The 72,089-nt window shown below is 41.1% G+C and overlaps 1 long non-coding RNA gene across 1 annotated transcript; it reads right to left on the bottom strand.

The window, feature by feature from the left end:
- Window positions 1-12,737: 12,737 nt before the first annotated feature.
- On the bottom strand, window positions 12,738-49,276 carry LOC144596259 (uncharacterized). Its single transcript, XR_013547580.1, has 3 exons — window positions 49,144-49,276; window positions 21,692-21,833; window positions 12,738-12,844 (listed from the first exon to the last, which is right to left on the bottom strand). It is a non-coding gene; the product is annotated as an uncharacterized LOC144596259 (long non-coding RNA).
- Between the last annotated feature and the right edge of the window lie 22,813 nt (window positions 49,277-72,089).

Consider the following 72,089-nt stretch of genomic DNA (forward strand, 5'->3'; position numbering starts at 1 on the left):
GGGATGCAGATTAGGTGCGCGTAAGTGGGAATTGTTCAGTTAGGCAACTTGGTCGGTATGGATCAGATGTCCTGAAAGGCCTGTTTTTGTGCTGTATAGCTCTATAATGCTATGCTGATCAATAGCATCCTGTAGCTTCTAATCACCTTCTTCACTATCAACCATTGTAATTTCTTACATAGCAGAACAATAATCACACACCTTCAGAAATAAAAATGAATGACTTGCACCTACTTAGTGACTTTCACAACTCAGGATGTACCAAACCACTAAAATCAATGAAGTGCTTCACGTGTGAAGTAACATTGGAGATCAGGGTTCCGCCAAAAATTGTGTGATGATTGATGAGTGTGCTCCAATGACAATGAGGGAAAATTGCTGATGAGAACTCTATTCCTCTTCTTTGAAATAATCCCATATGTTACATTGAGAACCAGTGGGACCTCAATTTAAAATCAAACTAGAAAAGAAACTGGAAGAGTCTGAAGAAGGGTCCCGACCTGAATCGTCACCCATCATTTTCCTCCAGAGATTCTGTTCGTTACTCCAGCACTTTGTGTCTATTTTTAAAAAAGCAACACCTCAGCCAGAAAAGCACTTAATCAACTGAGCACCAACAATGTTGGCCCAGATAAAGTACAGGACTTTCCAGAGCACAATATCAACCCTGACCCTGACACATAAGGTCAAAGCACTTCAGGATGTAATCATTCCTTTGCTATACTTTTTTTTATTAGAACAGATGTAAATAAAACATGCAACTGCAAGAAATGCTTTGTAATGGAATAAAAACAAAGAATTTACAGTGCTTACTGATTTGTGCTGGTGTTTCTAGAGTCATGGTGTCACACAGCTCAGACACGAGATTGCTGAATACCATCAAACATCCATTTCTACTAATCTTGCACAAATCCCATTTTATGCTTCCCACATTTCTATCAATCCCCCTGAGATTCTACCACTCACCTACATACAAGGTGTAAATTACAGTGGCCATTTAACCTACCAACCTTTGCACACTGTGAGGAATCTGGAGTACCAAAAGCAAACCCACACAGTCACAGGGTGAACATGCTATCCATACAGACAGCACCAAAGGTCAGGATTGAACCCAGGCTGCTGGAGCTGTGAAGCAACTGCACTATTAACTGCTCCATGTGAGTCTCCCCACAGACTTCTATTTCAGTCTACCAGATATCCTCTATCCCTTTTTAGTTATGAGTAATCTTTAGGTTTCCAATAAGTGCTGAACTGGGGTGGTAAGTTACTCATTCTTACCAAAGTTTCTGCTGAACTCTCCATTGAATTTATGTGGGAATAGATATTGGCCGGAATTTTCTTGTCCACACACGTGGACGCAAATTCTCCACGTCTAACTTATTGAACCCCCCCAATCTTCTCTCAATTTGAAAGCCTTCTCTCCGGTCACCTGCAACAACTTTCTGTTCAAGAGAAAGCGTCACTCAGATTTTACAAATGTTTATAACCTCTGGGTTTTGATATAATCTTCATGAATCCTCTCTCCTATCTTCACTAAAGCCTTTATATTATAGAGCTCACAACTATAAACAGGATAGTTCTATTTAGCAAGAGGAACACTCCCAGGGTGTGAATTTAATTGCAGATCTCAGAGTTTTGGGTGAACATGCGCTGATGCTCGTGCTTATAACTCAGCAAACCTCAACTAACAGAGCTGCCACTTCTTATTACTAACACATACCAGCACCGTGAACTTAAAGTAATAATTTATTGAAAACTGAAGCCATTTGTTATTAGATCACAACACAGGAAAGTTTGCAACCTGCTGTACATAGTGAAAAATGACCCCATGTAATTGGAACATTTTAATAGGGTTTTAACAATCTTTTGCTTGGTGATGCCATTTCATTTCAAAGACTTTCCATAGTTTGGCTGGCTGTCAAACCATATGCTCCCCACAAAATCCACTCACTGCAATCTGCATCAAACCCTAAATTTATTCACAAAAAATATTGATCTTAAAAAATATTTAGTGGTTTTAATTAGAAGGAGCAGGTGAACAGATGGAATGATAATTATTAGGTAATTATTACATGTGAATGGTTAAATATAAAGTAACTCATTGAGTTTCTGAAAACAATGTGAAATATGGCCATTCACAGTTTCTGATTCTGGCTTAAAATGGTTAAATCATTTAAATGATTAAATGGTCTGAAGAAGAGTCTCGACCCGAAACGTCACCCATTCCTTCTCTCCCGAGATGCTGCCTGACCTGCTGAGTTACTCCAGCATTTTGTGAATAAATCGATTTGTACCAGCATCTGCAGTTATTTTCTTATAAATCAAAACACTTTTGGGTTCGAGAAGTGGGAACGCTCTACGGTTTGCACTATCATGAACTAGTTACCTGGTATTATTGATTATTATATTCTTATTATATTTATTGATTTATTGATCATGAGAGTCATAGAGTCATACAGCATGGAGGCAGGCCCTTCAGCCCAAGTTGCGATGCCCCATCTAAGATACCTACTCTGGCACCTCGTTCCATATAGCCATTACCCTCTGAGTGAAAAAGTTGCCCCTCAGATTCCTATTCAATATTGCTGTTCTCACCTTAAACCTATTGTCCTCTGATTCTTAATACCCCTACCTTGGGTATTGCATTTACCATATCAAACAGGCCCTTCGGCCAACCGAATCCATGCTGACCAGCGATCCTTACACACTGACACTATCCTTCACACACTAGGGACAATTTACAGTTATACCAAGCCAATTAATTTACAGACCTGTACATCTTTGGATTGTGGGAGGAAACCAGAGATCCCGGAGAAAACCCATGCAGGTCATAGGGAGAACAGATAAACTCCATACAAACAAGTACTCATAGTCAGGATTGAACTCGGGTCTCTGGAGCTGTAAGGCAGCAACTCTATCACTGCGCTATCATACCACCCTTTATATGATCATCCCTCGGCCTGCTGTCCTCCAAGGAATAATGTCTAGCCTGCCCACCATCTCCCTATTGCTCAGGCCCTCCAGTTCTGGAACATCGTCGTAATGTTTCACTGCACTCATTCGAGTTTAAAACATCTTTCATTGTATATTTATTTGTGTGTTTTATGTTAATGGGTCTGTAAAACTGCCGCAAGTAAGAATTTAATTGTTCTGTTGCTAGTAGAAATGACAATTTAACATTCTTGACTTTGTCTCTTGACTCTTAACTGGCAAACAGGGATATATAAATAAACTAAGAAAATTTGTCTGACATGGAGCAAAGTGGGGGAGCAGGCTCCTCACAAAACCTCCCTGCATACCACTGCAGGACACACAATTCATTCCCAAGTATTGCACATGGATTGTAGATTTCCTAAGGGATATCAAGCAAATTCCATAATTCCTGCATAGTGGCGCAGTGGTAGAGTTACTTCCTTACAGCACCAGAGATCCAGGTTCGATCCTGACTACAGTTGCTGTCTGTGTGGAGTTTGTACATCCTTCCTGTGACCACATGGGTTTTCTCCGGGTGCTCCAGTTTCCTTCCACATTCCAAAGGCCTGCAGGTTTGTAGGTTAATTGGCTTCAGTAAATTGTCCCGAGCGTGTAGGATAGAACTAGTGTATGGGTGATCACTGGTCAATGCGGACTCAGTGGACTGAGGGGCCTGTTTCCACACTGTATCTCAAAACTAACTAACCTAAACAAAACTAATACTGGTTCACCCACTCTATGGAACCCTGAAGCGATTAATTACAGATTTGTTCCCTGTTGTCAACTATGGTTTAAAACACATACTTGCCTCCCAGCTGGAAAGGTACTCCAGAACCATGACCATGCAATCTGGATCAATTCTGCTTTAATTCTGAGGGCATGCAACGTTGTTGGAGAAGGCATTTTCAGTTAAGATATTAAACTGAGGCTGTCAGTGGTCTCGACTAGATTTGGAAGATCCCGGGGCACTACTTAAAGTAGTCTTTGTACTCCCAGCTGTCGTGATCAATAACTATCCCGCAACCCACATTTGTAGATCTGCTTTTTGTCATGATACTCTATGCGGTCCCATTCAAAATGCTTTTTCCAATTGGCCGTTGGTTTTCTCATGTCACAAGAGTGTCTGAGTGAAACTTGTTGGACCGGCCATGTTGTGTACATGCCTGACACCACATGAGATTTTACCTGGTGGAAGAAGACAAGATTCAAGAATGTGCTTAAATACTGACGCCAATAATCTCTAACCCAGGACCACTCAGAGAGCATGTGGGAGACCTTTGAGTTCATTCATTGGGAGTACCGAGAAGCTCTGTGGGGGCAATGAAAGGAGCATATCATTGCATGACTTCCCCATGGCAGTTCCGACGCTGGCCTCATTGGCACCTCTGAGCCCACAAAAGTGGGGAGGAAACAAGCCATCCTCAATCATTAGGGAATGGCTAAAATAGTGACCTCCATTCAAAAAACCCTTCAGTAGCTGTAATAGTTTTGGTATGTTCAATGGTGATGGAGAGTGCTACAGAAATCAGTTCAATTCTTCCTTATCTTTCCATGTGCCACTATTGACCTTGCTCTCAATGTGCTTTTGGCAATCCATGCTGAACATGAATTTGGAAACAGATGGGTTGGAGCTCTGCGCCAAGCACGTTTCAGCCTCAAACATCTTCATTATTTACAACCTTTCTTCTCTGTGTACAGATGTCAAAACAGTTAACTGTGTGAACCCACTTCTGTACATTACCTATCCATTGCCATGGCTCATGGTTTTGCATATTGTTTTAAATAGATTTGATCATGGAGCATTGTTATGCCATTGTAATAGCAAAGGTAGCCCCCTTCATCCTTCACAGAGAATACTGACATACTTCAAGGTAAAAAATAAGATACATGGGAAAGATAAAAGAAAGTCAGCAAAGATTGGACTGCAGTTTCAATGGTGCTGACATAGACACAATGAACTCTTTGTGCCACATGTGTAGGAAAGAACTACGGATGCTGGTTTAAATCAAAGGTAGACACAAAATGCTGGAGTAACTCAGCGGGACAGGCAGCATCTCTGGAGAGAAGGAATGGGTCTTGACCCAAAACATCACCCATTCCTTCTCTCCAGAGATGTTGCCTGTCCTGCTGAGTTACTCCAGCATTTTGTGTCTACCTTCGATTTAAACCAACATCTGCAGTTGTTTCCTACACATTTTGTCCGCACCTCTGCGAAATCTCCTCAAGGTACGTCTACTTTGAAGAAGTTCTCTTCCTCTCTCTGATGAGAGTTCAGCCACATCCTCTCTCACTGCTCTCCCTCTATGAATTCTCCTTTCCTCTTGAAGAAGAGTCTTGACCTGAAACGTCACCCATTCCTTCTCTCCAGAGATGCTGCCTGCCCCGTTGAGTTACTCCAGCATTTTGTGTCTATCTTTGTGTCACATCATTTACTGATTCTAAAATACAGATGGCACGGATAAAAGGAGAGATAAATCGATACAACATCTGAGACTGCATAAACAACAGGAGCAATTTGTATTTATATAGCACATTACCACAATAAAATATCCCAAGGCAATTATGAAACCAAATTTAGCACTGCAACAATACAGAATAATACAGAAGGTGCAGGTATAGTTCATTCCAAAGAGGAAGAAAGATTCTAAGAGGGGTAAGAGGTGGCCGTGGCTGACAAGGGATGTCAAGGACAGTATAAAAATAGAAAAGAAGTATAATATGGCAAAGATAAGTGGGAAGCCAGAGGATTGGGAAACTTTTAAAGAGCAACAGAAGATAACTGAAAAGGCAATACGGGGAGAAAAGATGAGGTACGAAGGTAAGCTAGCCAAGAATATAAAGGAGGATAGTAAAAGCTTCTTTAGGTATGTGAAGAGGAAAAAAATAGTTAAGACAAATGTGGGTCCTTTGAAGACAGAAACAGATGAATTTATTATGGGGAACAAGGAAATGGCAGATGAGTTGAACAGGTACTTTGGATCTGTCTTCACTAAGGAAGACACAAACAATCTCCCAGATATAATAATGGCCAGAGGACCTAGGGTGACAGAGGTACTGAAGGAAATTCACATTAGGCAGCTAATGGTGTTGGGTAGACTGATGGGACTGAAGGCTGATAAATCCCCAGGGCCTGGTGGTCTACATCCCAGGGTACTTAAGGAAGTGGCTCTAGAAATCGTGGATGCATTGGTGATCATTTTCCAATGTTCTCTGGATTCAGGATCAGTTCGTGTGGATTGGAGGGTAGATAATGTTATCCCACTTTTTAAGAAAGGAGGGAGAGAGCAAACAGGGAATTATAGACCAGTTAACCTGACATCAGTGGATGGGAAGATGCTGGAGTCAATTGTAAAAGATGAAATAGCGGCACATTTGGATAGCAGTAACAGGATTGGTCCGAGTCAGCATGGATTTACGAAGGGGAAATCATGTTTGACTAATCTTCTGAAATTATTTGAGGATGTAACTAGGAAAATGGGCAAGGGAGAGCCAGTGGATGAAGTGTACCTGGACTTTCAGAAAGCCTTTGATAAGGTCCCATATAGGAGATTAATGGGCAAAATTAGAGCACATGGTATTGAGGGTAGGGTACTGACATGGATAGAAAATTGGTTGGCAGACAGGAAACAAAGAGTAAGGATTAATGGGACCCTTTCAGAATGGCAGATCACTACCATTACCTGACTAGTGGGGTACCGCAAGGCTCGGTGCTGGGACCGCAGCTATTTACAATATACATTAATGACTTAGATGAAGGGATTAAAAGTAATTAGCAAATTTGCAGATGACACAAAGCTGGGTGGCAGTGTGAACTGTGAGGAGGATGTTATAAGGATGCAGGGTGACTTGGACAGGTTGGGTGAGTGGGCAGATGCATGGCAGATACAGTTTAATGTGGATAAATGTGAGGCTATCCACTTTGGTAGCAAGAACAGGAAGGCAGATTATTATCTGAATGGTGTCAAGTTAGGAAAAGGGGAAGTACAATGAGATTTGGTTGTCCTTGTTCATCAGTTACTGGAAGTAAGCATGCAGGTACAGCAGACAGTGAAGATAGCTAATGGCATGTTGGCCTTCATAAAAAGAGGAGTTGAATATAGGAGCAAAGAGGTCCTTCTGCAGTTGTACAGGGCCCTAGTGAGACCACACCTGGAGTATTGTGTGCAGTTTTGGTCTCCAAATTTGAGGAAGGACATTCTTGCTCTTGAGGGAGTGCAGCATAGGTTCACAAGGTTAATTCCCAGGATGGCGGGACTGTCATATGTTGAAATAATGGAGCGACTGAGCTTGTATACTCTGGAATTTAGAAGGATGAGAGGGGATTTTATTGAAACATATAAGATTATTAAGGGATTAGGCACGCTAGAGGCAGGAAATATGTTCCCGATGTTGGGGGAGTCCAGAACCAAGGGGCACAGTTTAAGAATAAGGGGTAGGCCATTTAGAACGGAGATGAGGAACAACATTTTCACCCAGAGAGTTATGAATCTGTGGAATTCTCTTCCTCAGAAGGCTGTGGAGGCCAACTCTCTGGATGCTTTCAAGTGAGAGTTAGATATGGCCTACTCCTGCACCAATTGTCTATTGTCTATTGACAATAAAATAAGTCAGTACACCTGATGATCAAAAGTCTGGTCATTGTGTCGTAGCATCTTAAAAATGAGAGGAGATGTAGAGTGATTAAATACAGGAATTCCAGACTTTAGGGTATTTGCTGACATGGATGGAACACAGGAGTGTTCATGAGAACAGATTGGAGGTGTGAAGAATCTCTGAAGATCGTGTATTGGAAGCGGTGACAAGGGTGTTGCAAGAATGGGGTTAGGAGGGAGAGATAGATCAGCCATGATTGAATGGCAGAGTAGACGATGGGCCGAATGGCCTAATTCTATTCTTATTCCTTAGGACCTTATGACCATATGATAGCGAACTGAGAAAGATTTAAAAACTAGACATTGATTAACTGGAAAACCACAGTAGTGTTGAGGCAGAGCATGAAATTAGAGAGGGAAGATATGCTGTAAGAGATAGTCATAAGGTCAGATCATAAGTAATATGAGCAGACAGTCCATTCAGCCCATCAATTCTACTCTGCCATTCAATCATGGCTGATCTATCTCTCCCTCCTAACCCCATTCTCCTGCCTTTTCCCCATAACCCCTGGCACCTGCACTAATCAAGAATCTATCCATCTCTGCCTTAAAAATAACCATTGGCTTGGTCTCCACAGCCTTCTGTGGCAAAGAACCACAGATTCACCATCCTCTGACTAAATAAATTCCTCTTCATCTCCTTCCTAAAGGAACATCCTTTAATTCTGAGGCCCTAGTTCTCGACTCTCCCGCTCAAGGAAACATCCTCTCCACATCCATTCTATCCAAGTCTGGTAAGTGGATGTGTGGTTCGATGGTCAGAAGCATATAACACCAACATTGTAAATCAATTCGTTAAATGTCAGAGTTACCAGGAAGAGGAATAGAGTTAGTGACTAACAATTGGATTTTGGTGCAGGGATTGAAGCCAACAAGTTTGGTCTTTTCCAAGGTCTATATATGAAGGAAATTCCTTCCTATCCAAATGCTAGACTCTGACACATAACAATTAGAGGAGGAGTCAAGAAAGACAAAGTTAGTGTCATCAAAACACAGAGAGAAACTGGTACATATTTTCTGTTGATATTACAATATGTAATATCCTTGGACAGCACCAGTGGGAGTGATGCTGGACTCATTCCAGTTTATTCCTGGTGTGAATTAAGAGATGCAGTGCCACCCAGCAAGACAATATTGCATTGCTGCTCAAGGAGGAATGTTCAGAAGACTGAAGGAGGACAGGTTCCATTTTTTTTACAATCATTAGTCACACATGAGCAGTGCTTTATTGTGCTGATATGCAGCATACCATCACCTCTACAAAGTTTAAAAAAATAGATTTTCAAATTTTTAGAATATTTTGTATTACAAATTATATTACTAAAGTTTGAAAAATCATAGTTAACAATTATATGAGGCACTTAAACAGCTAAGCATCTTGTAGGGTGATAATCCGCCATCAACACCAAAAGCAAGAAACAATATGTTATCCAGCACCTTTTTGGTACGAAAAAAACCCACTGATCATGAGCATAATGTTGTGTTTATGGCAAGAGTGGAAACACAATTGGAAAGATTCAAACATGGCCGCCAAAAACACAGGCCATAGATTTGGAATGTGACAGTGCATTTGAAGACTAAGTGAGAAGGAAAGTTGGAAATGAGGTAGCAGATTGTAGAGATAATGAAGTGAGGTTGTTTTTTCCCCCTGCAAAGTGGAGTGGTGTAACAACAACAAATAAGAAGGAAAACTGATTGTTTCCAAGACGCAGAGCCAATGTTATCAGCTAACATGAGGCCAGGCAGAGAGGATGTGCAATCAGTAGATGGGTGTAAAGAAGATGACAGTAGCAAGAAGGTTGAACAATGATGGAAAAGGCAGTCAGGTACAAAAACAAAATAATATCATTCAAATGGCAGTATTAGATGGAAACCACACATCAAAATTTTGATAGTTGCTGACATTGAGATGACTTGCTGTGATTGGAGTAAGTGAATCAGAAATGCTGTGATTACATGGGAGAAATCTTAATTACTTAATTGTAGACTACCTGCTGCCCTCCTTGACAACAGATGCCTCTTTCTCAAGGCTGAGTGTTTGTTTATTGCTCACTGCATTATTTAGATTTACCAAAAGAGGGAATCACATGGAAAGAGGAATGATGTTATGCACAATATTGAGAGTGCTTGGAATTAGGTTAACCTTTGAACATAGATTGGTTTAGAAATGGGAGGTAAATGTAGAAATAAATCTATTCTGATTGACGGGAAGAGAAAGTAATATTCCTCAGGGAGCTGTGCTTCAATCTTAGCTTTTTATCAAAGACAGAAAATAAAAAGAGAAATCTTTGAGAAATCAAAGAGATCCAAGTTTACCATTGCCAAGGCTATGTAAATGGCAGCAGTGATAAATGAACGAGCAAAACTGTGGCACATGGAGTTCAATGTGGGAACATGAAAGACATCCATACTGTTTTCAAGAAAGGTTAATTTAACTATTTTCTAAATGACACAAAGATTGAAAACAATGGACAAGAAAAAGGGTTAGATATCCAAGATTGTAAATCACAAATAACTGGTGCACAAGGACAAAAAGATAAACTGAATGCATGCCTTCATCTCAAAGAAGGAAGGAAATTGTGTTTCAGCCAAACAGAGACTTGTTCTGCTCAACATTTCAGGAAGAATATATTAACTTTAGAATGGGTGCAGTGCAAAATGAGCAGAATGATACTGTGCTTAAAGGTTCAGGTGAGTGTCAGGTTTTCTAAACATTGGTTGCCTACACCTGATATAGAAGTAAGGAATTGTCTAATGAGCTTTGATGAAAAAGATAAGATGTAGAGAAACCATTTCCTCTGAAATGAAATCACAATCTTATAGGTAGAGCTGCAGCATTCAGCAAGCACCTCTTCACACAAGGGATGCTGAAAATGTGGAACTGTCTTGCTCAAAAACTTGAGGATGTTGGATCAATGTAAATTTCCGTGACTGAAATCAATTGATTTTTACTATGTAAGTGTTTTTAAGTGGAACAACACGTAAGATACAATCTACCACAGTCCAATTGAACAGTGAAGTAGACCCAAAGGGCTGCGTGTGTTCCCTTTGTTTTGACTTAAAGGCAAACACATATCTGATACAGCAATTGAAGTAAAGTCACTCCGATACAGCAGGGGATGCTCTTGACTGCTGAAAGTGGAAAGTGTCGTTTAACCAAGTACCATGACATATATATGTATTAGACTACATTTAGCACAGCGCCTTCTTCAATGACAGATGAGTTTCCCAAGTGTGTCACAGTTTGTCATTTGTTGGATCAGAATATAAAAGTTTTCTATTATAATTCTATTTTGCAAAATAAATTTGGAATCAGCCAGCGTGAAGCCAATTTCTTTTTCAGAAGGCTTCATACTTCCATATTATTCAACTGACAGTTTGCTTAAAATTATAGTGTAGGGACCACAGCCCCCAGAAATCATGCTTTCAAATTGCCACTGACTTCTCAGCCTTCACAGCAAGTACGCACTTATGTATACTTCACAACACCAACACACAAGTCACTTGCTGTCAGTAATTCTTCAAGCTGCCTGTGGTCTAGGCTTTGGAATTTCCTCTTGCTTTCTCACATCCTTTATTTAGGTTCATTTTTCTAGTTTGGTTTATTATTGTCATATGTACCGAGGTACAGTGAAAGCTTTTGTTCGTGTGCCATCCAGTCAAAGTGGGGCGGCACTGTGGCGCAATGGTGGAGTTGCTGTCTTACAGCGCTTGTAGCCCCGGAAACCCGGGTTCAATCCTGACTACGGGTGCTGTCTGTATGGAGTTTGCACGTTCTCTCCGTGACCGCATGAGTTTTCCCTGAGATCTTCGCTTTCCACCCACATTCCAAAGACGTACAATTTTGAGGGTAAATTGGCTTGGCTTGGTATAAGGGTATATTGTCCCTAGAGTGTGTAGGATAGTGTTAATGTGTGAGGATTGCTCATTGGTGTGGACTCAGTGGGCCGAAGGGCCTGTTTCCACACTGTATCTCTAAAATAAACTAAACTAAAAATCTATACATGAATACAATCTCTGACCAAGGGTTTAGTGATCTTATAATGTAACTCCATGCTGTGAAATGCTATGGAACATTTCTCTACATTAAAGATGCTATATAAATACACAGGTAGACACAAAATGCTGGAGTAACTCAGCGGGACAGGCAGCATCTCTGGAGAGAAGGAATGGGTGATGTTTCGGGTTGAGACCCTTACATTTTCATGATACTGCATAGTACATGTTATCATATCATCATATCATATATATACAGCCGGAAACAGGCCTTTTCGGCCCTCCAAGTCCGTGCCGCCCAGCGATCCCCGCACATTAACACTATCCTACACCCACTAGGGACAATTTTTACATTTACCCAGCCAATTAACCTACATACCTGTACGTCTTTGGAGTGTGGGAGGAAACCGAAGATCTCGGAGAAAACCCACGCAGGTCACGGGGAGAACGTACAAACTCCTTACAGTGCAGCACCCGTAGTCAGGATCGAACCTGAGTCTCCGGCGCTGCATTCGCTGTAAAGCAGCAACTCTACCGCTGCGCTAACGTGCCGCCCCATACCGTTGCAGTAATGGTATGATGATAGCAAAGAGCACACACAGTGGATGGGATGTCAATCTAGAAGGCTGGTTATTTTAGATGATGATGAGCTTCACAGCAAGTGAAGAGAATCGTGTTCCTGATTTCAGTCATTTTAGATGGTGTGCGGGTTTTGGGGAATTGAGAGAGGAGTCATTAATGCAGGATGCTCACTTTCTAACCTGCTAATGTTGTGAATGGTCCTGTTGAGTGTTTTGTTAATGGTGACCCCCCCCTCCCCCGAATGGTGATGGTGGGGTCTCAGCCATGGTAATTCCAATGAATGTCAATTATAGGTGGTTATGCTCTCTACTGTTGAAGATGTTCTCTACCCAGCACTTCACCAGCGTAAATCTTACTTGCCATTCCTGACTATTGCTTACGTTATGCTGCATGCATCACGGGTTGCTTCATTTACTGAGGAGGTGCAAATGGAATTCTTTGTTGTGCAATGAACACTCAAGTATCCAGTATAAGAAAATAACTGCAATCGAAGGTACAAATCGAAGGTATTTATTCACAAAATGCTGGAGTAACTCAGCAGGTCAGGCAGCATCTTGGGAGAGAAGGAATGGGTGACGTTTCGGGTCGAGACCCTTCTTCAGACTCAAGTATCCAGAGTCCCCACATCTAGCCGAAATTAACTGTCAAAGTGAAAGATGTCAAAATTACAAACAAAAAGATTATGGTGACAGGTGTTTTATGCTGGGTTGTTTTTTACTGACCATGAAACAAGGAGTTCAAAATGACAATATACAGGCTAGCCTGACCAACAGTGAAGAGACTGTAACTGATTCTGGTAGTTGTTGATTCACCTCGCCTGCAGCTTATGGCCTTGCATGAGGGCGGATTGGAACAGTAGTGTGACCTTTGAGAGTAGAATAGTGGTTTGTGCTAATGAACACTTCTGCTACTAAGGAAACAGGACATCACTTGCTTCACCACGATCAGTGCTGCAGGAGCTCCATAAATAGTGAGAACTGAAATGGTATGAGTACATCGCTCTTGACAGGTCAGCTCTGAATGTGCATCATAAGCAGTTTCAAAAAAAGCAGAGCAAGTATTCCTATTAAATCTACATAAAGATGAAAGCGTGGTATTTAACAAAGGCATTCATTTTGCTTTATTGCCTACAACAATTTCAATTGTAAGTTTACTTCTTTTATTTGTATATCAGAAGCCTTATAAGAATCTAATGTTATGTTTCCACAACATGTGCAGTTTTGTGGTGTGAGTAATAAATTGCATTCATTTTGGCCTTTCAAAGTATTAAAATATCTTACCATTCTTTTTAGCTTCTTTCATATTAAAAAAAACCTTTGACACTGAGCAACATGAAGTAAAGATCAAAATCTTAACGAAAGAGGTCGATGTAGGGATGTTTCGTACACGAGAGGAGGTGTGCGTATGGGTATGGGTTTAAGGTGGGAAATTCAGGGCTTAAAATTGTTTCTGGTTATTAGTCATAGCATAGAATACAAAAATAGGGAGGTTGTGTTTGGTGAGAGTGGCAAAGTTTAAAAGAGAGACATAGGGCTAGTTTTTTTACATATAAAGTAGTGGGTGTCTGGAATATACTGCCAGAGGTGGTGTTGGAAACAGATATGATAGTGGCATTTAAGAGGCTTTTAGATAGGTACGTGAATATGCAGGAAATGAGGGAGACGGACGGCATGCAGGCAGAAGGAATGAATTGAATTTGGCATTAGAATGGGACAGACATTGGGGCTGAAAGGGTCTGTTCCCCTACTGTACTTTTGTTCCATGTACAATATTTTAGAACAATACACAGTGCTAGTTAGACCACAGCTTGAGTTCTGGCACATTCCATCACAGTGAGGGGGTGTTTGGAGTCACTGTGATGGACATTTGTGTTGGGGTTATGTGTCTTGTGTTCTTTTTTTTTTTTCTATGACTGCTATGTAGTTTCGTTCGGTACTTCGGTACCGAACGACAAATAAAGCTCTGTTATACCTGTTATACCTGTTATACAGTAGATGGTGTGGAACAATTTATGAGGTTATTAATGAGGTTAGAACATTTTATAGGCCCCTTCGATCCAACTCATCCATGCTGCCCAAGCTGCCCATAAAGCAGGGGGCTTCAATGTCGGGAGCCACGACCGCCCCGACGTGCAGCAACAGCGGCAGCAGCAGCGTGTTCGCCCGCCCCGGATCGGACTTATCATCGGCGGAGCCGGCCGTTTTCGGAGGCTGCGGGAGCGGCTGCGACGCGACGCGCCTTAGGCTCGGCCCGCTGTGGACCGTCCGGCGCGGCCTGCAACCACAACAGCCTGACTGCGGGCGAGGACAGCAGGAGAAGGGAAAGACATTGTGGCCTTCCATCACAGTGAGGAGAGAGAGGACTGGAGGAGACTCACTGTGATGGATGTTTCTTTGATGGATGTTTCTTTTTTTGTGTGTTTTTGGGGTTGTGTAATTTTAATGCCTATTTAATGCTTTTATTGTTGGACTGTGTTTTGGGGGTTTTGGGGTTGGGTAATTTTAATGCCTATTTAATGCTTTTATTGTTGGACTGTGTTTTGGGGGTTTTGGGGTTGTGTAATTTTAATGCCTATTTAATGCTTTTATTGTTGGACTGTGGGTGACCGAATTTCGTCCAATATTGGATGACAAATAAAGCTATCTTGATCTTGATCTTGATCTTGATCCATATACCTGGCCAATATATTTTATGGATAAACTGGGGTTGTTTTGTTTGGAAAAGAGGAGGCTGAGAAGCATACGTCGTGAGGGAGGGAGAGAGAAAACAGGGAATTATAGACCAGTTAGCCTGACATTAGTGGTGGGGAAGATGCTGGAGTCAATTATAAAAGATGAAACAGCGGCACATTTGGATAGCAGGAACAGGATTGGTGCGAGGCAACATGGATTTACAAAGGGGAAATCTTTTGACTAATCTTTTGAGGTTGTAACTAGGAAAATGGTCAAGGGAGAGCCAGTGGATGTAGTGTACCTGGACTTTCAGAAAGCCTTTAATAAGGTCCCACATAGGAGATTAGTGGGCAAAATTAGAGCACGTGGTATTGGGGGTAGGGTACTGACATGGATAGAAAATTGGTTGGCAGACAGGAAACAAAGAGTAGGGATTAATGGGTCCTTTTCAGAATGACAGGCAGTGACTAGTGGGGTACCGCAAGGCTCAGTGCTGGGACGGCAGCTATTTACAAAATAGTGCAGTTTAATGTGGATAAATGTGAGGTTATCCACTTTGGTGGCAAGAACAAAAAAGGCAGATTATTATCTGAATGGTGCCAAATTAGGAAAAGGGGAAACACAACGAGATCTGGGTGTCCTTGTACATCAGTCACTGAAAGTAAGCATGCAGGTACAGCAGGCAGTGAAGAAAGCTAATGGCATGTTGGTCTTCATAACAAGAAAAGAGTTGTGTATCGGAGCAAACAGTTGTACTGGGCCCTGGCGAGACCACACCGGGAGTATTGTGTGCAGTTTTGGTCTCCAAACTTGAGGAAGGACATTCTTGCTATTGAGGGAATGCAGCGTAGGTTCACGAGGTTAATTCCCGGGATGGCGGGACTGTCATATGTTGAAAGAATGGAGCGACTGGGCTTGTATACACTGGAATTTAGAAGGATGAGAGGGAATCTTATTGAAACATATAAGATTATTAAGGGATTGGACACGCTAGAGGCAGGAAACATGTTCCCAATGTTGGGGGAGTCCACAACCAAGCGCCACAGTTTAAGAATAAGGGGTAGGCCTTTTAGAACGGAGATGAGGAAAAACATTTTCACCCAGAGAGTTATGAATCTGTGGAATTCTCTGCCTCAGAAGGCAGTGGAGGCTGATCCTCTGGATGCTTTCAAGAGAGAGTTAGATAGAAATCTTAAAGATAGCGGAGTCAAGGGATATGGGGAGAAGGCAGGCTCGGGGTACTCATTGTGGATGGTCAGCCATGATCACAGTGAATGGCGGTGCTGACTCGAAGGGCCGAATGGCCTACTCCTGCACCTATTGTCTATAGTCTATTGGCCCGAGACAAAATAAATAGGAAGGATATTTCCGTTGGAAAATGGGTCAAAACTAGGAATCACGAATTTAAAATAATTGGTAGTGGAATTTGATGAAATTGTTTATCTTCATCAGATAGTTAAACCCTTTGGGTTTTAGGTCCATCGTTTCAATTTTCTTGAATTTTCCCCAATCTCACTAACATCTTTAAGCAGTGATGGCCAAAGCAGTGAACAGTACCCTGAAAGTGAACTGAGGTACAATGCACGTTTATGGTCTCAAAATTGTCTGTTGTCTTAAAGAATGATTTGACTCAACTACTTTGCTGTGCCAGTATTATGTGGGGGCTTTGGGCATAATACTCAAGGTCAAAGGTATCATGCTTGAGTTAACAGCTCTCGTGTGACGAACATGTCTAAAGATCTTTCCTCAGCTTCGTTCATATTTGAATAACTAATGCAGGAAAAGCAAGGGAAAACAGAAGTGTGGGTATAAATGGAGGAGATGCTGGCTGAGGATGGGGAGGGCAGCTGCTGGAGTGGAGGAAAGTTGGGAAGGTGGATCAGAAGTAGGGGATGGGACATTGAAGGATGTCAGACCATTGAGGTTTTGGTATGCAATCAAAAGGGGGAATTGCTGTTGGTAATATGTTTGGATAAAGTGGGAGGAGGGGGGATGGCAGTAGGTTAGAAAGGTGATTAGTGAACTTAATATTAGCAGATAGGGCTGCGATGGAAATACACTCAATGACTATGAATTGACTAAAGATTGATTGCTTTTGAATAATGGAAAGGTGGCTCCACCTGCTTCTGATCTGTTTGAGTGATCTTGCATTCACGGACTTTGGATGTACAAATTAATCTTGCACTCGGAGCATTGAAATGTGCGTTGCACATTCTGAAACCAGAACAAACTTAAGACACTGTGCGGCTGTGCACAAAAGTTCTAGTCATCACTTGGTGATCAACCTTTCAAACAACTCCCTTTACATACTACAGGAAATATTGCCCGATGCAAAATCGAATTCTGTCCTGTTCTCTTTTTAGTCTATCATCAGCCCCTCTGCTTGGCTTGATCAGGCCAGCATTTTCTGAGATATTGTACATCTGTGTTCTGTTGTAATTCTACCTTACCTGGATTTTTATTATCCAATAATTTCCACCGTATTTTCACTACAGAAATCTCACAACTCACAATCATCTAGGTTAAAATTAATTCACTAATCACTAGCCTCGGTTGCAAACTCACTAGTCCATTATAGACAATAGACAATAGACAATAGGTGCAAGAGTAGGCCATTCGGCCCTTCGAGCCAGCACCACCATTTAATGTGATCATGGCTGATCGTTCTCAATCAGTACCCCATTCCTGCCTTCTCCCCATACCCCCTGACTCCCCTATCCTTAAGAGCTCTATCAAGCTCTCTCTTGAATGCATTCAGAATTGGCCTCCACTGCCTTCTGAGGCAGAGAATTCCACAGATTTACAATTCTCTGACTGAAAAAGTTTTTCCTCAACTCCGATCTAAATGGCCTACCCCTTACTCTTAAACTGTGGCCCCTGGTTCTGGACTCCCATTTATATTTATTATAAAAATACAGAAACATAGAAAACGTACAGTTAGCCATTTGACTAATTTAGGGAGAACATTTTCCTCATCTCAGTCTTAAATGGCTTACCTATTATCCTCAGATTGTGACGGCAGTCCTGAATTCCCTGCCCATTGCAACATTCTTCCAGCATCTCATCTGTATGGAATTGCATTTTTGATTCCAAGCCTTAATCAGTCACATACACAGTGGCTCCAGCACTGATCCTTGGGGATCCATCTTTCTACCTCCTGATACTCTGAATGAATACATATGCTTTACCCCTTCTCTCTGCCTTCTATCTTGAAGCCAGCGAGCTATGCATTCTTCTCCTTGGCCTCTGACTGCTCATGGATTATTCATTAGTCAATTTTGTTAGGCTATAGTGGAACCAGTTTAGAATCCTAGATAAAATTACATCCATTGTATTACTATTCTCTCTTCAATTGCTGAAAAGAACTCACAGACGTCAGCTATACAAGAATTTTCCTTTTGAAATCCATGTTATTTATTATTATATATTTAATTTGAAGTCATTTGGTGCAGATTCCATTATTGTTCATACCATTAACATTAAGCAAACTTTTCTCTAGATCCCTGCATATAATCTTATAACTAGTCCTAACTTCACCCATCCACTGTCACAATATCTATTTCCAATGAATTATGAAATATAGAGCTTTTGGTATCTGCTCCCTTGGTTCTTTTAAAAGCTGCAGCCACAAACCAACCACAGTATAATTTTAATCCCTGGGGTCTGTTAGTTATTTAATACTGCTTTTTTATTTTATATCTGGTTATAGCATTTCTGATCCCAAGATTATAAAGCAGAAATAAAGCCACTGTAGATGTTGCAAGAATGCTTCCTGGGATGATATTGAAAGTGTGTGGTCATATTTTATTAAAAAGAGAAGGTAGTTTGAAAAGACACAGAGAACTGCAGAAACTAATTTACAAAATAACACACAAAGCGCTGAAGTAACTGCAGATCAGTCAGCATCTCTGGAGGACGTGGACAGGAGACGTTCCGGGTCAGGCCGCTTCTTCAGACAGTATTTTTTTAGGATTGGGAAAGATCTGTTATTCCAATCTCCAGTCACCCTTCCTTATTTGGTTCTGCTCGTCATCTTCTTTTCTTGTCAGATTTCAGAATATGATCTGCTCCCAGCCTATTCCCTCCCTCAACTAACTTTGCAGATTTAGTTTAGTTTAGTTTAGTTTAGAAATACAGTCCTTCAGCCCACCGAGTCCGCTCCAACCAGCAAACCCTGCACACTTACACTATTCTACACAGTACGGACAGTGTTTTGTAATTTTACCAAGCTAATTAACCTGCGCGTCCTTGGAGTATGGGAGGAAACCGGAGCACCCAGAGAAAACCCAAGCAGGTCACGGGAAGAACGTACAAACTATGGGTTTTTTTCATTTAAATTTTAAAAAAAATCTTATTTGCTCAACTTTTCCATGTTATCCAGCTCATCCTCACCATTTACAACTCAAACTGGAGAATGGCCTGTGTTTCTGTCATGCTTTTCTTGACCTCAAGATGGTTATCTGCTATCAAACCTTCCTTACCTACATCCACCTATTGCTTGCTAGCTCCTCCCCTACCCCTCGGCCCACCCCTTATAATGGCTACTCGCCCTCTACTGGCAACCCTCCTATTTTGCAGCATGCACCGTCACCGTTTTTCACCCATCTAATCCCTACATTCCACATCTGAATGAGAAGTGCTCTCCCAACATTGTTCGCATGCCCAACCTCAGATTCTTGAAATAAACATTCTATTCTTAGCTCTGCAATGAGAAGAGATAACCAGGCAGACAAAGGGAAATATTCAAGAATGTGTTCAAAGGACCTTGGAAAAAATATAACATCCCCACTGACTCCCGAGAATCCCTAGCCCTGGGCTCTTTAAATTGGGGAAGTAGCATTTGAGATATTGACAACTGTGTCCAAGTATCACAAACACACAGAATTCCTGCATAAACAGTGGAAGGAATGTACCACATTCAAAGCATCCATCTAAAGGGCCTGTCCCAGTTACGCAATTTATAAGGCAACTGCTGGCGCCTGTCAAAGTCGTAACAGATCGTCGAAATTTTCTTTTACCCTACGACAATGATCACGACAATGCCGAGTCAGGTCGATACAAGTTACTTTTTTTGTGAAACTAGCACCTGGCTAAGAGATTACACCGTCTTGGGCAACATTGTAAAATTCCCACGCTTACCTGACCGTCAAACTGTTGCTTCCAATCTACCTGTCAAATGTCCTGTCGGTAAATGAATTGGTTAAACAAAACTATCTTCTGGTATCTTCAAATGCCTTTTCTTAATTTAATATTACGTGCTTCTAAATGCATCTGCGGCAACCTAGCAAACCTGGGGACAGCATGCGACAGCGCCCGCAATAAGCTACGATACCTGGCGACAAGCCAGCTGTCGCCGAGAAATTTCTATCTGGAATTTTTTTTCCGCAACGCGCTGAGATCCACTACAATTCATTGGAGACTCCTCATGACCATACCCGCGATATCCCGGCGAACGCTCGGCGACAGCCTAGTCGCCGGCAGTCGCCTTAAAATCGCCTAAGTGGGACAGGTCCTTAACTGCTCCAGTAGCCACTTCCTATGTCTACTCTGTGATCATTATCTGAACAAGAAATCTCATGGCACCCTGGTATATCTGACAATTAATTAACATGGCTAATCTGAACCTGAATTCCGCCCCATCTGTGACAGATTCTGCAGATCCCACATTGGCCATACCAGTCACCTCAGAACCACCAGAACCAGAGTTATGCAAGTATACCTCAATCTCTCAGGTTGAAGAAGGGTCTCGATCTGAAACATCACCCATTCCTTGTCTCCAGAGATGCTGCCTGTCCCGCTGAGTTACTCCAGCATTTTGTGTCTATCTTCAATCCCTCAGGGTTGCCTTAGAAGAATGTCCATCCGCTACTTTCTTTCCGTCAGCTACTTCTTGTTCTTAGTTTTGCTTTTACTGTGCAGTCAGTTCACTGCCTCAGTTGTCTGTTTGTCAGAAATGCAATTGAATATTTATTTGTTAATCTAGGAACAACTATTAGGCTGTGTGTATTAAACCCAGCTGCATTAACCCCATCTTCCAAGACTTAGCCTGTAGTCTTCAATGTGGAGGCAATTCAAGAACTTGCCTAGACATTTCTTAAATGTTCTCAGCAACTCTGTTTTACCAGTTGATTATTCGAGCGATATTTAAACATTTCTAGGCCTAAGGCTGTGGGACAGATTAGTTGTGTATCAGCTAATGGACCTATAGAGGCAACATTCTTTAATACTCATGATTTTACCTTTATAGTACAATGGAAATGGTGCAGAATATTTGTGTGAGTTTTGATCAGCTTAAGGTATGAAATCATTGTGCAATGATACAGGGACAGTAATGGTGGGCATAGGTTGTGCCTCCTTCATTGGGCCCCAGTCATGAAGGAGCCAAAAGTAAACTCAATGGAGAACAGCCAGCCACTTGGAACCAAAGGGCAGGAAACCTACACAAAATGTGATTGCAGCAGGGAGGAGGCGATGCTACAGATCGCAGGGAAATCATGCAGCTTTGTATCATTCACTCATTCAAGATATCCTGCAGCTACAATGGCAGGAAAATAGGTCAAGTTGCACAAGTTGGCAAAAGTTGACAGAATGTTGTAAACATCGAGAGCCACAGTTGAGTATCTCTTGCAGGAAGAGTAAATTCATAGGAGTGCCTTTATTAATGACAGTGATTGCCTCGCATGCCCAATTTGCCCTGAACCTGTCTGGGTGTAAAACAAATCAAATCTCACAGAGCAGCATACCCCAGGTTTTAGAGATGTAAAACTACATAAAGGCTATAAATAAAATAATATAAATGTAAGCTAAGAAACAAACTTCTGCAAGTACTCATTCCTGATGCAGGGTCTCGACCCGATAGGTTGACAGTCCCTTTGCCTCCACAGATGCTGTTTGACCCGTTGGCTTCCTCCAGCTTTTGCTTTATGCTCTAGGTTCCAGCATCTGCGGTCTCGTGTGTCTACAATATAAATGCAAACACTACAAATAAGAAACCATAGAAGGTTTAATGATTAAAGCACACTGTAAAGTCTGTATCTTCTATAGCTTTAACTCATAGCTGTAATTATAAATTGAAATGACATGCAATACTCTGTACTTTTGGCTCATTCTAATGATCTGTCACAGGAATGTGTTCCCATTTGTCTAAGCAATTAAATCTGTCTGTAGTTCTCCTGTAATTGCCTTAAACTTGCCCTCCTTGCAAACACTCCAAATAATAATAAAACATCCCACCCCTGGCGATTGATTGATATGAATCTTTCCCTCTGGACAAGCTATGTCCAGTTTAGCTCTTATTTAAGTGGACTTAATTTGCCCTTGTCATCTATCATCACAAAAAGTTTATTTTTGATGGGAATTAATTCTGAACTTATCACCATATTTAAAAGTTCTTGCTCTGGTGAACATTACGACTGCTGGCCAGAGATTTCTGTGGGCAGTTATTGCAGAACCACTGTTGAGAATGTAATTAAATCATATCCTTGGGTTAGTTTTGTTTATGTTACTGTATGAATGACCTATTTTTCAGGTTATTCAGCCTACAGTCTACTTTAAAAGTTTCTTTAAAATGTTCCATGGCTCCCCAAGGCATGCTCGGAGGGGAGATTTGGTCACCTTTATGTGTGAAGGCTTGACCTCTTTGATATTGGTTTATCCTGAGTTAAATGCATCTTTACTGCAATTTGGCTACAGAAGTCCACTACTCAAAGGATCAGACTCTGCTGAAAACTCTTTTCCTGATCTTGCCGAACCAATCCCTCACACGTTAACTTTTGTTGTTTCCTCCTCTGCTATCATTGCATCTGTCACTGTCAGATATAATAAACAGATGAGAAAAATCATTTGATCAGAACCAGTGCACAAGACACTATTCCTATCCAAATAATTATCTCACCTGTAGTTGCAGAGTTTCATAATAGCCATAATCTCCCTAATGATAAAATCCTGATGCCTCCCCACGGTGCCTTTGTTTTAGTTCGTGCGATACATGAGAACGATGTTGTTCAGTGGTCTTGTTAGTTCTGAATCAACAAACTCATTATCATGTTAGTTACTCCAAATTAGCTAATGCATTCTTCCTGGTTGAGATTGGATAATTGGTCAGACACATCAAAGCTTCTTTCTTTTCCATGGTGTAAAGGATGTAAAATGGTTAATGCTTTTGATAATATCTGAGCAGATTCAGAACAGAATGTTGGATGTATAACTGGGCACATATTATTTCCAGGGATAAAGGATTTCACATGTTCTTATACAATACATCTTATTCCTTCACAAGCCAAAGTAATAATTTCATGTTTATCTGGTGTACATTACAAGGTACAGTTGCTCTTCTTCCAGACAATCCACATCTAGACAATCCAGCTGTTTAAATCATTAGATCATGATGACAGCTATCCACTGTCACACAATGTAAAGGAAAGGGGGAATGGAGAAGCAAGGAACTGCAGATGCAGGTTTACAAAGAAAGGACACAAAATGCTGGAGTAATTCAGGCAGCATATCTGGAGAACAGGAATAAGTGACGTTTTAGGTCGGGACCCTTCTTCAGACTGAAAAGAGGAATGGTTGGTTAAGATTTCCAGATGCTCATTGGAATATGGTTCAGCATTTGAAGTTTGAGAACTACGTTAAAGAGATTATGACTTGCAGTCACGGATGCATAGTTTGAGGATAGGAAGTCCAGTGATGTATATTTGAAATAGAAGAGGAATGGAGAAGGCATTAAATTTAGCAGCTGCAGAATATGAAGGCATTAAGTGAAGTGACCTGAGAGTGAGAATATGTTAGTAAAAATGAAGGGATTAAAACAGGAGGTCCAGTTTGGACTGAGGTGAACAGTTATTCTGCTATATCAGATAGATAGGTAGATAGATAATGAAAGCTGGCTTCCTGGTCACATATTTATGCATCTGCTTGTACACTCCATCAATCTTGATTCATGATCTTTCCTGCTAATCACATCAGATAAGCAAATGGTCTCTGAATCCATGGTCTTGTCTCGTCTTTGTGCTGCTTTCAAAAGTAAGAAAAATATACTTCAAAGAAAAACATTGTCCCCAAGGAGAATTCCTAATTCAGCCAAAACTTAAAATAAATACACAAACCTTCATGCTCCCCATTTTAAGGCTATAAAACATGAAATCTTCACTTCTTTTATTTAGCTTGCTACCTGCTATTGTCACGCCTCTCTGAACAAAATCACAGCTTTCACATCTTATACATCAAAATGCTTAGACTGGCCACCAAGCAAGGCCTCGGCAGAGTTCGGAGAAGTCCAAAGATTTGTGGAGAGATAAGGACCAAATGTGGGCAGATGGGATCAGCACAGACCTTGGTCAACATGGGCAAGTTGGGCAGAAGGGCCTGTTTCCATGCTGTATGACTCTATGACCATAAGAGAGTTCTTAAAAGGGGTGGCAAGGCAAGGCAGCTCAGGACGGAAGACTCAAGAAAATGAGCAAAATTGATGCGCTGAAGTTGCAATGGTTTAACTACCCTTGCCTTAAACTACAATGGGTGAGAAGCATATTTACCACAGTATTTAATTGTGAACTGCCTTGGAATATCCTACATTTGAAATCCTCCAAGTAGAATTATGATGGTGAAGGGGATATCAGGATGGATGAAAAGTGAATTTGGAACTGATAAAGGAGATCCATCTCTCAGCATGGTCAAAGGTGGAGTCAACATTTGAATAACAAAGATTTGCTCATTACCGACAAGTTCAACTGAGTGGCGATCAATATTGAACAATGATTTTTTCAGTGATTCTGAGAAGAGTAAATAAAAAAGGAAATGCTAATCCTAGTCTTGTGTTTTGGCTTCTCCGACATACAGGAGACCCTTCCTCAGACTGAGAATCAGGGGAGAGGAAAACTAGAGATATGGAAGGGTACAAAGTGAATTTAAGTTGTGAAAAGGTCAGAATAAAGCAGGTGATGATCAACACATTGTGAGCATTGGATGCAGTGAACTAAATTGGAAGTACTGAATCCTGCTTCATCCAAATAAATTATTTGGGTCTCTGATAATGGGAATGGAAGAGATAATAGGGCAGGTGTTGCATCTTTCATAGTTGCAGAGGAAATGCCTTGAGAGAGAGAGTGAAGATGGATCAGAGTGAAGCAGTGTGAAGGGAGGGTACAGTCCCTTCCAATTGCTGAAAGGAGAGCAAATTAAAGATGTACAATTGAATTGAATTGAATTGAATCTACTACAATATCACATTGGAGGTGTTGAAGACGATAGTGGAGGACCCTTTCAATGTGGCTGGCAAGAAATAAGGTAAACTGTGATGTTTGATGGACTGTGTGGGGTGGGAGGACCCATTGCTCCTCCCGTGCAGCAGGTGGCACTGCACAGGACAAAGGGAGATGTTTTGTACATAGTTATCCTGGCTGCACACTGTGTGGAGTGTGCAGTCAGATTGTGGGGTTGGAGTCATTTTAGTTGTCTTGCTGCCAGCATTGAGTTACTGTAATAAAGACTTCTGTTGTACCTTGAAGACTGACAAAGTTTCATCCAGGCATAGAACAAGAACACAAAATAAACACAAAATGCATTCCTTCTCTCCAATACAATACAATACAATACAATATATCTTTATTATCATTGTACAGGGGTACAATGAGATTGGGAAATCAGAGATGCTGCCTGACCCACTGAATTACTCCAGCATTTTTTGTCTACCTTCGATTTATACCAGCATCTGCAGTTTCTTTCCTACACAAAATGCTGGAGTAATTCAGCAAGACAGGTAGCATCTCTGAAGAGAAGGAATGGGTGACATTTCGGGGAGAAAATAATTAGAGATATGGAAGGGTACAAAGTGAATTTAAGGTGTGAATATGACAGAATAAAGCAGACAATGCTCAACAAAATGAGGAATGGCTGAGGGGAAGGTGATAACGAGGCATACAAACAGTAAAATTAATCGAGAGGACAGTGAAACTAGTTGGAGAACTAGGGTGGGGGACGGATGGAGAGGAAAAGCAAGGCTTACTTGAAGTTAGATAAATCAATATTCATGCCACTGGGTTGTAAGCTGCCCATGCGAAATATGAGGTGCTGTTCCTCCAATTTGGAGGCATACAGGTAGGGTGAGTGTTTTTTGTGAAAGGGCTTTCTGTGGGAAATGATGAGCAAAACTGAGTTACTTTTAATAGAACTTACAGCAGTAAAATTGGCTATTCAGTTAATGCTGCAGTTTGTTCTCCGGATGAGCCACCTCCCACCCTATCTCATTCCCTTCCTTCAACATGATTGCAATCAGTTTTTCTTACAGATATCATCTCAGTTTCCCCCCCGGCTTATTTTGATGAGCAATGTCGGAACTGGATGGTCAGAAGTAATTTGACAGCAGAAAAGAGATTACTCCTCCGACTTTCATCTGGTCTTCCCTTAGTAGCATTTCACTGTGGACCTCTGCATGTTGGCAGGTGAATGTTCTGCCAATTACCCTTAGTAGAACCCTATGTTTCTGCACCAGATTATTATTTCCGTCAAACTAAAGTAATTAGCATTATTCTCATACACCAGCCTGTTATCATGTTGAAATTGTTACGTGGCAATTAATGTTCTACTGAAATAAAATATGTACTCCTATGGTGGTTATTAGTCTAAAGTGCTTCAAAGTCAATGAATTGTTGTCTGCATTGAATGGATGCAACCACAGAGCAAGATCCATTAGTTGAAAGTAAATTTAGGATCAATCATTCTTTTTCTTAATATAATGGTTTACTGATAAATGTTGGCCTGTTTCAGGTAAGCTACCACATGCTTCTTGAAATAATGTCTTGGGATCATACCAGCTCCCCAGCAGGGACTCAGAGATCTCACAACCCTCAAGATTTAATACTGAGTTTAATAATTTCACATAAAATCTCCTTTTTGTTTCTACACCTTTATTTTAATTAGTCATGTTTGTTTGTCTTTGTACCATGAATGAAAACAGGCGCTGCTGGAAATGCACAACAGATCAAGCTGCTTCTGTAGAAAATGAAACAGTCACTGGCTGTCCTGCTGAGTGTTCCTAATACTTTCTATTTTTATTTCAGATTCCCTGCATCTGCAGCTTATTGATTTTCAATTTCTATCTCTATTGTTTTGTTCAAAATTCAGCTTGTAAAGTGACTTTCGCTACGATAGCTTTGGTCTGCACCCAGTCACAGATATTCTCTCTCTGATGCCTCCACCCCTCCCCATCTTTACAATTTGGAATATCCTTCTGATGATTTATCCATCATTTGAAGCATTGACATTTTTCTGCTATCTCTGATGATGCTTGACCTGCTGAGCACTTCAGCATTCTCTATTTTTGTTTTGGATCCACAGTATTTACAGATTTTTACTCCAAAAGCCGCAGTTTAATGTTTCATTGAGATGCCTGCAAGCAATGCAACACTGTTTCCCTGCACATGCATTTCATCAGTGTACATCATACATTCACCTCAAGGGACTTAAATCTACAATCATTTAACTTAAAGGCAAGGGTGCTGGCACCAAGCTTAATTAACATCATTTTGGAGATATATGTAATTATATCTCATTGAGAAATATTACAGAGTCTGCTTCAGAATGCTTCATGCAAAGAAAGATCTAAGTGTTAATGACTGAACTTTGATCAGGGAATATTTTGATATGTTTGATAATTAACTAACAGGAATATTCAATAAGCATTAACTAGCCTGATGGCAATAGGAATGCAAAAGCAATCTCAATACCCTTTTTTGTCAAAAAATTCAGCTGGAGATAGATTATGTACTGTATGCTTTCTTTTTGACATTCCTAATCACCACCTCACCAACTTCATGACTTACATGCCATGTGAATAAATACCGGAGGGTGTTCAGTACAGGAACTGTGCTGTGAATGAACACTGTTGCTTGCTGACTTCACAATAAAGGACAACAATGGTTTTCAAGCATAGGCTAAAGGCCTGTCCCAGTTTGGCGTTTTTTAAGGCGACTGCCGGCGACTGTCATAGTTGTAGCAGGTCGCCGAAAAACTGGTGACTGGACCCCCCCCTACGACAATGTCTACAACAAGCTACAACAACCTACCACCTAGTCGACGTCAAGCTACGACAAGCTACCGAAAACCAGCGACCCAATCGTCGCAAGTAGAACGTCCACCTACGACCTCACATACGACAACCTACATCGACACCTACGACAACCTACCACCACAGAGGCGACAACCTACGACAACCGAAGTCAACCTACGTCATCCCGCGACAAGCTATGACAAGCTATGACTCTGAAGACTGAAGACAACTGAAGACAATTCATGTTTCACCCACTTTCCCTATAAAACGGGGTGTATGGTAGGGTTTCCAATCATTCTGCATCAAGCCTATTTGAAAGTGATGCCATGAGAAACTACTCTGAAATACAATAACTTCATACGTCAATTTTCCGTCAAAATGTCAAGAATTTCCTTTATTGATATTCAAACAACATTTTTTAAAAGGTTGATAAGAACATACAAAAATATTGTAATAAACTTCAATAAACTTCAATAAATTTCAATAAACTTCAAACTTTAAAATTCAAACTTTAAACAGAATACAAGTGCAAAAACATACAAAACCTAACACCATTTATGGACACATTACACTGTTGGATGATCAGATCAAGTCCACACTTGGAATTCGCCGAAGACAGCATCAGCGACAACCTATGTCACCTGCCGACAACCTGGCGACAACCTACGTCCCTGGCGACAACCTGGTGACAACCTACGACAGCGCTCACATCTTGAGACGTCAAGCTACGCTCATTGGCGTCAAACCAACAGTCGCCAAAAAATTTTAAGTCTTCGCAAAATCCAGCTACTACTCTTTGGAGCCCACTCACGACCATGCACGCGACACCTTGGCGACCGTGTGGCGACAGCCTAGTCACCTGTAGTCGCCTAAAAAATCGCCGAACTGGGACAGGGGCTGAAGGAAGTAATAACATGAACTGCAGATGCTTGTTTATACTGAAGAAAGACACAGAATTTTGGAGTTAATCAGTGGGTCAGACAGCATCACTGGAGAACATGTATAGGTGACATTTCGGGTCGGGACCCTTTTAGATCCCAACCCGAATGTCACCCATCCATGTTCTCCAGTGATGCTGCCTGAAGAAGGGTCCCGACCCGAAATGTCACCTATCCATGTTCTCCAGAGATGCTGCCTGACCCACTGAGTTTCTCCAGCATTGTGAGTCTTTCTATCATCTAAGGTCCCAAATAATTAATGGCAGCCCATTAATGAACACAATTGTAATGATTTTCTTCTGTAGAAATATGGCAGCTAATTGCAGTCATAAAGCAAAAAGACCTAAGACGAGCACATTTGAACATGTTACTGAAAAATAGTGACCAAATAGGAAAGGAGAAATAATAAATTAATTACTGCCGGACCATAGTTGTAAAGTGAAATACATTATTGGTAACTGTGGGTTGCCATGGCAACCATTGTTGAGTAGAGTGGATTTTATAGGCAGCCAGAAGTGCATTAAATGGAACACTTTTTTTTACCCATTTATTACATCTTTATATTATTAAAACTCTTATCTTGTATGTTTGTATATTTGTTTGTTTGTAAATATATTTATACCTGAAATACAGCCAAAACGGTACATGATAGCACAACAATTTTAGGCCCACTTTACTCACCATTGGCCAGCGGTTCAAATGGTTGTTATATATTTTTAAGTTATTCACTTTTTAAACTTTAATAAATCACTTTTTAAACTTTAATAAATCACTCCCACTTGCCTTTCCCATCAGCTGCCCCTGTGCAGTCATACCTCCATGTTAGACTTCACAATGGGAACCCAACGGGTCCGCACCTGCGCAGTTGGGGCCCGTTGATCTAATACTTACGTGTTCATCTTGCGTCACAATGGTAAGATGGCCGCCGGATCCGCGCGTGCAGTTGGGGGAGGGTTGCCGCTCGGAGGGGAGTGAGACCCGCCCGAGTGATGGGAGTGGCGGCCAATGAGGGGAGGTGAGGAGTGCTCTTTTGCTGCTGGCCGCCGCAATGGCCGCCCGGGCCGGGGTGAGTGGCTCCCTCTTCCCTTTCCTCGCCTCCCTCGCCCGACCTGGCCCCAGGGGAATTTAAGGGGGGTTGAAGGGGGATGGAGTGGGTGAGCGGGTGAGTGGGTGAGCGGGTGAGTGGGTGAGTAGGTGAGGGGGGGAGGGGGAGGGGGGAGGGGAGGAGGGGGGGATAAGGGGAGTTGATGGGGGATGGAGTGGGTGAGTGGGTGAGTGGGGGGGGGGAGGAAAGGGGGGGAGGGGAAAGGGGGAGGGGGGAGTGGGGGTAAGGGTGGGTGCTACAACAATGCAGGAGAGGTTTGGACCCAGGGTCCACAGCAGCTAGTTATTTATATTTCTATAAATGCATCATGAAGAGCTGTAAATAAAAGAACTGCGGCCTTCAATTTTCACTTCCATACCTAGAATTTAAAAACTGAAAGTCTATTTATACATATATCACAGAGACAGAGTTTTTCCTCTACCCTTGGTAATTGGTGCTGGCACCCTTTCTGTTATTCAGTCAATGGTTAATCTGAAAACTTGCAAATATACAAAACCAATGTACTTTATATTTAACACGAAAAGTATTCATGAACTAAGTCAATGTGATTTTTTTTGCATAACTGTTGTGCAATTTTTCGATAGGAATATATAGGAGGCCATTCAGCCCACTAAATCCGACTCTCAGAGCAGTCCCATCAATGCCATTCCCAATTCTTTTCTATAAACCCATTCTCTCCCACATGACTATCAACTACCCTTCTCTGTCCTTCTGCCACCCACCCGCATTAGGAGAAATTTATAGTTGCCTATTTATCTGGAAAGAAGCACGTTTTATAGGATGTGGAAGGAAATTGGAACCCCTTGAGGTGGATGTGGCAGAGTGGGGTGGTGGTGGGGGGGAAACACATTTGAGCAAATGCAAACTCCACACATATAGTACCTCTGGTGAGGATTGAATCTGGGTCCCGGGAGCTGTGAGGCAGCGGGATCTGCCCATTTGCGCATTAACAGAAGACCAAGAAACAGAAGCAAGAAAGGCCATTCGGCCGGTCGAGCCTTCCCCATTTTACAAAAAGATTGTAGCTGATTGTTTACATTTGTGCCTCTTTCCTGTACTGGCCCCATCTCCTATGATTCCCTTAACATTTAAAAATCTATGGATTTGCCCTGAATGTGCACAGCGATTAAGGCTCCTCAACCTTCCTGGATAGTTTCAAAAATCATTAATTGGGTGACAATTTCTTCTAACCTCACTACTCATCTCCTGAAATTCCTACTCTTCTCTGTCCTGACATTGCGGATTCTGGGATCTCCTGTGGGAACATTGAGTCTTGATCTCCTTTAAAACGGACTTCTTTTCAAAGTACTCCATTGATTGTAAAGTTTGGAGACCAATGAAGCAAACTATATAAATGCAATCTCTGCTTGTAATGGAATATTACTTTAATCCCTGTAGTTACTTTAATTTTCAGCACCTTTTATGCTGGCCTCTACTAACTTCACCAAAGAAAAGGTACACGATGAAAACTCTGCCGCAGTCATAAGCAACTGGAACTAGTGAATTATGGATCACTTTAGTTGTACAGTATATATGGAGTCATAAACATTGTGGAATTAGCATCTGCCTTTGCGTCCCTGTATATCAAGTTGCATTACGCCTATTTACTTGTCCACTAGCTTTTGTATAAATAATATATTGCTAATTAAATAAAATAATTGAATACATTGCAAGAACATCACTTATTTCAAGGTTATGCCAAATTCAATGCCCACCCCCCTCCAGTAGTGAAATACAATCCAATTAGCAAGCAGTTATGATGGGTTGAGATTAATTATAGTTGATTTACATGAAAGGGACTACAAAACAATGAGGAAGTACAATTAAGATTCAGCAATCCGATTTTCTTCCTACCCATCACATTAGCTTTCTGTAAATATCTTCCTACATAGCAGCTCACAGGTGGATGCAAAGTTTTTGTATAAATTGTCCAGAGATTAATTACTTTAGATGATCCCGTTCTTCTTCATCCCTATTCTTTACCATCCTGTTCAAATAAATCATGAACAGTGGCATTTGTTATTTCTCAACCAGTAACCATAGAAGTGAAGTACACTGCCTTACAATGCTTTGTATGAATCACTGTATGAAATATATAGGTCCCTGGTAAGGCTATAACTGCAATATTGTGCTCACATATGACTTTCCTAGCTAAGGAAGGGTATACTAGTAATGGAATAAGTTCATCATAAGTTTGCTGATTGACTGCTGGGACGATGACCTTGTCATGTGAAGGAAGAGTAAGCAAATTGGGTTTAGCAGAATAAGAGATGCACTGAAGCATACAGAATTCTCACAAGGTTTAGGAAAGGAGAATTTTAATTTCTTCACCCAGAAGGTGGTGAATCTTTAGAATGCACTACTCATGGACTATGGAGGCTCAGTTGCTGAGTATATTCAAGACAGAGATAGCAAGGAAACCAATCGACAGGGGATAGTGCAGAAAAGTGGTGCTGGGGTAAAAGATTAAACATAATCTAACTGAATGACATTAAGACATACTCTGCTTTCTTTTTTCCTACAGTATGTTCTTCTGAAAATCTATTGAGGCTAGATATCAAATGAGAGCTAACAGCTCTGAGATGCAGAAGGATCTGTGCATTTTAGTGCATGATTTGCAAAAGATGAGCAGTTAGATAGTAAGGACACAGTAATTGGTAAAACCCCAGAAAATGTTTTAGAACAGAATTCTGGGAGTACAGGTGCATGGTTCCCTGAAAGTGGCAAGTTAGGTTTAAGTTTAAATTTAGCTTTATTATTGTCACATGTGCTGTGGTACAGCAAACACCTTTATTTTGCATGCTTGCCTTCATTGGGAAGGGTAATGAGTAGAAACATTAGCCCACCATGCCGTACCTGTACAAGTCATTGGTGAGGCCCAACTTGTACTGTGTCCCAGTCTCCCAGCTATAGGAAGAATGTCATTAAGTTGGAAAGGGTGCAGAAGAGATTCATATGGATGTTATCTAGACTTGTGGGCTTGAGTTGTAGGGAAAGGCTAGATTGGCGTGGCCTTTTGTGTAGGAGGTTCAGGAGGGACCTTATTAGGGTGTGTAGATTGAGGGGCATGGATAAGTGAATGCTCAGTCCTTTTCCCCCAAGGTAGAAGATACTAAAGCTGAAGGGCATTAACTTACGCTGAGAGGGAGAGACTTAAGAGTTATCCTTAGGGTAACTCTTTTACTTAGAGGAGCAAATATAATTAGAACTTTTGAACAGTGTGGCATCAGAAAAGAAGCCAAGTTCATCAATGACCACACCAACACACACAGTAGGGTGAAATCATGTGATATATTTGGAGATTACCATATTAGATCACCTCATTTATTATGCATGCTGCACATTCCACATGTGATCCAGTCCGGATCTTCATCCCTAGCTGGACTATGTAAGCTGCCTTATGCTGTCTCACAGCAGACTAGATGCTGACTACGGAGACGATAGCATGTAATGTTTCCTCCGCTTGTGTTACAATAAAACTATGAGTTGTTACTCCTGTGTACGGGTTTGATTCCAACAATATTTTATTTACAGTGATAAGAAAGTCAAGGGCCACTTGGGCCCTTATCCCAGATATGAAAAAGGGACTTCGACCTGAAATGTTAACTACTTTTCTTCCCACAGATATTGCCTGACCTGCTGAGTATTTCCAGCAATTCTCTTTTCATCCCTCTTACAGTTATCTGCAGGATAGACTGAGTCTCACTTCCTCTCAACTTCCCTCATTTGCTTTAGGGTACTCCTTAAGCTATTAATCACCAGTCTTAATATCATTTTTTCCCCTATGAACAGTCCTCGGACACATATAGAGGCACAGGAGAATGCCTCAAAGAACAGTTATGCCACAATGCTAGGAGATCATAACCGTCAGAAAATATTTCACATGTTGAGATATTTTCCTCTATTTACAAAGCTGAGGGATGTCCAGGGAGTTATTTAAATTTGTGATAGAGTTTCATAAAGTAGAACAAAAGCAAAACAGTGTCAGAACTCTCAAAAGTTTCAAAGGTCATTTATTGTCACGTGCAACAATTAAGGTACAGTGAAACTCGATTACCATACAGCCATACTAAAAAAAGCAACAAGACACACAACTACATAAAAGTTAACATAAACATCCACCTTTCGGATTCCCCACATTCCTCACTGTAATGGAAGGCAATAAAGTCTAATCTTCTTTATTCTCCCACGGATGGGGCAGTCGGGGCGATTGAAGTCCACAGTCGGGGCGATTGAAGCTCCCGCAGCTGACGATCGAAGCTCCTGAGTCAGGGCGGTCGAAGCTCCCGCGTCGGGGCGGTCAAAGCTCCTTCAGCCTGGAGTTCCCGAAGTCGGTCCATAACCAGGGACCACAAGCTCCATGATGTTAAAGTCTGCAGGCTCCCGCAGTTGGAGCTCCCAAAGTCTGTCCCCAGCAGAGGCAGCCAGCTCCATGATGTTAGGCCGCAGTGTGGACGGAGATACAATACAGAAAAAAAATCGCATCCCCGTCAAGGAAAGAGATTAAAACAAAGTTTTCCCCAACCCCTTCACCCCACACATAAAACAAGCTAAAGAACACTAAAACATACATTTAACACATACTAAAAAACAACAAAGAAGGAAAAAGACAAGACAGACTGTTGGCGAGGCAGCCAAATATAAACAGAGAATGTCGGAAATACTCAGCGGGCGGGCAGAGTAGAGTGGAGAGATAAACAGAATTTCAATATATTTCATCAAAACTGTGAGATGCAAGTTTGAGTATTGAGGCAGGAAAAGTGGGCAGAAGATACAAAAGGTTGAAAATACCCATGATCCGATTCAAAACAGAGAACAACTGTAATCAGCCTCTTGAATGGTTCTCTGATATGCTAGGGATGCACTCCCAATCTTTCAATCTACCTCATTGCAGCCTTAGCATTTTTTTAATCTGCACTTTCTCTGTAGCTGTAATACTATATTCTGCACTCTATTTATTTTCTCCTTTGCATTACCTGATGTACTCATGTGTGGTATGATTTGCTTGGATAGTCAGGCAAAGTATTTCGGTATCATAATAAATCATTGCCAATACCAATATCAAAAGGACTGTTGGTGCAAGGGTTTTTGGGAGGAAGTGTGACGAACCCAAAAGGTAGAGGAATAGCAGAATTATTACCATCTGCAGCTAAATTAAAAGAAGATACAATTAGAAATTATCAGGAGATACAATTGAAATTATTGAATCCATTGTTAAATCTGGAAAGCTGTAAAATGCTGAATCAAGAGAGGTTCCTCAAGCTAACATTGACCTTCATTAGAATGGTGCAGGTGCTTGTGGACAGAGAGAGCAGACTGAAAGATATCAACAGGGAATTAAAATGACAAATGACCTACAGTTTTCCAGGGAATCCATGCAGAGATTAATGCAATGAAAGAAAGTGTTAGCATTGTGCTGAGTTGATATTCAATGAAAGTTGAGTAAAACTTCAGTTTGGTTTAGTTTGTTATTGTCACATGTGGTGAGGTACAGTGAAAAACTTTTTGTTGGAGATGGCATCAGCTGTGGACCTGTTATGGTGGTAGGTGAACTGCAGTAGGTCAAAGATGCTTTTGGTAGACTGGATTCAGGTGCTGGAACATTTTCAGGTGCTGGAATTTCTGATGGATTTTCACCCTGATTCCTTAAAACTCCCCATAAATCTGACCTGCTGAGTGTTTCCAGCATTTTCTGTTGAACTGTGTTGCTTTAAAGCAATGAAGTTGTGATAGTCACTAAGGTGTTGATTATTTGTGATCAGAGAATAGTGGAATTGGTTGGAATTGGACAGAGAGATGGGAGGTGAGTGGGATTCTGGTGGCATTGCATGTATGAATTATAGTAGATTGCAGTCAATTACTTTTGAAAATAAGAAAAATGTGTTTAGTTGAAGTGTCAGATGAAGATAAAGTAACTATGAGATGCAAGATAGTGAATTAGTGCTGCAGGAGATGGAGGTCGATGTCACAGAACATGGACCTCATGAACTTGGTGTGGCGTTGAACCTTGTGGAGTATCTCTAAACATGTGAAGGATGTTTATAAGGCAAAACAGGGTAGTAGTAAGGCAAAATGTGAAGATATTTTGGGTTGCCGGCAGGACTAGACCTCATCACCATAATCATAAGACAAATAAAACCACTGAGAAACTGAGCAGAAACTTTGTAACCCTGAGAGTGGCAAGAATATGCAATCTTTTTCCACATTAGGTAGGAGAGATGGGTAGACTGATCACTTAAGAGAAAGTTGCTCAAGTACATAAAGGAAAAAGGAATGGTAATGTTGGTGAGATTCGATGGTAAGCGGAAGAAAAAGCTCATGAGAAACAGGGAACTTGATCAACTCACCTGTCATTCCACTTTCAATGCTGCATTGCTTTCCAAGGTCATGAAGTTTTATTGATATTTTTTGTCATGTCCCCCCAAACTCGACAACAAGTGAATCAGATTTCTCATCAAAATCAGATCGGTAGATTTTTCTATCTTCGTACCTAACAGATGGTCCAGATATTTCAGAAATTTCATAATGAACTGAGATCTGAGAAGGAGCTGGAAGTTGGTCTTCATAAAGAGCCCTTCTCTTTCACTTGAGTGAAGAATAATGTAGAGTGAACATAACAAATTGACGATGTTTCAAGGTTCCCCCAGTTTTGTATTTTTAATATTATATCCCTGCTGCACAAATATGGTATTTTCACTCCTGATATCAAATAAATCTAGGATTGAGATTGTCAGTAATGGGGATGTGGAAGAATTAACTAAGAGCAAGGGCCGTTTTCTGTCTGTGGCCATATCCTGCTCTAATTTACTTCCCAATGGATTAATAATGCTAATGAAAACTTTGATCACAGTCAGTCTGGAAGAGATTGGAGTTGAGGCCCCAAAGGTGAGATATTGGTGTACTTAGCTAGGCACCAACCACGGTTATTACTTGGTATAATTCCCTGAGTGAAAAAAGTGAACTGAAGAATCATAGTAGGAACTAAGTGCTTTCCTGTAGAGCTCTGGTAATGCAGAGGTGCAATAAGAAGTGTTTTATAGCTTTCTCTTTTTGTCAGCTAACTGCACTCCAAGAAATGTGTGGTGTTATTATATAATGAGCAAATCTTTCTTCCTGTCACAGTGCATAGCGACATGGGAAGTCTGCCAACATAACGGTGAGGATTACTGCTGACAACAGAAACCTCACGGAAAAACACCTCTTGAAAATTATTGAGGTGAAACTTGAGTGTATGGTGAAAAATTACACTTGGCTTTGGGTGGTTATGTGAATCACTTTAGTTTTTCCTTTTACAGTTATTGATGTGGCCATTAGCATCTTGTTGCCTTGTAACAGGCACGCGGACATCAGTTATTCTCATGGAATGTAACCTCTTATAAGCTTTTGAGAAATCCCTGCACTCCTCCATTACTGGCCTTGTACACCCTGAGACACAATCTCCACCATTTTTACGATGTACAGCTCTGGAAATCCCTCCTTAAACTTCCCTTTCTCTTTCTTCCAAGTTGCTCTTGAAAACTTCCTTATGTGATTTTGTGTTTGATAAAACACCAATGAAATGTCTGCATTAAATAAATGCTGTTGGTATTCCAAGTTAATTGTCGCCAAAATAATGCATACTTATCCAAAACCAGACAAATGGCTTAGAATGAAGATGGCTAGTAGGTGATCATTACAACTTATCAGGTTTGTCCAGCACTGACTGAAAGCTATTTTGTGGCAATAATATTCCAATCTCCTTCTAAACTTCCTGGGGAGTGTATGTTTTCAAATTGAGTTCAGGATTTATTGATGCAATATTGATAGTCAACAAGTGTGTTGTACCCATACCTATTAAGCACTAGAATTGTCTCCCCCAACTTCTCTGCCTTTGACTCTGTCTCCATTTCTAAGACAATCATTATAAACAATCACTTTTACCAATGGCCCTAATATGCTTGTGTGACTCAAAGTTAAAGTTGACTGTTATTGCATCTTCAAAGAGCCTTGGGATTTTTTTCTAAGTTAAAGATGCTACATAGTGTTTTTTTGTTTTTGCTTTTTATTTAAAATGAGTTAGGTGCCCAAAGGATATGGGCATGATGTGTGAGACATATTCACTATAATTGGACACACCTTTGAAATAAGATTGATGAGTATAATCAATTACAATGCAGATAATTTCTAAAACACAGAACAGTGCAGCACAGGAACAGTGTCGAACATGATGCCAAGTTAAATTAATCTCCACTGCCAGCATGCAATCCATATCCGTGTGCCTATCCAGACATCTCGTATCTGGCTCCACCCCTACCCCGAGCAGCGCATTCCATGCACACACCTCGCACAGTGTAAAAATTTGCTCTGCACTTCTCCTTTAAACTTTGCTCCACCAACCTTAAAGCCATCAGTCTTTAATATTTCCAACCTGGGATAAAGGTTCTGAATGTCTACCTTATCTATACCTCTCGTAATTTGATATACTTCTATCAGGTCTCCCCTCAGCCTCCAGCTGTCCAGAACAATCAATCCAAGTCTGTCTAATCTCTCCTCAAGTCCGTCTAGGGCTTCCGAGATGTCCTCGTTCTTCAGAAAACGGGGCTTCCCCTCCTCCATTATAGATGAGGCTCTCACTAGGGTCTCTTCTACATCCCGCAGCTCCGCTCTTGCTCCCCCTCCCCCCACTCGCAGCAAGGACAGGATCCCCCTCGTTCTCACCTTCCACCCCACCAGCCAGCAGATCCAACATATCATCCACCAACATTTCCGTCACCTACAACGGGACCCCACCACTGGCCATATCTTCCCATCCCCTCCCCTCTCTGCGTTCCGCAGAGACCATTCCCTCCGTAACTCCCTGGTCCACTCGTCCCTTCCTACCCAAACCACCCCAACCCTGGGCACTTTCCCTTGCAACCGCACGAGATGCAACACCTGTCCCTTTACCTCCCCCCTCAACATCCACTGCCCTAGTCTCATTGATCACCTTCATCACCACCTCAAAAAACTCTATCGTCTTTATGACATGGCACGCCAACGACAAAGCCATCAGATTGCGCCTAATTAGCCAATTTTCTTCCAAAAGAGAGTAAATCCAATCGCAAAGAATCCTCTCCAATAGTTTTCCAACCACTGATGTGATGCTCCCTGTCCATTAATTTTGTGGACTATCTACTTCCCATCTTAAATAAAGGAACACCGTTGGCTACCCTCCAGTCTTCCTGGATCTTACCTGAGGCTACAATCTGAAGACCCCTGCAATCTCTGCTGTTTCCTCTCTCAATAAAGTGGGATAGGCCCCATCAGGCCCTGGGAATTTGTCTGCATGCTTTCAAGAGCCCGACACCACCTCTTTCTTCATTCAAACTGCCCTAGAATATTAGTATTCCCACTGTTCTCACAGTCCTCCTTGTCCTCCTTCTTAGTGAATACAGATGCAACATACTCATTTAGTAGCTTACCTACATCCTCTGACTGAGCATAAATTACCTTATTTATCCTTGAGCAGCCCTATCTTCCACTTGGTTACTCTCTTGTTTTTAATGTACGTAAGCAAAGCCATGGGATTTTCGTTAATATTCCTCAAAGCCCCCATCTAATTTCATCCTTCAAAACTTTACATACATTCCTTTATCTTTTTGACCAAATTTACATGCAAGGACATGTTCCCTTACCTTGCCATCCATAACCTTCCTTATTACTTGAAAATGCTGGACCTGTTACTCTAAAAACAAGAGAGTAACCAAGTGGAAGATAGGTAGCCTTTAAATGACTTTCACATGTCAGATGTGGACTTACCCACTAGCAACTGCTTCCAATTTACTCTTCCAAGCTCCTGTCTAATACTAATTTAATCTGACTTAGCCCATTTTAGTACCTTCCCTCAAGGTTCAGACTTATCCTTATTCACAATTATCTTTAGACTTATGGTTGTTATTACTGTTTCTATTGAAAAACCAGTCACCTGGCCTGGCAAATTTCCCAGAACAAGGTCCATTATGGTCCCTCCTCGTGTTGGACTTTTTACATACTGCTTCAGGAAACCCTCAGATACACCTGACAGATATTGCCCTGACCAAGCCTTTTGCACTGAGCAAGTGGCATTACACAGTGGTGCAGCGGTAGAGTCGCTGTCTTAGAGACCCGGGGTCGATCCTGACTATGGGTACTGTCTGTGTGGAGTTTGTATGTTCTCCCTGTGACCGTGTGGCTTTTCTCCGGGTGCTCCAGTTTCTTCCCATATTCCAAAGTCGTACAGGTTAATTGGCTTCTGTAAAATTGTCCCGAGTGTGTAGGATAGAACTCGTGTGTATGTGTGATTAGTGGTCGGCGTGGACTCAATGGGCCAAAGGATCTGTTTCCACGCTGTATCTATAAACTACTGGGGATGCTAAATTCGCCCACAACAACAACCCTGTTCTTTTGCATCTTTCCGTATTTGTCTACATATCGGTTCCTCTACTTCACGCTCAATATCCATTCTGAACCTTAACCTATTTTAGCCTTTTTTTCCCAGACATGTATTGAATACCTCTCTGCATTAACTGTGTAAATATTATTTCTGCAATATTATTTAATTTACATTTTATTATTTGTTTGCAAACATGATATTGGTACTGATCGAATTGCGTACTTCCCATGTCATTCTTGCCTCATCCCAGCTGTTAAAATACTGAGGAGAGTGGAATCAGCAGAATGGGAGTCTGGCTGTCAAAAAGAGGCAGAGGAAAACAATCTCTTGCATTAATGATGTAGAAATAGGCACTTTGCCATAATGTGAAAGTGAAAATAACTTGACAACTGTAGACGGCTACAGGAAGAATGTTTGTTATTTTAGTCTAATTAAATGAATAAAATTACATGTTAAACAGGACAGAATCAGGCATTCTGCCAATAATTATGACACAGTTGAGCCTCCTCTCATCTTGCCATTTTATTTGTGCTCCTTTGTTTCCCCCCTTTGATGTAATAAAAATCACTTGTCTTAAATATTCCCTGTGGTAACCAGCACCACATTCTCGGTACTCTGTACTCTAAGAAGTCCTATTTTTCTCAGTCCCATGAGTGGGCATGTCCTTCGTCTACTACATCAAAACCTTCCTTAAAGAAATCTTCAAGCTAACTTCTCAGTTCTTCGAGAGCTAAGCTTTGCATTCTTTCTTGCTAGTGATAACAATTCAAAACCTTGTAAATCCTTTTGCAAGTCCCGACTCAAAACATTGCTCATTCATTCCCTCCACAAATGCTGCCTGATCCGATGAGTTATTTCAGCACTTTGTGCATTGTTCAAGATTCCAGCATCTGCAGCTCCTTGTGTCTCCTTGGAAATCTTTTCTGTATGTTATATTTTTGATCTTTTTTTGTATAACAGCAAACGGTTCAGTGAAAGTTTGATAGAAATTTAGCAGTCTCTTTAAGTTTTATCCATGAGAAATAATCCCTGGTGCTTGGTTTGGTACCTTGTAGTCTGAATTGCTCTTCCACCCAATCTAACTACTTCCCTCCATTGTGCACTGACCCATGCTCAATTTATACCACAATTGATTCCCTCACATTGATTCACTCTTTCTCACACACTGACTCATTCTCTTCTTGCACTCTGACTCACTCCTACTCACACACTGACACACTCTCACATTTGCACATCAACTCACTCAGCTGCACACTTACTCACTCTTTTCCACACTGATTCACACTCTCCCTCATTACTTGCAAATTGACTCCCTCTCTCCATCAAACACTAACACACTCACATCCCCCACTGACTCACCTTCTCCTGCGCACACTGACATTTTTCCTGCAAAATGATACTTACTCCCTTGCTGGCACAGTACCTCTCCCTTGCAGGTTGATTCATCCCCCCATACATTGATTCAATCCTCCGTACAATGACTTACTCTTGCCCTTGTGTACTCTTTTTCCTTTCCACATACACTGCCACTTTCTCCCACATCAACTTAGTCTCTTCCTCACACTGATTTGTTTTCATCCCTCACACACTCACTTTCCCCTTGATACATTGACTCACAGCCTCCCTTATATAGCATCTCCCTCCCTCCTTCCCAACTGACCATCACAATCCCGATCACTGACCATGATCTACTGCTCCAACTAACCATCATACCCAACCACATGTCCATCCACTTCTCTGACTACCTCCAGCCCCTTGACTGACCATCTCTGCCCAAACTACTGACACTCCCTGCTGTCCATCACAGCCCCCAAAACCAAATATAACCCAATAGTCCACTTTTCAATTATACACGTACTTCCTCCATCCCACAAATCCATGATGGCTTAACCCTTATCTTGACTTTACTGAAAACTTGCCCAAGTAACCATGTGAAGTAAAGCGATACAAAATACAACCAACCATTTCCCTTGTGTCCCTCTACCAAGACTTGGCCTTGGGTCTGATTTATCCAATATTCTTTGTGTGTTTCGTATTTGAAGGACCTTTTCTTGTGCGAGACCGATTAAGCCATGGTCGAACGTTTAATTGAAGAGAGAATTCTACATTTGCACACTCTTATGTTTGAAGAATTGCCTCAACATAATCCCCGAACAGCTCAGCTTTGATGTTAAGTTGCATATATATATATACACACAGAGAAAAAAATATATACATCTATATACTAAAACTCTCGTTTGTTTGTTTGTTTGTTCCTGAACTACAGCCAAAACGATACACGATAACGCAACAATTTTAGGCCCACCTTATTCACCATCTTCCCTTTGGTGCTAATGGAAGAAGTTTCATTGAAATTGGTGTTATATTTTTAAAGTTATTCACATTTTAAAGTTTAAATCTATCTCCTAGGGAGGGAGGGGGGAGAGAGGGGGGTGGAGGGAGGAAGGGGGAGGAAGGAGGATAAGCGGGGTTGAGGGGGGATGGAGTGGAGTGAGGGGAATGGGGAGGGGAAGGGGAGGGGAAGGGGAGGGGAATGGGGGAGGGGAAGGGAATGGGGGAGGGGAAGGAGGGGGGAGGGGGAGGGGGAGAGGGGAGGGGGAGGGAGGGGGGAGGGGGAAGTGAGGGGGAGGGAAGGGGTAGGAGGGAGGGAGGGGGAGGAGGAAGGGAGCAGGGAGAAGGGAGGGGGAGGGAGGGGTGAGGGGGAGGGGAGGGGAGGGGAGGGGAGGGGAGGGGAGGGGAGGGGAGGGGAGGGGGAGGGGAGGGGAGGGGGGGAGGGGAGGAGGGGGAGGGGGAGGGGGAGGGGGGAGGGGGAGGGGGGTAGGAGATGTTTGGGCCCAACTTGGTCTAGTATATATATATATATATATATATATATATATATCTGTGGGTTTCCACATTTTATCTTTATCAATGCATTGCACTTGAATAGATAGACATTTTAAAATTTTCAGATTAACTTGCTAATTTTTTCTTTAAATATTTGTGCCTGCCTTATACTGTATTTGAGAGATGGCATTTATTATTTTGTACAAGCACAAAAGTAATTTTGACCTGGTGATCAGTCAGTATAATACCATCAATGTACTTTTCCAGCTGTTGCCATAGAAATGACACAAAGTTTCCCAGAACCATGGTTAGTCACAGGACTAGAGAGTTCAAGTTCCTTTCAAAATAGAGCAAAGCAACAAGAAAAAACAAAATCACAAACAAGGACTTCTGTAATACCTTGATTGAAAATTGGTGCTCTTAGATAGCACCAAGGCACTTTCCTTGTATGTCTCCATACTTGGCCAATAAACTTATTCATTCATTCATTCATTCATTCATTCATTCATTCATTCATTCATTCATTCATTCATTCATTCATTCATTCATTCATTCATTCAACTACATTTGTTCTCTATGATTGGCACAATGGTACACTGATGCAGTAGTGTTGTTACCTCAGAGTTTCAGGGACCTTGGTTCGATCCTGACCATGGGTGCTATCTATGTGTAGTGTGCACATCTCCCTGTGACTCTGTGAGTTTCCACCAGGTGCTTCATTTTCCTCCCAAATCCAAAAGCAGCAGAAATAAAGAGTGTCAATGCTTGAAGAGGTGCAGGTATTTTCAACATTTCAAAGACAACAATGAAACCCAGACAGAAAATGATTTGATTAAATTTTATGTAGGCATCTCTTTAATGAAAATAACTCAGAGTACAGCAAAATTCGAATGAATTATCTGAGAATCCAAAATGTATAACAATGAGAGTTCAACTATAAATTTAAAATTCTTAAGCTCGTCACATCTCAATTGAGAATGTTCCTCATAAAAGTGATACATTCCCAGTTATAACCACTTGCTGAGCTTCAGTAGCGGGTTGCATAAAACCTGGTTTCTTTAGCATGTTTTTTTAAATAGATCATGCAGTAAAAGTCAGAGACTGTGATCTTCAACTGAGCATTCCCATCTATTGTATGAAAGATAATGGCCACGGAAATGTCACTGCCAAGTTTAGCTCAGGCGAGGCACCAGACTAGTGATTAATCAAAATTGCTCTGTTGTTGAGGAAAGGAAGTAGAGATAATCCAGGAAATTATAGGGTGTTGAGTCTCTTGTCAATGGGAGGGAAGCTATCAGAGAGGTTTCTTCGGGACACCATTTAACTGCATTTGGTGGAGAAGGGGATAATTTGTGGCAGTCACACAACTTTGTCCATGACGGGCCATGTCTTACTAACTTGATTGAGTTTTTTAGGGAGATGACAAAGGTGATTGATGAGGGTAGGGCAGTAGATGGTGTTTACATGGATTTTAGTAAAGCAATTGATAAATTCCCTCATTGTACGCTGATCCAGAAGATTAAGTTGCATGCGATCCATAGTGACGTGGTGGTTTTGATCCCAAAGAGGACAGGGTAGTGGAGGAAGGATGTTTTTCTAGCTGAAGGTTTGTGACCAGTGGCATTTACAGAGATATCTGCTGGGTACTCTGTTGTTTGTGATATTTGTAAATGACTTGGATGTAAACGTATAGGAAAAAAAAATCTCGCAACATCGGCGAGACCAAGTGCAGGTTCTGTGATCGTTTTGCTCAACACCTTCACTGAGTCCGCCTTAACCAACCTGATCTCCCGGTGGCTCAGCACTTTAACCGCCCCCTCCCACTCTGACCTTTCTGTCCTGGGCCTCCTCCATTGTCATAGTGAGGCCCAGCGCATATTGGAGGAACAGCATCTCACATTTCGCTTGAGCAGTTTACACCCCAGAGGTATGAACATTGACTTCTCTAACTTCAGATAGTTCCTCCGTCCCTCTCTTTCCCCTACCCTTCCCAGTTCTCCCACTAGTCTTCCTGTCTCCTACAACATCCTATCTTCGTCCTGCCCCCTCCTCTGAAGAAGGGTCTCGACCCAAAATGTCACCCATTCCTTCTCTCCCGAGATGCTGCCTGACCCGCTGAGATACTCCAGCATTTTGTGTCTACCTTGGATGTAAATGTAAGTCGTTTGGTTAATAGGTTTACAGACCACACCTAAAGTGAAGGAGTTGCAGAGAGTGAAAGGAGCAATCAGAAAATACAGCAGGATATAGATCAGCTACAGATATGGGTAGATAGAGTTTAACCTATAGCAAGTATGAGGTGTAGCACTTTGGGAGATGGAATGTAAGGGAAAAGTTTAGAATTAATGGCAAGATCTTGAACAGCATTGATGTGCCGAGGAATCTGGGATCCAAGTCCATCGCTCCCTGAAAGTGGTAAAATCAAGTAGATAAAGTGGCAAAGAAGTCACATGATATGCTTGCCTTCGTCGGTTGGAACATTAATATAAGAGTCAGTAAGTCATGTTACAGCTTCATAAAAGTTTGGTTTGGCCACATTTCGAATATTGTGTATAGTTCTGGTTGCCCCATTGCAGAAAGGATATGGAACCTTTACAGAGAGTGCAGAAGTTTAGCAGAATACTGCCTGGATTAGAGGGCAGTAGCTGGAATGTCAGAGGTTGAGGGGAGCCTAGATAGAAATATATAACATTATGAGAGGATCTTTAGACAATCACAACCTTTTTCTGGGTGAAAATGCTAAAGACTGGAGGGTCTTGGTTTAAGATTAGGGAGACAAAGTTTAAAATAATGTGCGAGGCCAGTTTTTTACACACACAGTGATGGGTGCCTGGAACCCATGGCAGGAACAGTGGTGGAAGCAGAGATGATAGTGACATTTAATTATTCTTTAGAAAGGCAAATGCCTAGGCAGGGAATAGAGGGACATGGATCATATGCAAATGGAGGAGGTTCATTTAATTTGGCATCAGGTTCAGCACAAATATTATGGGCCAAAGAGCCTGCTCCCGTGCAGTATTATCCTATATTCAATGTTATATGAAACTTTGTATAATTTGTAGTACATGTGCAGAGCTTTGACCATGAAACAAAGAGATAATCAATAATGTTGACAACTGCATTAGGATTGTTTCATTACACTAATTAATTTGGATTTCATTCAACTGAAAATATTTTTTTTCTCCAATGTTAAGTGCTTTTTTAAATTAGTTATGTTTAGTTGGAATTTATGTTAAGGCACTGCTTAACTGAATCCCACCAATTTAACATGCAAATTACTTTGGCACAGCCAAAATACACATTGTATACAGCATGCATTACCCCTGCATTTCCAAGCACATTACGGAAAAGGCCAATATCAACTTCCATGCAACTCATGTTCCGATACATTCTGCTGATATTGTATCACACATGCCCGCATAGGAAACAGAATGGGTCACTCATGACAAGGCAAGCTGCCTTGGATGACACCTCAGGCATCACATGTTAGAAGTACAACTTTAATCTTTGTGGTGGATTCAGTTGCACTCAAGCTTGGAGGCATGCTGGGACCACAGGAGTGGAGGCTAAGGTACAAGCATAGCATTTTGAGTGCTTAAGAAACCCCTTCATTTTTTACCTTTTTGTCCCAGTGGTTCAGTGTCAGTCTCATTGGGTGAGCCGCACAAGCAGGAGTTCCAGCAGAAGGCTGATGGCAGGATCGACAAGTAAGTGGACATCAAGAGAGGAGACGAAGGGATCGTTCCTGCAGACCTTAGTATTAAAGGTACATAGGCAGTGCATGATGTGGTGGTATAGTGGTACCACAAGTGGAGCTACTGACACACAGCTCCAATGACCCACGTTCAATCATATCCTCAGATGCCTACTGTGCGGAATATTCTCATTCATTTTGTGACCACATGGGTTTCCTCCAACTTCCCTAAGACATACAGGCTGGAAAGTTACTTTTTCCATTGCAAATTGTAGGTGAATGGTAGAATCTGGGTGGGGTTGATGGATATGTGGGGAGAATAAAACAGGATTAGTGTGAATGGCTGCTTGATAATTTGGGATTTGGGGGGCTGAAGGCCTATGTTTCCATGCAGAATACTTTATGGTTCTATAATAACACAGCAGGTGGTGGTATTGCATTATAGCTCCTGAGATAGTAGGTTGATTTCAACCTTGGGTGCTATCTTGGGTGTGAAGTATGTACATTCTCCAAGAGTCCATGTGATTTGTCCCAAAGTCTCTGGTTTCCTCCCGCATCCCAAAGATGTGCCGGTAGTTGGTTAATTGGAACTGTAAATTATTCCCAGTGTTAATGGGTTGTAGGAGAATCAGAGGGGAGTTAATGGTTTGCCTGAGAGAAAATAGGTTACAGGGAATAAGCAGGGAAATGGGACTGCTGTGAGCTCGCAGAGAGTCAGCTGGGCCTGAGCTAATTAGCTGCAACAAAATGTCAATAGAAAAGACCTATTAGGTTTAGGTGAGGGACCAATAACCTGCAAATATTAAGTTAAATGATAAAAAGATTATCGCCAGTTGAGGAAAATGTTTTTTTCATAAAGATTATTAAGAATCTGATATACTCCTGAAAAATGTGGTGAAGGCACACGACAGAAGGGGGAGGAGTTGCACAGTTTGATAGCAACAGGGGAAAAGGATCTCTTGTGACGTTCTGTGCTGCATCTTGGTGGAACCAGTCTGTTGCTGAAGGTTCTCCTCAGGTTAATCAGTGTATCATGGAGAGGGTGAGCTGTATTGTCTAAGATGCTCCGCAGTTTGAAGACCATCTCCAGTGAATCTAACTCCATTCCCAGGATGGAGCCAGCCTTCCTGATGAGCTTGTTAATTCTGTTGGCGATCACGTCCTTCGCCCTGCTACCCCAGCACACAACAGTGAAAAAGATGGCACTGGACTCCACCGATTGGTAGAACATCTGCAGCATCTTACTGCAGACACTGAAAGAGCGGAGCCTCCTCAGAAAGTACAGACTTCAATGTCTATGTCCGCCCTTTAAGAGTTGGTCCTGTCTATGCACAGGATCAAATGAGTAGTTGCAAGGTGTTCAGTTGATAACAACCTGCACTACTGCAACACTCAAAGACAAATGTGTCCTGCATCATAAGGCTGATAGAAAAGCATGAGGACAAGCCAAGCATGCCTGCACCCCAAGCAGTGCCACTTTAATTTCTGTAACAAGAGCTGAAGCATTTCTAGTCATATATCATTCCCTGAAAATGATGAAAACATCATTATTGCTCGAGGATATTAAAGTCAATTCAAGTACTATGGTTACGAACAAAAATAAGCATTCTTTATAGCATTTTTCATGATCTAAGAATATTCAAAGAGCTCTGTAACCAAAGAAATACCACGACTGCACTTTGGGAACATGGCAACCAATGTGTGATACCAGGGTTTACAAACAAAAGTGTGATAAAATGACTGGACAATTTGTAATATGCATAAACAAAACAATCCCAGATGCTGAAAACGAAATAAAAGCAGAAAATAGTGAAATAATGTAAACTTAATTGTTTCTCTCCCCCCATGAATGTAAAAGAGAATTTAGTTTAGATTAGTTTAGAGATACAGCACGGAAACAGTCCCTTCAGCCCACGGGGTCCGCGCCGACCAGCGATCCCCGCATATTAACACTATCCTACACACATTAAGGACAAATTTTTACGTTTACCAAGTCAATTAACCTACATACCTGTACGTCTTTGGAGTGTGGGAGGAAACCGAAGATCTCGGAGAAAACCCAAGCAGGTCACGGGAAGAACGTACAAACTCCATACAGACAGCACCTGGGGCAATAGTCAGGATTGAACCCGGGTCTCTGATGCTGCATTCGCTGTAAGGCAGCAACTCTACCGTTGCGCCACCATGCAAATTCTTGTGCTGTTTATTTTAACTTATAATACAGGTTGTAAGACAAAACATTGATTAGAACAGCAGGGAGAACTCACCTACTCTGATTCAAAATCATTTCAACAGATCTTTTGTATCCATAAAAGAGGCAGATACAGACAGCCTCAGACAGCTCCTCCAATAATGCAGCTTCACCAATGTATCAGTCTAGATTTTATGTTCACATCACTGTTCAGGGAGTTGAACCATGATACTCTAACTCAGAAGCAAGAATACCACCGCTTTGTTGCACTTTGGTTTTGTTTTGCACTAATATTGGGTTTTTTAAACAAACATTTTTTGTTTGTTTTATGATGTAATCTATTGAGTACTGTGTTTACAGACCTGTTATGCTGCTGGAAGTAAGAATTTCATTGTTCCATTTCGGTACTTATGATAATTAAACATTCTTGACTCGAGCCACAATAATTTAATATTAAATAATAATTTCCTACTTTGTACTCATCATGAGATCAATTTATATTTTCACATTTTAAAAATGATTGTCAAACTTGTTAATGTTTTATTTGAAAAAGAAATAGAGGGCTCCCCCATTTTCCTGCCAATATTTGTCCAACCAGTGTCAATAAAACAGATGGCTGTTTTTTCATGTAATTGATATTGCTGAGGGTAGGCAGATTCGATGTGCATTTCCATGCATTAGGTAATTTCTTCATTGGCTGCAAAGTGCTTGGTAATGTCCCCAGGATGAAAACAATGACATGGAAATAACTTGTCTTTTCCCTTCTACACTTTAGCTTATGTTTCATGTATCCTTTGAAGGAACTATTGATTCCCAAAATACATTACTGGTATATATGTGGGCGTGATGTTGTGGAGGCTTGTGGCTAATGACGGCTATTAATAATGATTCAATGGCTAGCCATTGCAAGATATAGTTGAACTTTTAAAACTTATTTTCCTTATTTCCACTCACAGATGGTGCCACATTTGGAATAGTGAAACTTGTGACTACAGAACCAAATATTTCAGCAAATGTCTAATGTCAAAAATGGAAAATACGCAAAGACCTTTCTGCGGGAATGGTAGACTGCCATAGCATCTGCCGTAGGCCAGTCAATGACGATCTTAATTCTGAGAGAGGTTTCTGAGTGTGACTTACTCCAGCACCTAAAGCAAAATATCTTGTTTGATGCTTCAATGCATCACAAAGGTCAGTCACAATGGATTTCTCTGGCAGAAAGTTCTGCTGCTGACTTACAATGTGATTTGCCCTCAGTCAAAATAAAGTCATTGATCTGCAGTGTAAAATAGCAACCATTTTTCATCTCTGTAATCATATTTGTTCATTCTTTGTGAGATACATGCATAATCATCACATACATCAGCACCAAGTAAGAAATAGCAGGCAGACCTTTCATCCTGCAGTAGGACAAGTTCCTTGGTGACTTTGAAACTGCAAGCACCCTTAAAAGTCAATGCTTAAGTGCACCCATCACATCTTGGCTAAAGACCCCAACAGAATCCCATCCAATGATACTCAACAATACGATGGTAAATGCAATCAACAGGCCATCAACACCCCAGCTTCTCTTAATGTTGTAACAGAGGCTGTTCCCTTACCAGCGAGCTGCACAAAGCCAGTTGAACAACTCAACACCTTAATTGTAGCCCTCCCATTCTCAGCCATTAATCCCTGAAATTCAGTTTTTATCCGTGAGAATTCCTGCCCAATGTGCCATGCCACAGATCTTAAATTATTTCACTGCAAGGGTGTTGATCAAGTCATACTTAAGAAAATCAGGAGGGTAAGAAGGTGGCAGGAGATGGCTCTGGCAGATAACATTAAGGAAAATCCAATTGAGATTTGATAAGTTAGTTGTATAAGATTTCGGTGAGGCCACATTTGGGGTATTGTGTTCAGTTTGGGTCACCCTGTTATAGGAAGAATGTTGTTGAGCTGGAAAGAGTGCAGAGATTTACAAGGATGTTGTCAGGACTTTATTCATTGGAGAGCAGGAGGATGATGGATGATTTTATAGAAGTGTATAAGATCATGAGGAGAATAGATAGGGTAAATGCATCGAGTTTAGTTTAGAGAAACAGCGTCCCACCGAGTCCGCACCGACTAGCGGTCCCTGCACATTATCCTACACACACTACAGGCCAATTTACACTTATACCAAGCCAATTTACCTACAAACCTGTTTGTCTTTGGAATGTGGGAGGAAACCAAATATCGGAGAAAGCCCATGCGATCACGGGGAGAACGTACAAACTCCGTACAGAGAGCACCCGTAGTCGGGATTGAACCAGCATCTCAGGTGTTGCAAGCGCTGTAAGGCAGCAACTCTGCCGCTGTGCCACTGCCACCCTCTAAATGCCTTTTACCTAGAATAAGGGGTAGGGAAATCAAGAACCAAGGGACATAGATTTAAGGTGAGAGGGGAAAGATTTAGTAGGAAACTGCAGGGCAACTTTTTCTAACAGAGAGTGGTGGATATATGGAACAATCTGCCAGAGGAGGTAATTGAGGTGGGTACTATCACAACATTTAAAAGACATTTGGACAGGTAAATCGGAAATAGGCGGAATTAATCAGTAAAACCATATTGGTTCATGAAGCGACTTGCACTACTCTAATCTTACCTTGACAATGTAATACTGCAGAACACGTCTTGCACTATTATGCATTTGTTTTCTAATTGAATTTTGCGCTAATATCATGTTTTTTGCCTTCTTAGAATTTAGGACTATAAACACAACTTCAATGGACTTGATAAGGCGTTTAAGCTACTTTCAACTCCGATTATGAAAAGAAAATAGGGAGCTTGTTCCCCATCTACAATTTTATGAATAACATTGTCTCGTGTTACAGCTGTAAATGGATTTAACAATTTCGATGACATTCTGAGACATTTTAAACTAATTAAAGTTGAAGTAAATCATTAAAGATTCAATAAAGCTAAAATCATGATTAATTACAGTTAAACAAAATAAACCAAATATAAATAATTAAAAACAAAAATAAAGCAAAGTAATAAAATAGATTAATTTATCTTCCTATTTACCTTGCAATATGCAGCCCGACAATCCCCATCGATAATAATGGGATTTCAGATTCAGTGATGCAAATCAAGGACTTAATTCAATTTGAATGGTTGATCACTGACCTCCTGGGCTATCAGCTATAGCCAGAACAATTCTGAGCAACATCTCAATTTTTGGGACAAAATTTGTGGCATTTTATCTTGTTAAATGCAATCTAACAATGCATTAATTATTCTCTGTGCCAAAATACCTGGCAATAGAGCTTGGCATGTATAATTGCAAAGCTGATGGTAACCAGGTCGAGGACTGAAACAGATTCAGCAGACAGGTATTGTTTCACTGAAGTTTAAAATCACTGCTTACATTTCTGTTTCTCAATTATCAGTCATTTTGATGTTTAACCAGAAACACAGTAAACCCTTTTTAAAACAGACCATAGGGAGTGGGGGTGGGGCGGCAATGGTGTCCATTATTGTTGCTGATTGTCTACAAAAAACGAATATCATTGCGCCAGTAGTAGAGACAAAGGACTGCCGATGCTGGTTAATACACAAAAGGAGTCAAAGTGCTGGCGTAACTCAGCAGGTCAGGCAGCATCTCAGGAGAATATCGATAGGTGCCATTTCAGGTCAAAACCTTTCTTCAGATTCTCAGTCTGGAACTGGGCCTGAAATCCAGGTGAGTTGACGGCCAGTCGGGGGAGAGGATAGGATTGGCGGATTCTTTGATGCATTTGGTTGCGGTGCAGAGGTCAAGCTGTGTGGGCCGGCGGTGGCGACAACAGCTTTGGCCTGGAAGTGTCTGGGGGAGGAGGTGCGGTGTGGGGGAGACGTTGGCAGCCTGACCTGGCAGTGAAGGTCGGTAGGCCCGTCCGCTATAACCAAAATCCGTTGTGAAGAGGTTCATAATAACAAAGGTTTACTGTAATAGTGACATTTATTGAAATGGTTCACATTTACCAGAATGATACCAGGACAGATGTTTCAGAGTGTGTTGCATAGAAAAGGTAGATGTGTGGTGCTTCAAATGTAGATGATTGATGGGTGAACTGATAATCCTGAGGCAACAAAGCTAAGGTGTTCTCCTTATCGGGTTATTTGAAGGCATGAAATGGTGAGGGGAATATCGCTGGTGTTGACATGCAAAGACATCCATTTTCTAATCGGGCTTGGAAATAATTTATTTCTGATTTTCAGCCCAGCATTCCAAGTATTAGAACTTGTAATTCTGCCATTTAATTTATAAGGGAAAAGGGGGGGCGTGGCTGCGTTCTGCAGCTGCGGCTCACCGGCAGTCTCTCTGTCTTTTTTTTGTTTTTGTCTTTGTTATCGTTTAAATGTTTCTTTTGATTTATTTTTAACTCTGTATATGTGGGGGATGGGGGAAACATTTTTTTCCAATCTCCTCCTCAATGGAGATGTGACCTTTACCGTGTTGTGTCTCCGTTCGCGCTACGGCCTAACACCGTGGAGTCGGCGGCCTCCAGCTGGGATCGACCTTAAAGACTCCAGTCGCAGGGCCTGGACTTACCATCTCGGAGGCTTCGGCCGTGGGCCCTGCAGACCGCAACATCGGGAGTTCGCAGGTCCCTGGCTGGCGACCGGCTTTCGGGAGCTCCAGCCGTAGCAACTTCGACCGCCCCGAAGTGCGAGGTTTGATTGACCCGCTCGCAGGCCCCTCATCGCCCTGCGTCGCCTGATCGTGGCACTTTCCATCGGCCGGTGGGGGCTCAGGACCTTCATCGGCCTGCTCGGCTCGGCCCTGGGACTTTCCATCGCCCGGTGGGGGCTTCAAAAGTCGGGAGCCTCGATCGCCTCGTGGCACCACGGGAGAAGAATGAGGAGGAGATAAGACTTGTCTTTGCCTTCCATCACAGTGAGGGTGTGCCTGGAGCAATCACTGTGATGGCTGTTTGTGTTAAAAATTGTAATTGTGTGTCTTGTGTTCTTTATTGTCTATTGCCGGACCCTGACGTGAGAGGACGCTGGCGCTATTTGTTCGCCGCTTCTCCGTCTGGACAGTTCGATTGTTTGTTTTTATGTCTTGACTGTTTTTGTAAAGCGTCTTTGAGCATCTGGAAAAGCGCTATAAAAAATAAATGTTTATTATTATTATTATTATTATTATTATTATTATAAGTGCTGCCTGGAAAATAGGGCAATTGAAATATTTTTTGCCAACTGATTATTGAGGAGCTTATTACAAAGTAACTTGGTTTTTTGTTTTGTCAATCGTTCCCCACCTTCATTCACTGGTAATACTACTACTCCTGCACTACCAGAATAATCACTGCCAATTGGTTGGACGGTCACTTTCCTCTCACCATATTCACTATCCATTCTCCTTTTGATTCTCTTCACTGATGGGGAACATGGTGGTTGTTTAGTAGACAGCCTGTTCTCTCCCGGCCATCTGTATAGAAGTATTGTACAGACATTCATCTCATTGAGTCTGCACCTTTTCTTTCAAAGAGCTATTCTGCCAGTACCACTCCACACTTTTTCCAAAAGCTCTGCAATAATCTTCTTCAAATAGTTATCCAATCCCTTTTTGTCAGCTGCTACCCAGTCAGTTTATTGCTCTTTCAGTGTGTTCCAAATTGTAAGCTTTTGCGGTATAAAATTGTTTTCCTCAAGCTTCCTTTGCCTTCTGCTTAGTTCAGCCACTGTTCAGCCATTATAAACAGTGTCACCCTATTTACCTAATTCTTTCATAATATTCTACACCTGTCAAATATCTTCTCAGGGCTTTCTTCGCTAAAGAAAGCAATCACAGACTTGGGGACTTACCCAGCTTCTCCAGTCCACACATTTAATTTAATCCCTCTCTTCCACAAAAAAATAACTCCTTCTCTACCCTCTCCAAATTATTTGCTCCCTCCTGAAGTGGATGCATTTCTCCAGATTGCAGCCAAAGTAACCCTTTGCATGGGTTTAGTGTAAGATTTACTCTGAATCTCCAATTATGTTGTGCTGTTTTAGGCCCATAGTTCAAGATTTTCCTATACGAACAAATCACCTTTCCATAACCACCTTGTCAAGACTCCTCAGGACCTTATATGTTTCAATCAAATCAGCTCTCTCCTCTAAATCCAAGTGGAAAAAAAGTCTGCCCTGTCCAACCACCAATTCCATGTGATTACTTCCGAAAATAAGGATACAACTAGTGTGTACCGTACTTCAGATGTGGTCTCACCAATACACATTGAATTTCTACCTTGCAGCTAACAAATAAATAATATCAATCCATTACCTTTCCTAATTACCAGTTGTACTTGCAGACTATCCTTTTGTGAATCACATACATTGATACCCAGATCTTTCTGCCTTTACAGCACTACAATCTCTCATCATTTAGATTATACACATCTCTTTATGTTTCCTATCAAAATGGACAATTTACAATTTCCTCATATTATGCTCCATTTTTCAGATCTCTGCCTACATTTAACCTGCATATATCACTTTTATCCTCCTGTCCTCTTCACAACTTACTTTCCTTTGTGTGAACAGCAAATTCAGCAACCAGACCCTTTATATTTTAATGTCAATTATGTAAATTATAAAACGTTACCACCCAGCACAGATCCCTGAGATATACCACGCACTTTATCTTGCCAACCATTTATACCTACTCTCTTTTTTATATGTCAGCCAGCCAATCTCCCCACCATTGAAAGCATCAACATGAGGCGCTCCTCAAGATGGCAGCATCTATCGTTAAGAATCTTCATCATCTGGGCCATTTCCTCTTCTTGCTACTACCATCAGGCAGGAGGTACAGAAGCCCCACACCAGTTTCAGGAACTACTACCTTCCTACAACTAATAGGTTTTCTAACCAACCCACACAACTCTAATCCTATGTTGAAACCGGAACACTGTGGACTACCTCTTGCACAACCAAGGACAAATTTTCTATTCTAAATATGTTTTGCAATAATGCCTTGTGTTTTTTTCTCCTGTTTTTCTTGTTTGCCTTGCAGAATTTTATGTGTAACATGTATAATTTATGTTTTTGTGTGTTTGTCTAAGTCAATGCACCTTGTATGTTGCTGCAAGCAATATTTTTATTGTACCTGTATTGTGCACATGACAATAAACTTGATCTGACTCTTATCCATGCCAATATGCCACATCCTATACCACCAGCGTGTATTTTCTGCAATACAGTTTAAATGCAGAACCTTACCAAATAGTTCTAATAATCTAAACTACATCCACCAGTTTCCCTTTATCCACAGCACGTTACTTCTATTATTTGAGCGATTGGTATCTTATGAACTTGTGCCAAATTCTACTCAGCTAAATTGCCATCTGCCTTGTTATTAATTTTCTCATTCTTATTTTCAAACCTTCCCTCAGGTTTGCTCACCTATTCCAGGTCTGTTCAATTTGAGTCTCTTGTGGATCTGCAGTTTTCATTCCACCACTATTAATGACCATGCTCTAGGTTTTCACCGCCTTTAGCTAGAATTCTTTTCCTAAGCTTTTATGTCTCCCTGCTTCTTTTTTCCTTGTTAAAATGTGCTAAACTGCAGGAGGCTAGGCCAGCAGTGTGGCCAGATTTGCTGGACATTAGATTTCTCCAGATTTCAAGGTCAGAGAGGATCAGGCATAGCAGGGTATGGAGAAATTTGAAAATGAGAAAAATCTAATGTGGTCTGAGTGGGGAAAAAGGTCACACTTTAGTGAGCTGGAAGAGTTAATCACAATCTTTATGATAGAACGAAATTAAAAACTGGTACATTGTGATATTTAGAGTGAAGTTCTTAATGTTTCTAATTCAATTCACTCTTTTGGTATTTTCATGGAGCAGTCATCCAATTTATTTTGAACAGGTTAATGATTCTGTAAAAATGCTAAATGTCAGCCCTCGCGGACAGTTTTAGAAGTTTATGCATTGCAGCATCGGTCCGGAGATGCAGAACAAAATCTATGCTAATATTTCCAGTGTATTACTGTGATCTTGGAGGTGTCATCCTGAAGGCGATACCTTAAACTGAAGCCTGTTCTGCCACCTTATTGCTTGCAAGTTAAGGTTTCCTGTTCAGGAATTTGCAGAAGGCCAGAGTCATTCTCTCAGTGCTCAGAACAAATTTATTCCTTAACCAATGCTTAAAACAGATCACTGCAGATGCTGGAATCTTCAGCAAAATATAAGGTGCTGAAAGAATTCAGCATGCCAGGCTGCATCTGTGGAGGGAATGAACAAGTCACATTTCGGATCAATCAGGCTGAATGCAGCTCCTGACCCGAAATGTACCTGTTCATTCTTTCCACAGATATTTACTGCCTGACCTGCTGAGTTTATGTTATAGGAGCAGAATTAGATCATTCAGCCAATCAAGTCTACTCCGCTATTCAAACATGGCTGATCTATCTTTCCGTCTCAACCCCAATCTCCTGCCTTCTCCCCATAACCCCTGACACCCATACCAATCAAGAATCTATCAATCCCCACCTTAAAAATATCCATTGACTTGGCCTCCGCAGCCTTATGTGGCAATGAATTCCACAGATTCACCAAAGGAATCTCCTTTCTAAAGGTATGTCCTTTTATTCTGAGGCTCTGGCCTCTTGTCCTAGACTCTCTCAATAGTGGAAATATCTCTCCATATCCACTCTATCCAGGTCTTTCACTATTCATTAAGTTTCAATGAGGTCCCCCCTCATCCTACTAAACTCCAGCACAGTCGTCAAATGCTTACCATATGTTAAACCAATCATTCCTGGGATCATTCTTGTAAACCTCCTCTGGACCCTCACCAATGCCAGCACATCCTTCCTCAGATATGGGGCCCACACTGCTCAAAATATTCCAAATGCGGTCTGACCACTGCTTTATAAAGCCTCAGCATTATAAGTTCATATCACGTGATAGTAGAATTAGGCCATTCAGCCCATCAAGACTACTCCACCATTCAATTATGGCTGATGTATCTCTCCCTCCGAACCCCATTCTCCTACCTTCTCCCCATTACCTCTGACACCTGTACTAATCAAGAATCTATCTATCTCTGCCTTAAAAATATCCACTGACTTGGCCTCCATAGCCTTCTGTGGCAAAGAATTTCACAGATTCACTACCCTCTGACTAAAGAAATTTCTTCTCATCTCCTTCCTAAAAGAACATCCTTTAATTCTGAGGTTATGACCTCTAGTCCGAGACTCTCCCACTAGTGGAAACATCCTCTCCACATACACTCTATCCAAGCCTTTCACTATTCTGTATGTTTCAATGTGGTCTCCCCTAATTCTTCTAAACTCCAGCGAGTACAGGCCCAGCGCCGACAAACGCTCATTATAGGTTAACCTACTCATTCCTGGGATCATTCTTGTAAACCTCATTATGACCCTCTCCAGGGCCAGCACAAAATTGCTCACAATATTCCAAATGCGGCCTTACCAGCACCTTATATCTCTGCTTTTATATTCTTGTCCTCCCGAAATAAAAGCTAGCATTGCATTTGCCTTCCTTACTACCGATTTGACTTGCTAATTAACTTTTTGTGAATCCTGCACCAGCACTCCGAAATTTGCACCTCCAATTTCTGAATTTTCCGCCCATTTAGAAAATAGTCTACACCTTTATTCTTACTACCAAAATGCATGACTCCACACTTTGTTACGCTGTATACCATCTGCCACTTCTTTGCTCACTCTCCCAACTTGTCCTTGTCCTTCTGCAGATTCCCTGATTTCTCTACGTTACCTGTCTCTCCACCTATCTTTGTCTCATCTGCAAACTTGGCTACGAAATCTTCAATTCCCTCATCCAAATCATTGATATACATCGTGAAGAGTAGCACCACTCCCTGCGGAACTCTACCTGTCACTAGCAGCCAACCAGAAAAAGCCTCCTTTATTGCCACTCTTTGCCCTCTGCCATCCAGCCAACCTGCTATCCATGCTAGTATTTCCCCTCTGATACCATGGGGTCTCATCTTCTTTAGCAGCCTCATGTGCGGCACATTATCAAATGCCTTCTGAAAATCCAGGTAAACAACATCCACTGATTCTCCTTTGTCCATTCTGCTATTTATTTCCTCAAAGAATTCCAAAAGGTTCATCAGGCAAGATCTCCCTTTTACAAAATCATGCTGACTTCAACTATTTTATCATGAGCTTCTAAGTACTCAGAAACGTCATCCTTTATAATGGACTAAAATTTTACCAACCACTGAAGTCAGGCTAACTGGTCTATAGCTTCCTCTCTTCTGCTTCGTAACCTTCTTGAACAATTTTCTATTTGTCTGGAAACACTCCTGACTCTAGTGATTCTTGAAAGATTACTGCCACCTCTTTCAGAACCTGGGGTGCAGCACTCCAGCACTTTGTGTATTGGTTAAAATAGATCACCTGGTTTGAGAAGCTGTGCAAATTGATACTGTATTTATCAAATAATTCTCGAGACTGCAAAACTACATAATTGGCTCAAAAGTGCTTTGAGATAAACTCATGTCTTCGAGAGTCTATTGAAATATGTCATTGGGTTGTTTAATGTATTTTTCTTTCACGGCTTTCATGTGTGACATGTAATTCTTGGCGCTGACTCATTTCTAATCATTTCTCTTGTTGATAGATGCAGAGTCAAAGCTATAAAGCTTGTATCTTACATTAAGACATGTTTTTTGAGGTGACAAGTAGTGCTAGAATAGAGCTGATGGCAACAGAACAATCAGGAAAAATAAATGAAATGCAGGTGCTGTGGCTTTGTGGACTGTCTTGCAATACCTACTAACCCATCAGCACATTATAGTGACTTCTATGTTGGTGCCTATTGAAAATTATTCTTTGGCCATTATTGGACTGGCAGCAGTTATTCATTAGATTCTGTTATGGTAGTAATTGCCTGTACAGAAACTTTCAAATGCCATTATGACATTAATAAAAGACTGCAGTGCAGCCAATTGCTCTTTGGCTTAAACATGTCAACTATGAAATTAAGAACGTCCACAATAGCAATTTAGTCTTTGAGCCATGAGATCATGGATTCAGGTCCCACTCCAAAGACCTGACGACCTAATCCAGAGCAGAATGAAGGGAATCTTCTTCTGAAGCTATTCCTTGCGATCCAGGATGATTTTGCTTGCACCCTGGTTTATTGGGTTCTGAGAAGACAGATGATGCCAATGTTGGACTAACAAACTCTTTTACGGTTATGACAGAGGTGATTAAAAGAACTGCCAGTTGATAGGTTTGTACGATACAATACGATACGATAGAAATGTATTTATCCCAGGGGGGAAATTAATTTGCCAACAGTCATAAAAACACAAAATACATGAAAATAAAGTGATGAGTGGTAAGGCTTTGGGGATGTGCAAAGATTGTGGAGGTTGGGGGGGGGGGGGGGGGGGGGAGGGGTCAGTCTCAGTCTCTGTCTACTCCACGACAGAAGGGGGAGGAGTTGTAAAGTTTGATAGCCACAGGGAAGAAGGATCTCCAATGGTGTTCTGCCCTGCATCTTGGAGGTGGTGTGCTGCTTTTTCTGCTAATACAGGGCTTTGGCATGATCCTGATGCATGCTCATGAGGTCTGAATATCATCACAATTCTCCTTTTCACTGTGAGCAGCCATAGATCCCCAGGACTCAGTAGGATAATTAATTTCTTCAAGGACGTTTAAGTATATCCTTGAATATCTCTTTTTGCCTGGTTACTAAGGTCCCATGAGAGAACACGGAATAGAATGTCAATTTCAGCAAACTGTTGTTGGGCATGTGATTGACACACTAAGGGAGTGCCGCACTGTTGGATTGGCCATTTTTCAGATGAAATTGATAAACCAAGGTATTTCTCCCTGACAGGCCACAAAGTGCTAGAATACCTCAGTGGGTCAAGCAGCATCTCCCCAGATATTTTTACATGAAAGTGCAGGAGATGTCGCACCTGCCCCTTTATATCCTGCCAAGCCTCCATCTAAGGGCCTCAGCATCCCTTCCGGGTGCAACAGAGTACAGGTTCCTTCAGGGTACCTCCTCTAACCTCATCTACTGTATCCAGTGTTCCCGATGTGGATTCTTGTACATCAGTGAGACCAAGCATAGACTCGGAGGCCATTTCGTTGAAGATTTGAGCTCAGTCCGCCAAGGCTTACAGGATTTTCCGGTTGTTAACCATGTTAACTTCCCTTCCCTTTCCCATACTGTCCTTTCTGCTCTCGGCCCCCTCCATTGCAAGAATGGGATCTCACGCAAACTGGAGGAACAACATCTCGTATTCGCTTGGGTAGCTTACAACCCAACTGTATGAACGTTCCAATTTTATGTAACCTTTAACAACCCCTCTCTCCTTTCTCCCCCATACCATCCCTACCCCCTTTCACTCCTCCCTACCTAATGCTCCTCCTGGACTCAACTATTTCTCCCCACCTCCCTTCTTCTACATTCCTTCCTCTGGCTTCACAATTCGTAACTCTTCAATTTGTTCATCCCACACCTTCTGTTCTAAACTCTAGCCTTTGTTCCAACTATCTTCCAATCAACCCCCCCCCCCGCACCTGTGTCCTGGCTATTACTTGCCATGCTTTGTCCTGCCTCTCCTCTCCTCCAGCTTTCTTACCCCCGATCAGTCTGATGAAAGGTCTGATCCAAAACGTCACCACCTATCTCTGTTCTCCAGAGATGCCGGATGACTCACTGAGTTACACCAGCACTTTTTGTGAAAACCAGCATGTTCAGTTCCTTGTTTCTACATTTTGGCTATTTCGCCCTTGCAAATGGATAATGGCAACATTTTGACATCAAGGAAAATTTCAACAAAATACATCTTTCAACCAACTTCTTTTAAACAAAATAGATTACATGATCATTATGATGTGGTTGTTTGTAGGTTCTCATTGTGTTCACATTAATTATTATAATTACAGCAACAACTGCACTTCCAGCCAATTAATCAGAAAGCTAAGGAGTATGAAGAATTTCTATTGTCATTTGCTGCACTACAAAGTTGTGAGTTATATCATATTGTGCAAAACAATTCTAATCTATGATGCATAACATGTGGTAATTATTTGGCCATGTAACTGCATTCTTCCTGGGTTCTTTTCTCTATCACCTTTTCAGTCAATTCTTGTCTTGGACAGAGACACTGCTGAAAATTATGTTGCTCTATAATTCCCATTCATCAGGATCAATTTCCAATACCTTCATATCAGGTATGATCTTTAAAGCAAATCAATGATGTTCTCTCAGAAATTTTCAAATATAACATGTTTTTGGGTTTGTCCACCCCACTCCTTCCTTCCAATCTGCACCGAGAGCCATCACATTTGTTGAATTAAGTCTGAAGAAGGTTCTCGACACGAAATGTCACCCATTCCTTCTATCAAGAGATGCCGCCTGTCCCGCTGTTACTCCAGCATTTTGTGTCTATCTTCAGTGTAAACCAGCATCTGCAGTTCCTTCCGACAATTTGTTGAATTTCCCTTTGAAGGTCCTCTGTCATGACGTCTTGCTTGACATTTGATAAGAGTATGTGGTGTAAGCATCAGAAATGTTTATGTTTTTCTCTCGGTATGCATTAAGTTCATGACAATGTTAAACTCTGGTGTTTTTGGTTTGCTGATGATCTTGGAATTGTTTGATCCTCTTTGGTTGGTCCACTGAAGGCAGAAGCAGTTTTTCTAATGTGATCATTGAGTCCTTCATCAAATGAAAGATTGGTGGCTAATGTCAAACCTATGAATCAGGTCTTGAAATAACTATTTCCCATTACATGTAACTAATTCACTTGGTAAAATGATCTGTCAGTACAAGTTTTCTTCATGCTGATACTGACAAGCTCTTTACAATTCTTGTGGTAGATCGTGGTGTGTTATAAGGGCACCATCACCAGCAAATCAGCCTTCATCAGTCAGAGTATTAAGTATAGAAGTTGGGAGGTCATGTTGCTGTTGTATAAGACGTTGGTGAGGCCACATTTAGAGTAATGTGGTCAGTTTGGGGCATCATGTTACAGGAAAGATGTTGTCAAACTGGAAAGGGTACAGAGAAGATTTACGATGTTGCCAGGACTAGAGGGTCTGAGCTATAGAGAGAGGTTGAGTAGGCTGGAACTCTATTCCTTGGAGTGCAGGAAGATGAGGGATGATCTTATAGAGGTGTATAAAATCATGAGAGGAATAAATCAGGTTGACGCACAGAGTCTCTTGTCCAGAGTAGGTGAATCGAGGACCAGAGGATATAGGTTTAAGATGAAGGGGAAAAGATTTAATAGCAATCTGAGGGATAACTTTTTCACACAAAGGGTGTTGAGGGTATGGAACAAGCTGACAGAGAAGGTAGTTGAGGCAGGGACTATCCCGACAATTAGTAAACAGACAGGTACATGGATAGGACAGGTTTGGAGGGATATGGGTCAAACACAGATAGAGGGGACTAGTGCAGCTGGGACATATTGGCTGGTGTGGGCAAGTTGGGCCGAAGGACCCGTTTCCATGCTGTATCACTCTGTAACTCTATGACTCTAAATGAAAGTTCTCATTTGATTTGTGTTTGGGTATGGTCCACCTTACACGCCTTTAAACTTTCAATTCAGTTATTTCTAGAAGAAGATTCCAAAGGACAAGAACAATTTCTCGCTTCACACCATCTTTCACTTTAAAGCTGTCTTCAGTAGATCTATTAAATTGAACACTGACCTTAATGTTGTCATGGAAAGAGCATTGATGAGATAGCTTGATTGGTAGGCTCCTATATTTTAGTGAATTGCACATTTGCCAGCACAGTTGATAGTGTTTAATGCTTTGGTTAAATCCACGAAGACAAAGTAAAATGTACGAGTGCTCTCTGCGCTTATCCTGAAATTGGTTCAAGAATTACACTGGGATTCATGATAGGCCTGACATCTGTTGCAAGTACTTCAAGAACATTTCCAGTTGTATTAATAGTGACTTGTTACAATCACTATTAACTCTTTTATTTTTAATGGCTCCACAGGTTTTGTGCTGCTTCATCCTCTTTCCAGCATTTAAGTAGCAGATGATGAAGATGTGATCGTTGTCCTACTTTCCAATATTTATCGCCGAGTTGCAGGTGAAAATTAATTCAATGTTTAATTTAAAGAATTGAAATTCAAAACAGATATGTAGGAGCATAAATTGTTGCTAATATTTTGGCACTCATGATTGCTCTGTCTAATTTTCTTCAAAGAGAGAGCTAAAAGGCTACTTTGCTAACCAAGTTGTCAAAACTAACTCACTTAAACTACAATCATTCTGTTCTGAGGGAAGTGGCAGATCTGGCTCTGTGTTTCATGTCATTAGAAGCAGTTTGATTATTGCTGTTTGATTACCAACCATAACCAAGGGTAAAGTACTCCATGTTTCATCACATTTTCTGCCCTTCTTTAACTTTTCATATGAAATCGAGGCCATGCACACATCCAAATTACCAGCACTTAAACTGGAGCCACAATGTTGAAATGTATTAAAAATTGGACAGTATTTTCAATGCCATGAAAATTTAAATAGGATCCAAGTTAATTTATAAATTGTGTAGGGAACTGCAGATGTTGGTTTAAACTGAAGATAGACACAAAATGCTGGAGTAACAGGCAACATTTCTGGAGAGAAAGAATGGGTGACGTTTTGGGTGGAGACCTTTCTTCAGACTTTATAAATTATAGTGTTCCAATAACTAATGCATAAAATTTCAAATGTAGATTGGTGAGTTTATAAGGTGACAATCAAAATGTGCAAACTGTTTCAAGGTGGGAGTTACTGAGTTTAGAGGGTTAAAGGCATGGATATCAATAGTTGGCATCTGTCCATCTGTGAGAGATGATGGTGTGGTTTAGACGTTGTCCTGCTTGGAAAAGGGAATTGTTCATCTGTGGTTGCATTTCCTGCTATGGCTGACTAGGCCTATCGTTGACAGGCAATCCTCTCACTGCTTCCACAGGCAAAGTTGTCTCTGACCATTAGATTGGGGAGTGTGTTGTTGTTGCCTTTGACCATTTTGTGGCGTTAGTGCCTGGCTTCAAAGGTCTTGAACCATATGCTGTTGTGGTGCTTCATACACACCTGAAAGTCCTTTCTCCACCTCTCCCGGTCCGTAGCAGACACTTCCCACTTCCAAGACCCAGTCAGTGCCAATGTTAAAATTTGTCATCGCTCTTTTAATCATATCCTTTTAGCGAAGCTCCAGTCTTCTTCTTGGCCTCTGTGCATTGGCAACCTCCCCGTATAGCACATTTGGGAATGCGTCTGTTTTCCATCCTGTGTACATGTTCAAGCCAGCAGAGGTGCTTCTGCTGGAGGATCTCAGGGATGCTAGGCATGTTGGTCAGGGAGAGGATAGATTCATTGGTAATTTTGTCCTGCCAAGAAACCCCCAGGATGCGAAGGAGTGCTACATCATTTTTGAGCTTTTGAAAGGTATAATGTTGACAATATTGATAACTATCTCACTGGGAACGTCTAAGAAATTGAATTCAGCAAATGAGAAGGCAAGGCACATTGTATTTGCTAATTAATTAATCAATTTGCAACAATAACATTATTTTTCTCTCCATCAACTATTAAGCAGAGCTGGACATTCTTGAATTTAATGCCCTTGGTTCACACCCAATGTAGAGTTCATCATGGAGTAATGGAATTTCTTGCTGAATAGAATGGGCCTGTGACATATATAATGTCAATGCTTTCAAATGATATGAAGTTGGCTATGGCAGAACATTATGAAGACAGGGATCTAGCTCAAAGAAATGTATCAAATAGACAGGTGAATGTCAGTGTACTTAATATTCCAACCATCTTGTGAGACATTTCTGTTCGAAAGACTCCAGGGTCTGATTTGAGAAATCAGAATGTACCCATCAAAAGGTTTTGATTTTTTTTTGTCATTTTACTTTGTGCATTTTGTGCAGCAGTTTTCTCTCCACTGGTAAATGAATGATTTGTCTCCTATCTCACATGACCTGGGTCAGTGGTGAAGGGAAAATACCATGCCAAGATGGAGGAATGGACCAAGACATTGTATTCTATACAGCGTGACAATCTATTATTAACAAAATAAAAATACTTTAAAAATTAATAATTCTTATGATCAGCCCACTTCTTTCTTGCTTCATTTAAAAAAAAGTTCACTTGTCTTAGTTTGTTAGTCAGGGCATTCATTAGGATGGTGGCAAATTTTATATGAACACTATTTATTTTCAAAGTTTTTTGTTTTATAAATTATGTGGGTGGCTGGAGATTCCTATCACTATCCAGTAGAAAAGATAGGGACATGAATTGAATTCCATGTGCATTCAAAGAAGAGCCACTCTGTCACCTAATCATTATAATAAGGAGGCATATCGATAATTACAAACTTAAGAAAGTACAACCCAATCTTGTGACTCACTCTACAATAAAAATTAACTAATTCCAGATAGTTTTACTATCTAGTTTAGCAGCAGTAAGCTGATTTGGAAACTTTGCAAAATATTTGAAGAAGGATTATTACCAAAATTATCTTCAAACCAACATCATTAAAATAACTGAAAATGGGCTCAAAAAGCTGGATTAACAGCGGGACAGCCAGCATCTCTGGAGAGGAGGAATGGGTGACGTTTCGGGTCAAGACCCTTCTTCAGTGAAAGTCATGGGAAAGGAAAACGAGAGATATAGAAGATGATGTAGAGAGATAAAGAACAATGAATGAGAAAAATGCAAAAAAGTAGTGACGATAAAGGAAACAGACCATTGTTTGCTGTTTGTTGGGTGAAAATGAGAAGCTGGTGCAACTTGGGTGGGGGAGGGATAGAGAATGAGGGAATGCCGGGGTTATTTGAAGTTAGAGAAATCAATATTCATACCACTGGGCTGTAAGCATTAAAATAACTTTCTTTTTATTGCAACATTGCTGTTTATTGGATCATTATTACACTCCAAAAAGGAAAAAAATATGATGAGACAGAGTTGATGTCTCAGAGTTGATGTTGGAGAGTTTGATGATGTGGAAAATGACATTTGATAAATTAATATTTTTTGAGGACTTACTCACTAAGGTGAAAGACAGCATCAGTAGACATATGTGGATTTTCAAAAGATACCACACAGCATAATGTCACAAAAATAAAAGGCCCCTATGTTTGGGGTAGCACATTAGTGGGGAAAAAAGTTGTTAAATGACTGAAGGCAGTCAGAATTCAGGTTGGCATATTTTACTAATGGGATGCTATCGGAATCAATTGTAGACTTTCACAATTTATTTGAGTTGGTTTCACATTGGGAGTACAAAAACAGTTCTCTACTGCCTTATTTGATTATAATAAATAATAAATGTAAAATTAAGTGAAGTCCAAATTAATTGCAATGTGCTAGCATTCAATCTCCATTAAAAATTATTCGGCACATCCTGGATTTGTGTTTTCCTCAAATAGTCTTGAACCGTAATTTGAAGATGAGAACATTGGTGGGATAATGCGAACATCTCGAGATATTAACCCACATTCCATTGTGGATAGCATACTACACAAAAATACTCTAGGTTGCAAGAATTCCATTCTCAGTGAAGGCCAGTGTTCAAATGTCTTAATACTCAAAGCTTTTCAAAAGGCACCCTTTCAAAAATGAATGAGCACACGCAACCAAGTTAGGATGAGTTAGATATGAACAGAACACACACTTTGAGATTAATTTCAATTTCAAGTTTTATGAAGAAAAGGAATATCTATTTTTGATACATGCATTTCATTCATAATTCATTTGCAGCCTACTCCTGGAAACCTGCCAAATTCTAATCAGCAATCAAATCCTTAAATACTCAAGGACATTTCCAGAAGTTGATCTGAGGCTTGTGTTAGTAAAAGATTGTAAAGCAAAACATATTTCATTGTATTAAATTATTGATTGAAAGATTACAACAAGAATGGCTTTGTTTTTGAGTTTTATTGTATGTGGGTGAAATTGCAGGAAATTCCAAGCTGACAGATTACAAAAATTTCCCACGCTTAGAAATCAGCCAAAAATAAGTGACTTGTTTAGTCACATTCTCAACTCAGTGAAGATTATTTAGCAGAAAGAGCAGTACAAAAAAAAAGAGTCATCACATCAGCTGCGGTGAAATCATATGCTGAAATCATAGAAGCATCTTCATAGTTATGTTCTTTAACTCACTGGTATAACTTTGATGTATGTGAGTAAGCACAAGACATTTCTCGTCATCATTTAATAGGACGAATAACATTAGAACCAGAAAAGATCCACTGTGGACTAGAGAAACGCCTATTCCTTTCTTGTCAACTGTATACCAATAATAGCTAAATAGTGGGTACAGTGTGGATATAGAAAAATGGTTCTGTATATAGAGACAATTAGATATTAGTTCAGATGCCTAAAGCCACAAAGTACAAAAGTACCCAAAACCAAACTGTGTAACAGTTTCTTCAGTCTAACTAACATTCCTTAAAGCAATGACAAAATTAATGAAAACTAAACTAATGCTTTGGTGAATAATTAAGCAAGTTTAAACTTAGCTTCAGCAGCTTGATCCTTCTTCATTAGCTCACCAACCTTAGGAAATGGAGGTTATTAATTTAAAGGTTCAGCAACAGCTTCTTCCCAACAGCCATCAGGTTATTGAACACTACAAATACTAACTAAACATCAAAGTGTCTTGGCTGCACTAGGGACCGGGTTTTTGTTTTAATTTGCATTGTACTGTGTTTTTATTTCTTTTTGGACCTTTTTTTCTTCGTTTATTATGTTATCCATTGTTTATTAACCTGTTGCGCTGCTGCAAACAAAAATGTCATTGTCCGTTTTGGTACATATGACAATTAATATAGGGCTCTTGCACGGCAGGCGAGGTCACAACCCCTAACCCGTCCTGTTGCCATGCAATCCTTCTCTCCCGAGATGCTGCCTGACCTGCTGAGTTACTCCAGCATTTTGTGCATAAAAACCTTCGATTTGTACCAGCATCTGCAGTTATCTTCTTATACTGTTGCCACGCAACACCTTCTGGAGTACAAGCGGTGTACTGGAAGCAAGCACTTACTATGGCTGTCAGTACAGCGGGACCGTCTTTGGTCCCAGCAGCCGTTGAATTGTCGCAGTTTTTTGCCAGAATTCTGCCAGAGACTCTGAAGCCGAAATCGCCACTAAACTTGCAACAACTCAGTCCCAACCAAAAATCTTTATGAATGGCACTGCATAATTACAGTGCTTAATCACATCAGGCTGCTTAACTTCATCCCAATAAACTTAGTACAGCTGCAAACCTCACGCTACATACCACAACATGCATACACTGCCTGTTGAACCATGTCAATCTCACTATCCCAGTGTAATCCACAACACTTCCTTATTCTTGTAGAAGACAAGTTTCTGCAATTAGAGGTATCAAGAACTAATGAAATTGGGAGAGACTTTCCTGCAGGGCCTGACCCCCATGGAGGATACAATGTTGGTCATTGTCAGAGAGACATTAGACAGGGCTGGATGAACATTTGAATTGCCAAGGCATAAAAGTCTATAAATGAAGTACTGTAGATGAGATTAATATAGCTAGGTTGTTGATAATGAGATTAATATAGCTAGGTTGTTGATGATGAGATTAATATAGTGTGATATCATGAGAGGTAGAGTCATAGAGGGAAGATACATTTCCTCCCGGTGGATGCAACAAGGACTACAAACCATCATGGCTGCCAGCAAAAACTACAAAACCCATAGTCAGGCTAAACCGGATGAGCTGATTGCCTCAGTGAGAGAGCTAAAAGGGAAGGGAAGCAGTATATTTAAGGAGAGAGACAACGACTGGAGAAGAGAGGGAGAGAAGCAGTGTTTGAGTTATATTTTGTATGAAGGCAGCAAGCTACAGTTTTGATTTAACTGCCTGTTTTGGTTTTGTGTACCTGTCTGCAAACAATTAAGTTTACCTGTTTTTGGAAAAGACTAAATATATGGAATTTAAGTTTGAAAACAAGAACGTTTCTGTCTTCATTTCCGGCACCCACACCTCCCAACCTTCAAGAGAAAAGCTCCCGACCTCTCAAGACATCACAATAGCTAGGTTGTTGATCGGCAGGACATGATGGGGCAAAGGGCCTGTTTGGTGCTATATTCCTCTATGATTCTATGAAATGCGACTTGGCTGCTGAGTGTTCTCACTATTCTTTTTTTTTGTTTCAAATTCTGTTTTTCTTCTTTTTCCTTTTGGAAATAAAGGCCAAAACACTGTTTGACATACAGGATTTTAATTTTCTATGTTTTATGCATCAGCACTCTTGTAACTCTTTACAGTGATATTTAGCAGAATGTTAACATTTTTCTAAATAAATCTGTTTTTGTTTTAATTCTTCATATAAAAGTAAATAATTCATCTCATGGCTGAAAATAGACAGGATATATTCCTCAATATTTCTCTCCTTGTGAAGCAGACCATTTTTTATTCAATTTTTCTATTTTGTTTCCACCTTTCTAGAAATGACTTATGGAATATGGTTCTCTCTGCTCTGGTTCTGTGTTCTGGATCTGAGCTCTGGTATTTTCTCCATAACCCCCAGTAACTTATTTCCCACATTCTCCCTACCCTTACTCATTGATTGGGTGGAGTAATTTGTCCTTGTGTTATTTTGTGCCATTTGTCGTAGCGTTCTTTGGGACCTCTTTCTATAGTGAAGATGATATTCAAGTTTAAGATGCTCTTTTGAATGCAGATACCAGCTGGAGAACTCACAAACCATTGTTCCTTGGGGCTTGTAATAACAAGGAACTGCAGATGTTGGTTTATACCAGAGCAAGACACATATGCCAGAATAATTAGCATCCCTGAAGAATGTGGATAGGAAACATTTCGGGTTGGAACCCTTCTTCAGACTGATATGAAGAAGGGTCCCGGCTCAAAACATCACCTGTCCATGTTCTCCCGGGTTGCTGCCTGACCTGCTCAGTTACTCCAGCACTTTGTGTCTTTCCTTAGGGCTTAATGAAAAAGATCTTAATTATATTTTACAGTTCCTTTTTCGTGCTTTGGTACACAGAAGACCAATTGCTGTGGCTCTGGTTACATTTCAAAAGATTTTCCTGCAAAGCCTTTAAGGTTATAGATACCAGTGGTGGAGGGATTGAAATCAGTTCACTTTAATGCTGGAATTGGAAGACAATGAAGACAGGGAGTGTAGCCAGGCTGGATGAAGTTAAGGAGAAAAGGATGGCCAAGGGTTTGGCCTGACAAAATAATATAGCGGAATCACAGAGGGGGAGCAATGAGAGAGGATGTTGCAGAACTGTCGTCGGAGAGAAGCGTAGAACTTCTTCAAAGTAGACATACCTTGAGGAGATTTTACAGTGGAACGGACAAAATGTGTAGGAAAGAAGTGCGGATGCTGGTTTAAATCGAAGGTAGACAAAATGCTGGAGTAACTCAGCAGGATGTACGTGTTGCGTGTGTGATGAATGTATGCCAGAAGCTTGCTTGTCCTCCAGAATGCTTGAGTGACTCCGTGCATCATGCCCTTTGACCTTATGACCAACCGTGCAAGGGCTCCATTGGAGCCAGCTATGCTTGCCTTTTTGGACTCCTTGTTCCAAACATTTGGAGTCCTGGCATCACCCGTCAATTCTTCTCTGCTACATCGATGACAGCATTGGGACTGTCTCCAGCACATGTTGAACTCGTTGATTTAATTAACTTTACCACTAACTTCCCCTCTGCTCTCAAATTCACTGCTACTATCTCTGACAGCTCGCTCCACCTTTCTTGTTCTCTCTGTCTCCATCACACGATGCAGACTATCGACTGATGTCTAGTACAAACCTAACTACTTCCACAGTTATTTAGCCAACACCCTCCTGCTCTGCTTCTTGCAAAGATCCCTACTCTCAATTTTTCGTCTCCACTGCAAGAGCTCCCCAAGATGAGGCGTGCCATTTCTAAGACATCCATGTTGTCCTCATCCTTTAGTAAACATGGTTTCCCTTGCTGTCGCAATAGTTCCGCTCTTGCTCCCCAGATGGAACGAGGGTAGAGTTTACCTGGTCTTCATCTTTCAGCCC

The sequence above is a fragment of the Rhinoraja longicauda genome, chromosome 8 (assembly GCF_053455715.1).
Source record: "Rhinoraja longicauda isolate Sanriku21f chromosome 8, sRhiLon1.1, whole genome shotgun sequence".
Lineage (NCBI taxonomy): Eukaryota > Metazoa > Chordata > Chondrichthyes > Rajiformes > Arhynchobatidae > Rhinoraja > Rhinoraja longicauda.